Source organism: Vanessa tameamea, chromosome 3 (genome assembly GCF_037043105.1).
Source record: "Vanessa tameamea isolate UH-Manoa-2023 chromosome 3, ilVanTame1 primary haplotype, whole genome shotgun sequence".
Classification (NCBI taxonomy): domain Eukaryota; kingdom Metazoa; phylum Arthropoda; class Insecta; order Lepidoptera; family Nymphalidae; genus Vanessa; species Vanessa tameamea.
The window spans coordinates 7,850,217-7,906,510 of NC_087311.1; the positions used below are offsets into that span (position 1 = coordinate 7,850,217).

Sequence of the window (56,294 nt, forward strand, 5' to 3'; positions counted from 1 at the left end):
TCCAAATTATTGCGATACATACAAAACGGTGCTTAACGCCGCGTAGAAAACTATTAGCCTATCTCAATTTTAAATATATTTCGCAAAACGCTGGAAAAAAATATTTGTAAACAATATACCTGCTTTAATAAGAGAGTTTCCAACCGAATGGTACGTTTTATTTGAGGTCTATCGACTTTATTAACTCAGGTTTCATTCACTGAATATATCGTCTTCAATGGATAAACGCGTTCAGGTTGTTGTGATCTATAGCAATTTTGAAAAGGCGTTCACTTAGAGTATTCATGGAGATCTTCTGATGTGTGTTAAATCCTACCTGTCCAGAAGTTCTCAAGTTGTAGTTGTCGGTGGGTATTATTTTAAATGTATTCAGATTTTCTTCGAGGTTCCATAGGACTCCTATTTGGGTCCTTTTTTATATAATATCCATTAGTAAGACATTTACAACTGTTTCTTTAACTCAAAAAAAATAATGTCGACGACACTAAAAATCCATTAGGTATCAATAGTGTGGACAACTGTCGGATATTATTTATTTGTTTATTAATTTATTAACTCTTCATTGCACCCAAACTTAAAACTAAAAATTACAATTTTGTTACACAAAAGTTGCATGAGGTGCAACAGGCGGCCTTATCGCTAAGCAGCGATCTCTTCCAGGCAACCTTTGGGCAGAGGATCATAATATTTACATATATGGGAAGGGTACAGTAATTTTAATTCAGTTTACCTATAGTATAAATACATAATATAATAGTACATTGTGTACTATTATATTATGTATAATTATATACACAGATAACAATAAATATATATAATATATATAATAAATATAGGAGATATAACAAAACAAAAAATTAACAACGACAACGACTGCTTAGTATTACTAATGCGAAAAGTCCTTAACCATACTTCTACTTTTACCGTATACATAAGTTTTGTAATCGCTTAAGTTTATTTAATTGCTCCTCACTTAAGTTAGTATAACAAGTGTCGGCATAGTCAAGAATCGGTAGAAGGAGAGAATGTGCTAGCGTAACTTTAGTTGGAATGGGTAGAAAGTTTTTCAATCTTCTCAGTGAGCCAATGGAGGAGAATATTTTATAACTAACCTCATTTATTTGAGGTGCCCAAGAAAGATGCCTACCAAAGATAACACCGAGATTTTTTGCTGTTTCACAGATTGGTATGCAGGCGCCATCGAAAAAGGATAGGAGGTAATTGTTTCCAGTCAATCTGTGAAATAAGTCTCGGGCTACCAATGATAATCACCTTTGTTTTTGTGGGATTAACTCTCAGACCATAAGATTTACTCCATTGACTTATGTGCATCAAATCTTTGTTTATTAAATCAATGGTGTCCGAGAGCCCGCTAAATTGAGTCTGTGAATATATTTGGAGATCATCTGCGTACAAGTGGTAGAGAGAAGAAATGTGATTAGTGATAGAGGAAATGAATATAGGGAATAGTAAAGGAGACAACACGCCACCTTGCGGGACGCCAGCGCTTAGCATACACCAGTCAGTCAGTCATTTACAACCATTAGTGTATACGCGCTGCCGACGCCCTCGCAAGTAACACTGAAACCAGTCAGTCACCTTAGGAGATTTGTTAAGAGAACGTAGTATAGCTAGTAAAATGTCAAAATCTACAGTGCTAAATGTATTACTGAAATCCAGCAGTGCTAGCACTGTAATCAGTTGGTTGTCCATACCAAGTCTGATGTCGTCCGTTATTTGAACAAGGGCAGTAGCCGTACTATGACCACAGTGAAAACCGGATTGGAAAGAATTTATAAGGTTATTTTTGAATAGAAAGGGAGTCATTTGTTGATATATAAGACGCTCAAATACTTTTGATAAGAAAGGAAAGGAAGAATCGATATTGGACGAAATTCGGAGTAACTATTCGGATTGGACTTTTTAGGTACAGGGATTATTTGAGCATTTTTCCAGATCGTAGGAAATGTACAGGATTCTATCGACAATTTGTAGATATATGTAATTATAGGAGCTACAAGGTCAATAATGGGAATAATCATTTTACGGCTAATGAAATCTGAACCCACGGCATCAGAGTTGATGTCTAAAATGTTCTTCTTAACATCACATACAGTAAACTGACTAAAAGAGAAAGAAGGAATATTGGGAGTAGAAGACGCTGAAATATTTCTAATAGTGCTCGTTTTTGTCGTTACAAGAAGATCAATAGACTTAAAAGACTTCCTCACTATTACAAAAAAAAAAACATAATACACGTTAATAGTAGTAAATCTCAGCAAAGAGGTCAGAAATAAAAAAACAGAACAGATTAACAACATATAAAACACTTAAATTATAGTGAATACGCACTGCTAAATTATCTAGATAGTTGTAAACACTATAGACTACATACCTGAGGGCAATGGCGGCAAACAGCCGATATATCATTGCTATATGATATCGTTAATCGACACATTGATAATTCGCATCTTTTACCTAAAATAAATTCATGACACCCCCCATTCGGACTAGTTATACATCCTTACTTCGAGATCGCTAGAATTGCGTGTACTCGTGACAAACATTTTTCATATAATGACATTCTCAGGTATTAACTTTGAATTTTGACACCCCATACACGCTCACACGCATACACAACTACATGATTAAAGTTAATAATTTTCTCAGAATATATATTATAATCTTCAGTCATTATTTAAGCAGATCTGTAAATATATGTATCAACTGAAATACCTTTGAGCTATTTTGACAGCTTTTACAAGGTCGGCTCCTTGCCGTGATCAAGCATATACAGAGTTATTGGTAATTCGACGTATTCCCGTTAGGAGGTGATAAGGGTGACTATTTGCGATAATTTTAATTCCCATATGCATGATGCAAAAGTGAACCATTTTTGAGTTATCACGTTTTTAGATTTTTTCAAAATAAGTCAAAAATGCTACTTCAAAAATTTATTTAAAAAAAGTATCAACTAAAGTATATTTTTTTCTTCTAATTTATAAAAACGAATAAACACTGGTTACTTGACAATATTAAAACAATAATTATCGGTCCAAATTTATAAATTCGAGACGGAAAAAGATATTATTTCAATATTTTTTTGATTTTTTTTTTCACAATATGCGTTAACAACAAAATAAAACTTTATGAGATTTGTCCTGCGGATTATTTTAAAAACATAACCAACGGTTAGCCGGTAAAGAGGAAACCGACGCGAATAATCTTGCATTAGTTAGGTAGTATTAAACCTATTTGCCTGACATTCAAAGAGCGAATTTAAGTTTTGTTCGAATACGAATTTCCACCAGCGTCCTTTGTGGTCATTTTTCAAAATAAGTCAAAATTGTAACTTCAAAAATTTATTAAATCAATTTGTCTGATCTATATAACATACTTGTTGTCTCCCGCGACCCGCTTTGGTTTCAGGGGTCGGTCTTCAGCTGTTAAGTATGAAAAGTACACAAATAGACAAACAGACAGACAGACAGAGCTACTGATTTATAATATTAGTATAGAATGTAAAGTGTATCTATTTTTTAATCTATAAATTAAGTGTTCAGAAAATTACATAAGCTGAAGGAAATTTATTTTTATTCATTAATCCTTAGAGCACCATGATTTATTGTGTGTTTTTCCTTGAAGAGTGTGAACCCATTCCTCAGTAGATAATTTACAGACACTTATTATTGTATTTATATACTTGCCATTTCATGTCATGACGTCCTTCCTATATTTAAGTGACTGCAGAGATCTAAGCATATTACATTCAACGTTCTTTGTTTATTTAAACGACAAATCAAGTGGCAAAGGAGTTGATTCAACGTTGAATTGCAAACAAATTTATATCTTCGGCGACGGAGGCGAGGTCCCAAATTCATTATGCCCCGATTCAATAATGTTCTGTCTTCCTAACAACATCCTAAGCTGAGGCCGGTCCCACAGGATCCTAGGACGGGCGTATAGTCTTAGCCCCTTAGTGAGCTACTCTTTTCCAACTGAGTCTCAGCACTCCCCTCCCTATTTATTGGCACTGACGCTGATAAGTCATATACTTACACCATTAATTGTATCGTTAGTCTAGTGGCTAGCATAAAAGGCAGTAGACCCAAAGGTCTTATATTTAAATTTAAGCCACGAATATAAAAAATGCATAGAGTTTTTCCGAAGGAAAATTTTTAGTAACGGTAGTTACGGCATTGGTCGTGTGACTTATTTCTATTATTGAGGTTCAAAATAATTAAGTATTTAAATTTTGAACAAAAGATTATTATTTTTTGCCCTTATGGTCATATATGTATGTTCGTGGAACAAATCAAATTGCTATTATACAAGAAACAGTTTTTATATAGACCCATACTATTAATATTATAAATGCGAAAGTAACTCTGTCTGTCTGTCTCGCTTTCACGCCAAAACTACTGGGCCGATTTAAATGAAATTTGGTACACAAATAGTCTAGAGCCTGAGAAAGAACATAGGCTACTTTTTATTTGGAAAAAAGTGCTAAAAAGGGTTGAAAAGGGGGATGAAAGGTTGTAAGTTGTTGAAAGTATTGTAATTTTTAGAAATAGAAGCATAAATCTTATATTTTTGGTCGACACTTATAAACTAACATATCACACATAACATATGACACCCAATAAGGAGCGAATTTTGGAAATTCGACCCCTATAGGGGTTGAACGTTTGTATGGAAGTCCGTAAATTTTTAAATTAAAAACATGAAACTTATTTTGGGATACTGATTAAAAATGAGTAGATACGTATTTAAGCGTTTCTGGATATTTTACGCCTAAGGGGAGAAATAGGGGTTGACATTTTGTATACAGGTTAGTCTGGAAGTCCGTCATTTTGAAGTTAGAAGCTCCAGATTTTATTTTTGGGATACCGATTAAAAAGGAGTTAATTCGCATTTAAGCGTTTCTGGATATTTTACGCCTAAGGAGAGAAATTGGGTATACATTTCGTATATAGAAAAGTCTGGATGTCCGTCATTTTTGAAGTTAGAAGCATGAAATTTTATTTTTGGGCTACCGATTGAAAATAAGTTGATACACATTTAAGCGTTTCTGGATATTCTACCCTAAGGGCTAAAATACACACCAATGTGGTTTACATTAACGTAATATTTTAAGTTAATTTGTATATTATTTGTGTTGTTATATGTATTCATATTCTACGCGAGCAAAGCTGCGGGTAACAGCTAGTATATTGTAAGGTTTATTTTAATAATTGTCCTAAATTTAAAGTAGCTTTACCGGGTGAATGATTTTTTTTATCAACTGGGCACACTGGTGGCCGCTCGGTGGGGCGGGGCATCGAAAGAAGATGGCGGGGGGTTACGAAGCGCGGGAAGCGTGATTTTGAAAAAAAGTTACCGAATTGTATTTTGAAGAAATATAGTCCTTGTCAGCTTAATAATTGCGTTTAATTATAAAATATAACCTTCGTCGACACATTCAGTGACATAAAGGGAATTTATTTTTACAATATATATAAATGTATCTAAACCTAGTATATAATTTAAGTAAACGTTATCTTAATACGGAACCATGCGAGATGCTTTTTGTTGACCATTATCCATTAGCAGCACACGTGTTGCTGTTTGGCGAAACTTCGTTATCGTCCGATTCGCACTCGCTCGTTTGAAAGGAAAGAAAAAGTGATCCATTTACGACGTGCTCCGTGTGTCTTTTGTTCCTTTTTTGTTTTTGTCCGATCTAATACTTTCGATGATTATCGTTTTTGTACTCTACGAAAAGTTATTGCGTTCTTTCTTTGTACATTTTATATAATATAAATTGATTTGATTAATCGTAAATAAAGATTGACAGCGTAAAAGTGCCTAGCTGCTGTAATTTTAACATCTTAAAAAGGACGTTAATTTTTATGTCTGTACTTTGTGATCATCAAATCGTTGTTACATAAGAATTCTATTTTTAACACGTTATTATAATAAGGGTAAAGCAAACAGATATTATTTTTTTCATATTGTTCCTATTCCTCAAATGTTAATTTTTCGGTAAAATAAACATACAAATTTATGTAACTCCAATATTCAACTGTTTTATTTCTAAAATTCTATAAAAATATAATTTATCTATCTTAGTTAATTTTCTATCGATCGAGATGAGAGTCACAGCTAGCATAACCGACATAAGGTTACAGAAAATAAAACCCTAGTTTGTATTGCACTTATAGGCAAAGTATATAGAAGAAATAATATAAAAGGTTATATAGTATTAGTAATCAGTACCGCATTTTTCTTAATATTACATGCGATAGAAAAGCGCAGTGGAAGAACTACAAACCTCATACAAATCAAATACTCTTTATTTTAGACCTCATTGAAATTGATACTAGTATTATGAAGGGGTAAAATTTGTTCGATGTATGATTTTCATTTGTATTTAATCACTAATGATAATATTCTAAAAAAACAATTAGTTGGTAGATCTCCGGGCAGATCGCTAGTAAATTATAAACAAACATTATATAAATTACAAAAAAGCAAGGCAAAATAAAAGCTTGTAAACACATCCTCTTTTCTTCTCAAGAAACGTCTTAATACTACTATAGTAGTATACTGCCTGTTACTTATTCACATTATTATATATTATATATATTGTTAAAAATAGTTATTGTATAAATCTTGACCGCGTGGAAGGGTGGCAAGCATGCTAGTAGCATTTTCTTTGTTGAATGTCCATTCGGATCCTTTGGGAAAAAACGAACCAGCTCGCCTATCATCAGTGGAGGCAATAAGGCAAGGTGTTATACTTTTAATGAAGCTTTTTGCACTACTACTCCAAATCCAAGTGTTTCAATAGCAAATGGGGCAAAAAGTAATTTGACATAAGACTCGAATATTTGGATCGTTTTTTTGCTTCAGTTTTATCCGAAGCGGCACTGTTACCTGTATTACATAGTATTTGCTTATATTAATAATAGTAGATAGAAATAAATTTCTACGTGATGTCATACTTTCATCTGTCAGTACGTAATAAAGTCATAATATATCTCGAACAAAACGTTCAGTTTAACAAAAAGTACATATATAAACAATTTCGCGGTGCCTTTCAAATAAATCCAACATAAATCTTACAAACAAGAGGGTGTTTCATGTGATTGGAAACCAGGTGCATATGGGAAAAGTTCAAAGGAAGCGCCTTTAAATGTTACGAGCACTTCACGATTATTGCTCTATTGTATCGTAATATATATATAATATTATATAATATTAATAGTCATGCCTATCTTTTTTCAAGCAGGCATTTAATTGTATATTAACTGTGCTTATTATTTACTAAATTGTTATTTTTTTTTGTATTAGAAAGAAAAATTAAAAACGTACACAAAATTTAAATAAATTGTTTTCTAAAAACTCCAATTTTAACTGAACTAATGTATATATAATATTTGACATTAAAAATTTAATTTAAATAAGGTTTCATATTTTTGGCACCACATATAGATTACTCACTTGCAGTTAACGATGAAATTAAATCAAAATAAAAGCTGTCATAGGTTCCGAAATTCTAAAAAAATCATTTGAATAAACGCAAAGTTGCGCGGGAGACCCACTAGTATCTGTTAAGTTGCAACCACCATCTGTTAATAAATAAAAAGTACTGGTTAATTTATCAATAACTCAAATGGTAGATTTCAGAAAAAAAAAAGTTTTAAAATTAATAATTAAATAAAAATAATGCCTAAATTGATATTTAAAATAGTGACCTATAAAAGTCCCTCACGAACATCTGCTACTCTAGGTCTCGGGTTATGTTCCAGATCAGCGAAACCTTTTCGTGCTTAGATAAAATTTACCGATGCCTAAAATATTTTATATTATAAAAAACGAAACATTATTACTTTGACATTTAAATTTGTATTATATATAATTTATATCATCAACATCAATAGTGTAGCATGTTAATGAAGAAGATAAAGGATATTGAATTTCTAGGACAGATACAGCAGTTATAGCCGTACCAAAAAAATCTTATCTCATATTGTATTATAAAACAATATTAGATAAGAATTTGAAACAAACACAATTGGGTGATCACTGACATCTTAAACCGGTTAAATAACGTTGTAAGAGAATTTAATATAAAAGTGCCTTTCAATTGACACAGATGCTATATTTTAAGAGATCGTTTCAACTATGTATTTCTAAAATACAGCCAAGTTTGAGAGATAAGACTGAATCTTCAATAGCTGTGTTATCTTGACAACAAATCCTGCCAAGCTTAACCTTTGTTACGCTATAAATGTTGTGTAACTAAATTATATTTAAAAAAAATTAAGTTAATATAAAAGAGGAGAATTTTCAAGAAGAATCTGGAACAAGTCAACACTATAAATAATGAAAAAAAAAACATCGTCTGAATCAGTTCGTTGATGATTCCACTAATTTATAGTAAGCTACTTTATTCAAATATTCGTGTAATATGATTTTATAACTAATTAAATACAATGAAATGTATATGTGTCAAAAAATACTAACTCTATACTTTTTCCTATAATAATCTTGAATATGAATAGAAATAGCCAGGAGGCTATCGTTTCATTTACAAGGTGCGATATCAATCATAAACTCACTAATTGTATAATAAACTTTCGCACACGAGCATTCCATAACTTTTTTTTTTATTTGGCAACAATGGAATTTTGAACGCTTTCTGGGATCCTGTTTGAAAAGCAACAGTTAATATCTTAATTTCTTTAAACTTATACCTTAATGATTCTTTAGCTCCTAGGTTATAGATTGCGCGAATAACCCTTTTCTGTAGCACAAATATAGTATGGATAACGGCTGCGTTACCCTAAAGCATAATACCGTATGACATTATACTGTTGAACTAAGCGATCCGTATCATATATAAAAGCTGTCCGATCAAATGAATTTGATGTAAAAGTGGACACTTACTTTACGCTCTTTTATTTCAGTTTATGTTCAATCAAGCAAATGTCTGGTTAAAAACATAAAAATGTCAAATCTCTCTTAATTATAAATTTCAAAAAAATTCGACATTAGTGAGCTGGTCAATAAAGATGTTTCATAACATCTGTAATTTATTTGTTTTTTTGTAAAACATCCAATGGAGCGCAATAAGATCTTTATAATTAAGAAATCTGTGTAAAATATTTTTATAAGGAAATTAAGGTCTACCGTAATCTTTAATCACCAAATCGGATATTTTACATGTTGTAACGCTTGTCTTAAGCCAAGCCAAGCCAAGCCAAAGCTATGCCACAACAGTTAGTGCCGGAACTGTCCGCTATGCCCGCCTGTGACTATTAGTGACGTCCCATCTGACTATTGAATATGAGAGGAATTGAATGAAGGTATCAGCCGTTCATTTAGAAACGTCATTCGCTAGTTTATTCAAGAGATATCGTTGCCCATGGCAACCGGAATAACGGGGAATAAAAAGAAGAGTGTCATCCATGGCAACAGCGCTTGGATATAATAGTTTTAGAAAATATAAGATATCAGAAAAAATATATAACGTATTAGTTATTATTGCCCTCGTTTCAATTAAATGATTTGCTTGTTGATAATTTTACGACTAATGTTAATTTCACAGATTGGCGCTTGCAAGTGAAGGTCGTTTATTAGATTTATAGAAGTACATAATTATTTTAGAATTAGTCAAAGTCGCTAATTAGTCAAAAGTAACAAAAAGTATTATGTATAATTTTAATATTCTTTAAATACAAAATTAATCATGCATATCTCTGTTATTGGTAGCACTGTCAGACCATTGAACAATAATGACGAATTCTGTAACATAAAGAAAACATACAATAACCTTAAATATAAATTATAAACGCTCGAAAATATTAACAAATGAAAGTCTGGAGGATGACTATTAGCATTATTTGAGAATGTTACGTAAATAAATATTTTTTGAATTTTTAATTATGGTTAAGTTTTTTTATATAAATATTACAAGATTAAACATAATCGTTATATCTGGGGTAAAAAAATACGGTTTTTCTTTTGCTGGTTCGTTTCAGGTCTTAGATTTTTATGCGTTAACAATGAACATACTTTACCAATGTAACGTTGCTTAACTAAATAAAAATTAACGGTTGTATGTTTGTCCTTTATGGGTTTCTAAATCATTAAATAAAGATTTTAACTTTCATTTTAAATATAATGTAAGTTCGCAACTAAAATCGCACAGCGTGAATCAGTTATTATAAATAAGAAAATTTATTGAATCAAGAGAATTGAACTTTAAGGCTGAATACTGCTCTGAGATGAGCAAAGCTATATAACGACCGTAAAAACGATAATGACTGTATACGGTCCACGGTACACATAAGTCCCAGCAGCCTATTTTTATTTCGTCGAAGCGGTGGATAATGGACGCTTTTATGCAAATGCAGCATCCGCACTGCATCATAACTCCCGAGTGCGGGAGGAGCAAAGAAACTAAATAAATACTAATCAATATTTTACAAAGGTACTCGATAAAATAGTTTTATGTTGCTCGGTGGTAGGGCTTCGTGTAAACCAAGTGGGTAGGTAACACCCATTCATTACTTTTTCTACAGCAAAACAGCACTTCTTGCTGTGTTACAGGCACATGGAAAATGACATCTTAGTTACCAAGGTTAGTGGCAATTGTAGGATGTCTGTGTGCGTTGGTGACCACATAAATACTTATAGCAGGTCTTATCTATATATATAAAATAACAAGTCCTGACTGACTGATTCATCATCGCCGAGCGTAATCTATTAAAGTTAGGCCCTTGAAATTTGGTGATTAGGATCTTTTGATTAAGTAGACACCCACTAAGAAAGGAATTTTGGAAATTCAACCCCTAAGGGTGTGAAATAGGGGTTGAACGTTTGTATGGAAGTCCGTCATTTAAGTTAGGAACATGAAACTTCATTTTTGAGATACTAATTAAAAATGAGTAGATACGTATTTAAGCGTTTCTAGATTTTTTACCCCTAAAGGGGTGAAATAAGGATTTAAAAGTTTGTAGGAAATACCATCATTTTTTTAAGTTAGAAACATGAAACTTTATTTTTGGGATACTGATTGAAAATAAGTAGATACGTATTTAAGCGTTTCTGCATATTCTACCCCTAGATGGTGAAACAAGGGTTGAAAATTTGTATGGAAGTCCGTTAGTTTTTAAGTTAGAAACACGAAACATTGTTTTTGGGATACTGATTAAAAATGAGTACACATGTATTTTAGCGTTTCTGGATATAATACTCTATAAAAGTTGAAATTTTTTTATGGAAGTCCGTCATTTTTAAATTAGAAACATAAATCTTTATTTTTGGGCTACTAATTAGAAATGTGTAGATATATATTAAAGCATTTCTGCATATTTCTTATGTAGATTAGTCTCGAAATCCGTCATTTTTGAAGTTATAAGCATTAATCTTTATTTTTAGGCTACTGATGAAAAATGATATGTATGTTTCTGGATGTTCTACCCCTAAGGGTTGAAATAGAGGTTGAAATTTCTTATATAGGTTAGTCTTGAAGCCCGTCATTTTTTATGTTAGGAGATTGGCGCGCCAATAATGTTACTGAGGAATTTAAAACCTCAAAAATTATGCAACGGCACCAGACTAATATTAAGGGTTCTCTATCGTAATGTCGTAGGTTACAGTTATCACTGTACTAAAGGAGAAATAGTGTATATTCCATGAATATGTTTGATACCATCAGAATATCCCTTTAATTTTAAGAGATTACAGTTCGCGTTTAAAGGATGCTTCACCATGACAATTAAAAAAGTACAAGGTCAAATTTCTAAAATGGCCGGAGTAGATATAAGAGAAGACTGTTTTTCGTATGGCCAGCTCTAAATAACGAAAGTCGAACCACAAATGAGGTCTGTCACAAATGAACGTAATATTTTAAATAATTCTGTAATATAATCAATTTCCACGCGAGCAAAGCCGCGGGCAACAGCTGGTTATGTATATGTGTACATATTAAATACGCCGTATTACAAATAACCGCTTCATTGAGATAAATAATTTAAGAATTCTTCAAATTAATTGCTAAAGTAAAAAATGATAAACTTAAAGTGAAACATATGTCAGCCCTATCCATCTGAATAATATTTTCATGGCCTTATTTATTATTCCGGTTGTCAATAAAGCCTTGAAAGTTTACAAAGTGAAATACCCATATTCATACATAATATCTTTATTTCACTTTACTCAATTACGGTAATTTTATATACGCTGTCAATAATAAAGTTGCGTTCTTGTACAATTCGTATTCGAAAAAAAACACGCACTCACACAGACACACAATGTAATACGCGGAATTCTCGTTTGCTATCTTAGATTAAAATCCACACACTTTCCATTGAGCCATCCCTAGTAGCCCATATAATAACGTTTAATCATTTGAAAGTTTATTGAAAGTTCATTTTGTTCATTAAGTTGAAAATAAATTAATGATTAAAACGTCTCGTGAAGTAAACTGTAGTATATAAAGTGACATTGTATTTGATTATAACTTTCGTTTAACTTTAATTGTCACTTAAACAAATTCATTAATTACTGATTAAAACCTTTTTATTGCTTTTTACTGTTCCTTTAAAGGAATAAGATTCGACTTTAATTTATTAAGACCTACTAAGTATTGTTGTGTTCCGGTTTCATGAGTGAGTGAAACAGTGTAAAGGTACATGGGACATTCGTCCTAATTTTCCAGGTTAGTAGCACATTAGCGATGTAAATAATGGTTAATGTCTATGGACACTGGTGACCACTTACTATCACTTGGCTCAATTGCCAGTCAGCCTATACACTTTAAAAAAACATTCCTCTTTTATCGTTCTTTTGATAAAACCTTTAATGTGGCGCCCAAATGTAGTGATCCGACGGAGAATCAAAATTATCACCATAGCCCAAAAGATTAGTAAGCTGAAGTGGCTGGGGATGATCATATATATGTCGTGTGTTGTCAGTGGAGATCACAACTTGGCAAGCGTATTGTAGGACCTCCAGGTAGGTGGAGTGTCGACATACGAAAAAATCGAGCCATTGGAGAAGCCTATGTTCAGATGTGGACGAGTATATGATGATGCTGATGATAATAGATTAAAAAATAGTTTAAATATTTATAATTTCAAATTATTTTTAAGACAATCAAATCTTATTTAATGATATCAATATCGAAACTACAAAATTTCTTCCTGATTTGACGTTGCCAGTTATAAAATTAGCTGAATATATAAATATATCAACTCCAAGTAATTTATTAATTATAAAATATAATCTTCTCTAACCGAAAAAGCACCGAAATGATCATTTGTGTTCATCGAGCGGAGTTCACTACTGCGGCAGACAATAGATCAACTGCCAAAACCAACGGTACGAACCGCGGATATTACCGTGAGACATTTAATTTTCTACGTGAAAGGATAAGGCAAGTACAATTTCCCGAGCATCCTGGAGCGGGGCGCCTCAAATTGTGTTACAGCTCAACTAAAACAGGAGCGCACCGACGAAGGTCGTGACTGCGCAGTGGCGACTATAACTGAATTACCCGCCGATTGTACCTAATGTTCAAGGATATTTTCAATCGAACGTATGGAAAAAAATAATATTAATAAACTCTATTATAATTAATACTTGCCTTCTTTCCAACATTCCACGCGATTACGATTTTAATTTTAATCCGAATGTATTTATTTAAGCACTCAATATTAATAATTCTTATGGAAATAAAGTTTAATTGCAAAAATTATAAATGCATGAAGTTTTACTAATATGTTAGTTAAACATTTTATATAAATGCGAATAAAAGTATAGTACATATCTTAGAACTGTATGTCATAGTATTAAATAATAAAATATTACTAATTTATGTCAGTGGCGCATCTTGTATTACAATAATCTGGAGTTAGCTTGACTTGCGTGGAACTAGATATCTCAGACCGGATACATCCGGATTCCCGGAATAAGCCCGCTACGTTTCCGCATTTAAATTGCTAGAATCTATTATAAAGTGAGACTTTTGTGTATTAAGTTAATCTCAACTAAATAAAAATAGGCAAGTGCATTACTCACAATGCAACCGGAAAGCTTTCGTATTAATTAATGATATTTTAATGCATATTTTAATTGGCAAGATTTTCACAACGTGAAGAGTTAAAAATGCATGAATCATATTGCTAGAAATTGGAAGCCAGAAGCCATATAATTCAAAACCAGGAGCTTATGTGAAACGTGATAATCCTATGTTTACTACGATATTCTATTATTCAAAGCAAATCGAATTAAATTTATAATTTGAATAAACTCATTTCTAATATTTAATTTTGTTTATGTTATCTTCTTCTCAATAAATATATTTTTATTTTTACTTAACGTATAAAGTATATTTGTCGTCTTAAATAAACCTTGCTATTCAGCGAATGCCCGTTAACTTTTTTTGTTCTTTAGCCGAAGCCGAGATGGGTGGTATTCATAATATATAATAAAAATTATTACAAAATTTACTTCTGAGTATCTACATACACAGTTAACGCCAATTGATTTAAAATACATACCACCGAGAATATCAAAAGTATAATGTTGAACATTGAACGTAATGTAATGATTTTAAATTACTTATAAGTGAATAGTTATTATATAATATACAATAATTAGTTACGTCCATCAATGAAACGAGTTATTCCCTTTAAAACAAACCGTTGTGGAATATTTAGTTACGCTTGACTTTTTTCAAAACATGTAATGTTTGTTTGTGCTGATGAAGTTAAATGCCAATCCAAATTAAACCGTGAAGTTTTGACGTAAAGCGAACAGAACATACCTATATTCACAATAAACTTGTTACGTAATTTTAAACCTTCTCGCTGTCCTATTTCAAAGTCTTGTTCTTTTTGTTGCCCGAACAAAGAATGTTCTTCATAACTTAGCCATAACATCGGCATCTCATTATAATTCTAGTCTTCTACATCTACGAAAGCATTTTAGCGATCAAGGATTAGTTTGTATTATTATGCTTCTCAAAAGTAGTAGAAAGTTAAAAAGTAAAGCTACTGTCTATAAATTAGAATTATACAAAAAAAATTAAGTATGTGGAATTTTAGTGGTCTTTGCCGAGGTTTGAACCCCTAATCATTGATTAAAATTAGTGTTGTAACTAATGGGCCACCTCGATTCTTTTCTCAATTTACATTTGTATTTTTTTTATTAAAAAATGGGGAATGAAATACCTTTAAACTTAAAATCGATGATAGGCGAACGTAGCTGGATTTTATCGACGTAATCCGAACAATCATTGCAAGCTCGTAACAGATATTAAGAGCCTCATACGGTCATTTATAGTAGGTTTATTGGAGTAACTTGAAGTTCTGATTTCGAATCCTGGCTCAGAAAAGTAAAAAGGTTTTATGGTTTTTTTGTTGAAAAATTATTAACAAGAACAGCCTGAGTTTGGAAGTTGGCAGTAAGCCTCGGAAAACATGTAAAACCGTGAATACTCTCCAGATGTGATGTGTGTGATTAATGCCAAGATGTCGAATTGTAGTTTAACTGTTATTTTAAAAAAAATATCACTGATTGCTCGAACGACAGGATTTTGTATATTGGTCAAAGTGATAAGGACGCTGCCCGATGCTACACCAAATACATTTACATATATCAAGAGATAAACAAGATACATAAAAACATTTGAATACATTACAATGTAACAAAAATGATTTCAAATGCTTTGTTCTCTTTGTGGGAAAATTGTAAAAAACTAATTGATATTGTAATATATTTAAAAATAACAAGAAAATATCGTCGCGAATAAATAACACGATACGTCATAGCACTATAGTATGGCTACAATGCAATGGTTCCGGTAATCAAGAAATTTGTATATATATGAAAACACTTGCTTTGGTCGAGCGTAGTCTAAAATTTTAAAAATAATAATGGCCCGCATCACTCTTTTTCTGTTTATTTTCGTTATACTTGTAGTTAGTGTATTGTGTGATGATAGCAACAAAACAACGGCCAGTCCTACACCCACAACTTCGCCACCGTCTGCTACAGACAAACCTAATGTAAGTACCGCGTTGAATCAAAAACATATTATTCTTTATTCAAATAGGCTCATAAAGCACTTTTGAATATGTCGTTTTTGAATATGTTGAATGTCATATTACAGTTTCGAATTAAATGTAAAGCTACCATAACACCGGATTGGAAACTAAATTATACCGAGACGAACCGGCAAGAAACTCAGTAGTTAATATTTTCCACCATTTTAATTACTAGTATTTAATTATAGTGTCTCAGTAAAGTACAAAATAATTTTTTTGGTTATCCTGCCTAGCAAGATTCAATAAATACTAAGTCAAGGCTTTTTATCTTTAATATATTATTTATCAACGCTTTTTTTTACATGAACTTTCTGATAAAATAGAATAATTCCATAAAACAAAAAACACGTATATATAACTCAAAGTATACTTTTTCGTATGAATTATTTTATGTAATGTGTACGTAATGTTATGTGTGTTTGACACTTTAAAAGATGCACGATAAATAAACGAATGTATCTTGGTTCGGTTATAAGAAATATTGACTTCAAATTATTATAAATTTCTAGGTGAGGCTTTGTGACAACTAACTTAACATTTACTCATAGATAATGACGCCTTATCATATAATGCCATAAAAATAAATAAACAGACATTGCAAGGCATTTAATATTAAAATGATGCTTTCTTAAATATAGACATGTTTTCTTACAGGTGCTAAAAGATTTACTTAAAGCAGCAACTGATATACCGAAGGGAATTATTGCGACGTGTGTTGATGTAAGTGAAAACATTTTAAATGTACTAAAATATTACAACAATTTCAATACAATTGTAAAGTTCCCAATGGGTTATTAAACGATAGGATACGATTTAGGATCCGGAAAATTTACGGTCATAATATCCTTTGTAGACGTTTTTACACTATACCATTGTTATTGTGTACACTACGCTGCTAGAGTGGCAATAAAATAATTAAATTTCGAATTCTTTTTTTTCGATTTACGAAGAAGTTTTTCTATTAAATTCCAATTTCTTCTAATAATCTAATAATTGTAAAGTTAACTCGCCATTTGCGGTCCGATCTTACACTAATCGGTAACTCTTGATGGAAAATTAATATTTTTATAAAATAATTAAAAATATATTAATCTGTATTTATAGATTAGTTACATCATTTTAACTTTACTAATTGTCTCGTCAATGTAACTAGATTAGATCGTTGTTCAGTGTAATTGGCAAGTTACTCAAGATTACAATATAGCGAAAAATAATGCGTTAAATTGCAATCATATTTCACGGGTCACAATATTTCGACAGTTTACAATCTGACGAGATAGATTGTAATCTAACGATGTTTGTAATCTTACGGTGACATATACATATAAGCACGAAAAAAATATCTCATCGTATAATTTTGTTATTTCTAGACGTTTTTTTTCTGCCTTATTAAAACGATCATTATTCTCCTGTAAAATCACATTATGTTGTTTTAATAATCTTTTTTTTTTCAGACATCTAAAGCATTCATGCACATGTTCTTTTAAAAACGGACGGACGAAAGAGTAATAATGTAAAATGAAGAAATGAATCTAATTAAGCAATCTAATTATATACAGTGAATATAACAATATGATTGTAATGTAATTGATGTAAAAATCATGAAATAAATATAATGTAACTAAGTTTGTTCAAAATCATTTAGTGTTATTATATTAATTAAAGCATTTACTATAATAGATTAACAAACATTATATACAAACAATGTTAAAAATACATGCAGATACAACAAACGGTGAGACTATATTGTAATATTTTTTAAAAAGGTATAATCAAAGGGCGCTCAGGTGTGTGGCCTCTTAGACATTGATACTGTACGAAATATTACACCTTTGCTTATTACCATAACAATGGAAACAAAAATATCATGTCACATTATTAGTATGACTATAATTACACCGGCTTACTCATCGTCTACATCACCGCCACCCAGATGGTATTTCAGGACTAGTAATATATTACGAAAAATAATAATAATAATAAAAATGACACTGAGCTAAAATTTATATATTTAAATATTTTTTCTTGGCGACAAATCCATTTTGATTATATTTATTATAATGAATAAATATATTTACCCTTCACTAACATTAAGGCTTTGAAATAAGTCACTACGATATGTGGGCTTTGTAGTTTATATGTTTTGAATTTAATAGATCTGAAGTCACTTATTATGAATTAGGTCGCCTAACCAGTTAACCAATGATGAGTTAAATACTGTTGTCACATATCAATGTAAACATAACAACAATTTTAACACGCCAAAGATACAAAAACATACCAATGAAAATGGTCCTGAGCTCACTGTAAGACAATGCTATTCTAACAAAGCCATGGCGAAAGACTTCAGCGAGTTGTTAGTTTAAAAGAGCAAACTAGATGTTAGTAGTGCATAGTAAATATGGCTAGCATCAACTCGACTCTGTTGATAGTGGTGACATTGTTTGCTGTGACTGTAATTTGTTTAGACAACGATACCACTGGTGCCTCAGATGCTGCACCGAAGGAACAGAAACCAAGTGGCGTAAGTAACTCGTTAATGTGACATATATTTTGAAGTAAACTTCCTTTATTTAGTTAAATTAATTTAAATATGACCTGAATGAAGAATATTTTGATTTTGATTTAAGAATATTAAATCATATATAAATATATTTGAGAGGTTAATTTTGATATAATATTTCATTAATCATTATACAATATTCAATTTCAAGTAATTAAAAGTAGGATTTGATATATTATAAAGAATATTTTCAGGCATTAGCCAGTCTCGGGAGAATGATCGTTGATGTTCCTCTGGGTATTGTTGAAGCGTTTAAAGACGTGAGTATTTTATACTTTTGAATAAACCTACTCGTTCAAAACAAAATTATTATGTATTCATAAACAAAATTCAGTCGGGTAGCTTATAAAAAGATCGCGAAAAATAAATAATTAAGTATGACTATATGAAGGTATATACGTAAGGTACACACTATCGCAAGGAGAAACATTGAACCTTTCTTTTTGAAAACAGATGATTTGAGCTTATCCATCAGTCATAAACAAGGTTTAATAAGTTTAAAAACAATATCTACTATGACTAAACTTTCATTTCGTTTTAATAGTAAGTACTTATATATACAAATTAATTATTTTCAGGGCGCTGAAGTCATCGAGAGTGTTGTTCTCGCGATAGTGCGTGGTATTTTCACCTAAATATCCAATCTAACTTTGGCGGAAGTTCAAAATGCAGCAGGCTCGACGGTACTCAGTATAAAGTTTAATAACGAGCAATGAGTTAATTAGTTATACAATCATTTAAGTATATTTATATGAAATACACTTTAATTAATTATATGTATTTTTATAATAATTGTATTGTTTAAAATGTCTCGTTTGTTTAACTTTGTCGAAAATTTAAAGTAACAGTCAATTGCTTCAATTCAACTTTAAACGAAACAACTCCGTTCATGAGATCTCATTGAGAAAATAATTTTCGATTTATTTGCTCTATCACTTGAAATGTTTTCGACTAAGTGCTCTATTGGCTGGAAGTAAGTGTTATAAATTCTTCCGACGCATGCAGCTTACGTAACGATACTTTTCTTTGTCTTTAAATACGATAAATTATAAATAGTAAGACATGATTTACGTGTCTGGAATTACGTTCTTTCACAATTTTAATTTATTCTTACGTTTTACTTTTAAATATAAAAAGCATAATAATCATTCATTATATGACCTCAGATATTATATGTTAAAGTGTGAAAAAAAAACATTTATTAATATCCCATTTATTTATTACAATCGAGTTTATGGCATCTACATTTTAAAAATATTTTTATCAATAAATCAACAAAAATATATTATTATATCAACACGAAGCACATTACGAATAATGTAACATTAAAACATAGACATATTATAGAACACACATACAAAAACCTACAGATATATGTCCCACAATTACATAAAATTTTGAGAATTCTAACTTTTATTAAAAAACATTTCGTATGTGTAACGACTCAGTTAATTTTTAATAAATAAATATATATTAATAGTAATAAACAAACTTGTCTGTCAAGTAAAAAAATATTACAATATATAATATCTTATATTTACGATTTTACGATTAGATTTCCTTTATCTCGTAGAAAATCACAGTCACGAAAATTGTTAAAGGAATGATGGAGATAAAAACATATTTAGCTTATATAATAAGTAATCTATTTACAAAATGTTTAAATGGTGGGCTCAACAAAGAAAATACTGGCTATACATTGGCTTAATAAATTAAATATATGTAATATTATATACTAAGAGTACCAACATTTCATTATCATATTTTATCCAGCGTCTTTCTTTATCAAAATATCACACAACTTATACGTTCACTTACGACCTTATCTTAATTTTTAACAATGATTGACTTAAAATCACGCAAGAAATGAAATGAAAACTACTGAATATTTAAAAATACATATTTTGGCTATTTACCAAAATTAAAAAGTATTATCATGCAAAAGTTATTACTGAGATTTCTAATGCTACTAAACTACACACATATTTAATCAAAATTTGTAGGAGATCAAGATTTATTTTCAGTTATTTAATAAGAGTAACAATAAGTATCAAGAATAGAGTTTATCATGCGTTATAGGATTATTTATTTGACTAGACCATTGACATTGATGTAATTATTGGAAATGTTCTGAGGTTTCTTCTCCAGATCAACGTCGAACGTTATGTAAGTGGGGTTGGTTACGGCGCTATTCTGATTATTTTGTGAATTCTTAAAATTATATTGTTTCGTTTCGAATACTTCGTCTGTTTCTTCTTCGATTCTCGGACACATGTTGAGGTACGGAGAGACGTTACCATCATAATCCGATTCTGACCCACTTCTGGCAGGCAGGTTGTTCAAAGTTAACATAGGAGTCAATTCGGATCCTTGATCAGAAGTCCTTGTGTTCAATTTGCGTGCGTCAAAATCAAACTTCGCGCTCTGAGCTCTTGGACTAAATATGGACTGGTTAGTTGGACTCATTTGTAGATAACCTTCGTCGTCTGTAAGTACATTACAATAACGGGATGCTTAATTATATTTGCAACTAGATGAATTTCAACTTAAACGATCATGCAACGTAAATAGCAGTGAATAAGTCTAAAAGACAACAATCACGATGTTTATTTACCGATTATTATCAATAATATTTATGTTAACTAACTAATTTAGAATATTAATGTTATCTACACATCTCGTTAGTAAGGTAACGGGAAGACACATGCTGTTTTATAACACATATTTTATTACCGTATAGGATTCAGTTGCGTGATCAAAATGGTGTATTTTCTATTCCGTCTGACAAAAGGAAAATACGCTTATATGACAAAATATTAAGGAAAATCTATTCAACGTCATAATTATATTATATCGTAGATGGGATAAAGATTATTTTTATATGCGATTAAATAGAATATTTTTAACGTTAATGGATAAGTGTGAATAAAAAATTAACTCAGTTTGAATACTTTACAATATTATAGTTTTTATATAATTAGGATTTTTTTTTTAGTTATAAGGTACCTTACTTTTTACTTTAATTTTTGTTTATGGTTATGATAAGTGAATAAAAAAAATATTATTTTTACACTTTTCTCAAATTACGTTAAAAGCGATTAAATCAGTTTTAAATCAAAAAACTTAGCGGTAATCGGTATATTTTAATATTTTTATAGCTATAGGCTACAGGGTTTGTCGTAGCTCGCATGCCTAGTAAAGCTCGTAAAGCTGCTGTTCCTGCGCCTGAACTCGGTCTCGCCGAATTGGATTACTATCTCATTAGAATGTGAGAGTAAGGGAATAAATAACACATCTCTATTTGTACAAACTTTACAATATAGAAGATATTGACTATTGCCTAGTTGACTATTCTATGTTGAGAACGGCCGCCTTGACGAAAATCGATCAGAGAACATCAGGGACCAATAAATATTTATTATTTTGATGTTCTCAGATGGATATGATTATCAAGCTTATATGTAGACGTATTCTTATTGATTTCATACCGTGCTGTAGTGTTGGTGTTGGCGGGAAGAAGCTCTTGGCTTCGTTCACATAGTGATGCGGACTCGGCGTCACCATGTTATTGTAGTCGGGCGCGCACATCATCGCCAAATAGTCTTCTTGGCCTTCGGATTTCACGTTCAGATCCATATACGCGGAATTCAAATCCACGTAGTGCTAAAAACAAATAAATATGTACTAAATTATTAACATCTATCAGTGACCATTTTTAATTGGTCTCTTTCTACACGGACTTTAACTTTTATAGTAATTTCTAGCAATTTGTACGTGTAAAATAATTACGAATCTAACCAATTGAGCTAGTAAAACAAATAATGATATAAGTTAAACAGTTACTAGTAGGATTATGATAATATTTAGAACAGAAACCACTAAAATTGGATTTCATTTAATAAGTTTTTTTTTCTATACAGTTTTTGTTGTAAAAAAAAGTCTTACATTTCGCACATTATCCTCAAGAAATGAGCCGAGGATCTCTTGCAGTTGGCTGAAATTTGGTCGCGCTGTGGGCTTTTGTTGCCAGCAACGAAGCATCACGTCATAGAGCTTGTTGTCTGCATACTGAGGTTTATCGAGACGATGCCTAAATAAAAGGGCAAATGTCACGATATAAATAATAAAAATACTTTATTGGAAACAATTTGTTATATATTACAATTGAAAAGTGAAAACCTGACTTCTGTGTTAAACGTGCTTCAGAAATCAATTCCTTACCGATAAAAGAATATTTTAAAAGTTTTTACAATAATTTCTTAAGGCTATTTTGTTTACTTTAAATTAGTCCGAGCCGTGATTGCTTTAGTGTATATTTGTACGTGCGTGTGTATGTGTGTGTGCGTGTATGTTTGCGTAATAATTTTGATAATCATGGAGTATTTATCTATTTAAAAGCTTAATTTACTTAAGATTTTTTCAAGATAGTTTTGCCCTTATTCATAGTTTAACTGTTTTAACCATGTTTTGATTTTAACGTTTTAGATATTATAAACATGTTATTAAACAAGAAAAAAATAATAACACAACAAGATAGCCCATTAAGAAGCATGATGTAAAAATAAATATAAAATAAAAAAGTATCTCTTAGAAAAATATACACGAGTTTTAAATTAATTTATTCTTATTTCAAAACGGATAATAACCGGTTTATTTAGAATCCGTCGCATCAACCAACTAGGTCATTCCGCTTTAAAATATTAAGCAAGTTAGTAAAGTTACAAGTTCTAATAATATAATGATAATCTATTGATATACTTATTGAGCCTATTTTATGTTCAATGTCATAAGTTATCATTGAAAGATCTAGCTATATGATTACAATGCTTTGGCGTAAATGTTTTTAATACTTATAAAATCAAAGTTTTTAGTTACTTTAGTTTGTATTTTATGATAAGTTATCGTATCATTCGTCTGTTTCGGTGGAATATATATGTATAGTTTTAGCCATTTGCGAGCAGCCTTATGCATTATTAATAACATCGACGTGAACTAAATGAGCGTGAGCGAAATTCATATCGCATACTTTTTTCTAAAATAATTAAAAAAATTATGTTAATTGAACAAATGAACTGAGAATTACCCATCTGACAGCCACTGTACGAGACTCGTTGGACTGACATTCGGATAAGGTGTTTTAGCTAGAGAAAATAGTTCCCACAACACAATTCCGAACGACCAGACATCTGATTGCGTAGAAAATATCCTGTCGGTCATACATTCAATTGCCAACCATTTCACTGGAAGTGGACTCTGAAAAAGGAAAAAGAATATATCGCCGTTAATAACAATCCTTGAAGAAATCTAATCTAAATGTAATGTAAGATCTCATTATATCATCATATATATTGAGTTATAAGTGTGATTAACATTTATGCATTTGATAAACCAAAACTAGTTTTGGGTATAGATCTTAAGTCTTAATCTAAGAACGTGTTTTAATACCTATGGAGTTGAAATTACACTCAAGTATGGAATTAATATCTGTTTAAATAGTCTTCGATTGGAGTCTCGTCCAATTGACCATTTTTTTAAGTATTAACAAATTTACTCCGTTTCTCGCTAGATTGAGTTTAACAGTGATTAAAGTGAAATAACTGCGTACAAAAAAATACACAAAAATGCAAATAACGATATAATTAAACTACATAACTTGATTGTGACCAAAATACTAAAATTATATATAAAAATTAAAGTTTATTACAAAATTACATTGTTACAAATATAATATATAATGCCACAAACTATTTCCAAGAGAGCTCTTGACACCTTTTACGTAAACTAAAATCAATTCGATACTTGAGCTATAATCTCCTATAAAATATGGTTAAAAAATAAGAACTACTCAGCGGATTGACGAATATCGTTATAGAAGGCTTTCTAAATTAAAAGAAGTACTTAAAGTTCGTTCGAGTCGCTCTATAATACGGGCCTTAGTTTGCATACGCAAGAATAGTATTATCTGCGGTCTGGAGCCCGATAAAGCCAAGAAATAAAACAATTTCTGAATTACTAAAAGTAGTGGGAGATCAGTTATAAACTAAATCCTCTATTCTGGGTAAACGATTTAAATAAGACAATTTCACTGGAGAGACTGATCTCTGTAAATTAAGTTACCCAACTTAAAAAATTATCGCGACTTTGTGATTTTTTTGTGACGTGAGTTGGACGAAAATATGAGAGACGAATTTGAATGCTTCCTAAAACATTTTTAACATGCCTTAAAAAATATACTAATAATATGTCATATATATATTTACATTCTCTTGCTTCTTGTATTCATCATTTTTATAAATGCTTCGCGCTAAACCGAAGTCGCATATTTTAACTATATTATCTTCCGCTAACAAAATGTTTCTTGCAGCTAAGTCGCCATGTAATACCTGAAAAGTTTGAATAAATATCAATATTTTTTTTTCATACAATGGTCGAATGTTGTCGATGTAAATTAAACTAAAAATAGTTTTATCACATAAGCTTTGATTAAAATCTATGTCTTCTAATATAAATTACGAAGGTAAAGTTGTAATTAATGTTAAATGTATACTAAAACTTACACTCAAACCTTATGTAGTTGATAAAATTATTTAACAGATTAACCGTTACAGAATTTTATGATAGAATATATATATATTTTTTTTTTTTTTTAATTTATGTTTACAAAACTGACTTACAACTAGTGCATACAAAATAAAATCTAAGCTAAACAGAGTGTTATTACGTTGCAGTCTTCTGGATGTAAACCTAGCATGCTTTAAAAAACATATACCTAGCTTAGTTAACAAGAACAGAACAGAATATACTAAGTATATTCTATGTTAAAATATAATGTAACAAGCTATAATATATAATATACCTACGTAAATTCTTTGATTCTATATATCATAAGGATATTATGTTTTCTTTAATTTAATTATGGTAATATTACAAGTGTCCAGCAAATAATATCGATAGTATTTTTTTTTTTGCTCATTGCGATTATTGTGGTTATTGTCACTGGGCTAGCGAATCATGTAAAATTCCTTTGTTCAATATACGAGTAAGAGCATTACACTAACATATTGACGTCAAATTAAACTCTAACAGCAGTAAAAACAATTTATAATATGAATAATATCTTGAAACAGCTGAGATATTTGATCAACATAAATATCGTTATATGAATATAATATATAGGATATGATAGTATATATTTATATTACCCACCTTTCTATTAGCCAAATATTCCATGCCTCTTGCAATTTGGAAGGCCCACGCTAATAGATCTCTTGAAGTCAACGGTCGTGGGTTACGTCCTTCAAAACTGTAGTCACTCTCGTAATTTGATCTCCATTCCGGTTGAACATAACCCGTCTCAGAAACTGGAAACGATAAGAATAAGACGTATTAATATTTTTAATTACAAGTTAAAATTAATAAATATTTTGACTTTAAAATATTAATTACTTACAATTAATTTATTTTTGGATCATTACCAGAAAATTATAATAAATTTCTTAGCTCAGAAGAGGCCTAATATTGCTAATACATGACAGGTCTACCGTGCATACAGCAATTTTGACCAACGAATCGGTCATTTACCAAAATACCTCAACAAAAAATAAAGTACAGCTTGGCGCTAAAGAATCTAATCAGATAGCACTAGTAGCTTCTGTTTCCTAGTTAGCTATTAGCGATTAAAAGCAGGCTTCAACGTTTAAAGTATGTATATTTGTATTTCATACAGTAGCATATTACATAATTACCAATCATTTTTTTCAATTAAAAAAACATACGAATTCAAAATAATAAATTAAAAAAGATAAACGAAGCACGACACAAAACAATGAATTGATTATAAACGTAATTGGTGCAAATTTATCCATTTATACTACTTTATATAATATTTAAAGTGTCCATCATATAATATATAATGTCAAAAATAATATATTTAATGTCTGCTAAGTAAAGGAAAAATAAGTGTTGCTTTTTTTGAATATGTTACTTGAAATACTACATTAATAACCTTAATGCCAACAAGCACTGCAAAAATTATTTGAACACGATACGAACAAAAACGTATTTATTATTTAAATATATAATTGTAAAGTAAAGAAAAAGATCGAATTCGATATTTAAAATTCGACTATTAAGTACACCAATTACGAATACATTATTTACCTCGAACGAACTCCACGTGCTGGTTAGTATTATCTGTGTACAAATTTAGAAAATTTCGATAAAAATTCTCCGAATTAACTACTTAGTGATTATTAAAATACAGGCCATGTGTGTATAAGCCCAGCCTAAAGATTGATCCGTATTACTTAGAATAATTAATCATTATAAACAATTCATTAAGGAAAATTTATAGGAGAGTATTGACCGTTCTATTTTAATTTATATTACAATTTCATTTAATTATTTATATGTTCGTTCATTTAAATAGGTCATGTAGCTTTCAGTAAATTATTGAAGTAATTACCTTTCCTGCCAGACCTATTTGTATTGGCGGTGTTTACAAACGTGTGATCCGTTTCTTGAGTGTGATTAGAACCGAAATAGTCCGACTGCATACTGAAATGAGAAAAAATAAAAACTTAATAACGTACATAATTTATTCTTCGAAAAGTATCTAATTAATAAAGTTTACAATCTTTAATTAGGCATATCTCTTTGCCCACGCATATGAAATTATATCTTTTTAAAATTTACCCGCTACTTCCTGTGCTGTACGAAAACGCTCTGTTTTCTCTGCCGAGATTCTTCTCCTTATTGTCCGTTAGCTGATCGATAAATACTTCTCGATGCTTCTGCATGTAATTGTGTATGTTGCCGAACTTACAGTATTCCACGATTACAATCAATTCCCCTGTAACACAAACAAACACGTCACTCAGCTACTAACGCGGCGTAATAAAAATAGAACAGGCGGTAAAGGCGTGTGCTCACTTAATCACGCTTTAAATAAATATTATGCAAAACGAAAAATGTTATCCGACAATTACACCATTGACATTAATTTCATTGTCAATGTGCTTCCAGCTGTAACGTACAGTTATTTTGGGTGTGGGGAATGTGTACTTGAAATAAAAGTTAAATAAAACTCAGCCCTGACGTCACAGTCTATTTAAACCTAACAATTTAAATAGTATTATTTTGATCGTGTTAACGTAATGAAAACTAATCCAAAGGATGGTTTCTAAATGCTCACTTCTTAGTATATCCATGCTTTTTGATGTTTTTTTATTATATTTTAGGAATTAAAAGAAGCATTGCAAACTTTAGGATGAAAATTATATTTATTATTTATTAATCATAAAAATATAAATATTAATACACACTCTGAAGAAAATAACCGATTTCGCTTTCATGAGCATGGTTTATATCTACGCTCGTTTTGGTAGGGTCGTCGTTTAACTAAATTAATGACAATAACAGTTACGAACAAAAGTTTGTTTTTTGATTTATCTATTACATTTGTTGCGGCTCAGTCATAATGTTTTATGATATAAAAAATGTACAAGAAACCAATTTATACAGCCAAAATATATTTTCTAATATTTACGTTGGATGGTATCTCTATATACGTTAATATTATAAGTATATTAAAATATTCTTAAAGTTTTTTAAATTTTCACGATTATTTTTAAAGTATAAAGACATGGGTATGTATGTACATATTAAAGGATAAAATCTTAGCAGCATTACAAATACAAAGCCTTTTTTCGGTAGAATTGTTTAATCTTTATACCTAGTTACATAAAGAAATCTCGCCTTCAGTACCAAAAATAAATTTCACTTTCAAAGCGACCGAAGACTCACTTCAAATATATGTAACAACACTTACTTTTCCCAACATTTTTCGTACAGGCACCAAGTAAATTCACAATGTTGACGTGTTTTCCAAGATGTACCATGATCTTTAATTCCGATGCCAGAGCCTTAATATACATATTATCAGCGGTCTTCTTGACCATTTTGACGGCAACCGGCGTGGTCTCCTCAGCATTGATTATACCACGGGCTTCAGCTTTATATACGACGCCAAACGCACCTGCGCCTAATTGCTTCCCTGAAATAAAATGAATATTTTTTTTGTGGTTTCTCAGTTACCTTTTTTATCGCTCAACGTTAATTTCTTGAGGATGTAATATTTGCTTGTTTCAATTGGTAAAATCCATCTATATGTTAATACGAGAACATGAATAAATGAAATGTACTAGCTTAACATGTACCTTGTTTAAAATTGGCAAACATGTTTTTTTTCTAATAGGTATTATAAAATTGTGCAATTCGAAATATGTAGATATAAACAAAAAATAATTGGTCGAATTGAAAAATGTATGTAGACCATAAAAATATTGAAGTGGTTAAACTGGGCGATAGCACTGACGTGGATAAAATTAATCGATATAGAAACCGTCTTAGTTTTCAATTTAGTATATTTTTTAAAAGTATCTATCTATCTATATATATATATATATATATATATATATATATATATATCGTTTATAGTTTAACAGATTTTAGATCGTACAAAAATATTACCTAAAATAAGCTTATCAGCTGGATACTCAAATCTCTCATCATAGGGCAATAGTTCTGCTTGTTCGTCGATACCAAGTTCTGGATTAAGTGATCTCGTTACACCCTCTTTGAAATATAACAATCCAGCCGCAGCTAATTCTTTCCTAAACTGTTTCTCTTTACGTATCTTCCACACAAGATAAATAATTAGCAAAACTAGACAGAATAATATCACTCCAATTATACTGAGATATATAGCAGATTTAAATGGTGATTTTTCTGAAATGTTTAGAAGAAGAAAATTTAAAAACATTCACATAAATAAACAAATGAATAACTCAAGTAGGTATACAGAATAAATCGTTTACCTTTTATAATCAGATTGTAGGACCTGTGCTTAACAATACCTGCGCTGTTAGCGGCGCATTCATATTTGTTGTAATCGTCAATCGTTTGCTTTATATAAATAGTCGAGTTCACAGTTGTGTAATTTAGATAGTCCACGAATATATCTATGTTACTATCATTATGCAATACATCGCCGTTCTATGGAAAAGTTACATATTTATCAATGGTTTTTATTTGTTCATAGTCATTATTACTCAATATTTTAAAATTTAACGTGAATTAAACATTTCCCAAGTTTAACTTCTATGAGTTTATCAAGTAAAATGAGTGAGTGAGTTTACTAAATACAATAAAATTAAAAATGAAATTATATATTTCTTACTCTATGCCAAGTTATAACAGGTGGTGGAACAGCATTAGCTTGGCAAGAAAGCATCACTGGTAAGTATGGATTTACTTCTTGATCTACATCCTTTTCTGGCGCTGTTATTACAGGCAGACGAGTTGCTGAAATTAATATGCATTATGTAGCAACAAAAACCTTATTTCATTTAACCTTATTTTGACTTGTACTTGATTTGGTGTTTAGCGAAGTATTTTTGGACAAATCTAACATTACAGTATTGAACTGTTCACATGAAATATAAAATATAATTAACATGAAATACAAGGCTTTATATTTTACATACCTGCAACCGTGAAAAAAACTGTTTGACTTTCACTAGAACTGTCGTTTTTTTCTCCAACACAAGTGTAATTGCCTTCATCCTCAATCGATATTTTCTCTATCTCCAATGTTGCAATCAATGAGAAGGGAGACGTTCTTACTGTCACTGAAATTTGCGTAATATTTTTACTTTGTGTTAATAGTTAACTGTATTATATACATTTTATTATAGCATTAATCTAATAGGGTAGAAAACATATATGATTCCATCGTACCATTTGTAGCGAATAAATAATTATGGTTTTATTTGATTTACCTCCTGCAGAACAGTATAATTTAATTTGGTTACACCTACCGGTATCTACTCTCGACTTGTTATCGTCTCGTATCCATCTGACATTGATAAAGTTATACTTTGAAGCGTAACATGCCATCCTAACACGTTGACCCTCAGGAAACCAAGCCTTGTCGGCATTCTTCACTCCAAATCCGCCGGATATCTCATACACTAGAAGATTCCTTGCCACGGAATCGTTTCCTATTGCATTATATGCATGACATATTATATTTCCTGAAGTCTGTACAGGTATTTTGACAAGAGAGGACACTTTAATAATTGACTCTACATCAGTATTTGTAGCCTGCAAAAGAATTAAAAATTATATACCTTACAAATACGCTTTGTTCAAAGTCATCGACATGCTCGACATGATAAAATACCTCGTAAGAATTTTCCTCGCCGGTCTCGTTTATGAAAATCCACTTTAGTTTTGGCAAAGGATATCCAATAGCCTCACACCTAAGCGTCGCTATTGAACCTAATAAATACTTTTTGTCGACTTCTGGCCCGAATTCAACAAGAGGAGAAGCTAAAATTAAAACTCTTGATATTAATTGAATATCTATGTTTAAATAATTTTCATCTTAAACTTGACCGTATCCCCATACTAATACGATACCTTTTACTCTTATGTCATATGTTAAATTAGAAGTTTCGTATTCATTGCTAGCGACCATTGTATAGTTTCCAGTATCTTCAATAGTCAAAGGATCTATATTCAGATAAACAGAATCATATCTCTTGGCAATTTTATATTTTTCTTCGTCTTCCGGCAAGTCTTTACCATCACGAAAACTGAAAATATTTTGTCATAATAAATTAATTTCCATATGCTTATATACTTAAAATTATCTTATTATAAAAAAATATTTTCAATGTTACGAGTAAATCATTTCCTAGTTACTTACAAGGCGAAGCTTGCTGGAGGATAAGCGTTCACAATAAATTGCAGACGAATTGTTTCTTGCATAGTTTCGATTAAATCAAGATTTCGGAGTGCAGACTTCACTTTAACATAACCTTTTTTACCTATAAAATAATTAATCGAAATAAATAACGCAAAAAATAAATAAATTATAAATACGCTATGTTATGTATCGTCGGAGTTAAAATATTTTATTATACTATTATATCTCATGCTCGGCCTTTCATAAAAATATCGTTACAAGTGTCAATTTATTTTTTCTCACAGTATATCTAACCAAGTGACATGTAAGTAGCATGGTGAAATAAACTTTAATTATTTCTCCACCTCTCAATAGGAGTTCTTAGTCTTATGAGTAATTCCTTGTTATTATTAAATTCACGCCCGCTTCCGTCTTTTATCGATAGATCGATGGCTCAGTGATTAAAACCGGAGCATCTTAATCGATGATTGCGGGTTCAATGGCAGGCTAGCACCATTGATTGTGCATGTGCTTAATTTGTGTTTATTAATTCGTCATTATTGTTAATTCATCTCGTGCTTGTCGGTGAAGAAAAACATCGTAAAGAAATATGCATGATTCTTATTTCAATGAAAGCAGCGTGGTACAATTAGTACCAAAAACCTTATGCTCGAAGGGAGAGGAGGTCTTAGCCCAGCTGTAGAACATGTACAAGCTATTCTTTACTTTTCCATTATCATAAAGTGGACGCACCGGCTAATAATAAATAATTATAATATTATATTATTACGATTATATCATAATCGATTACGACTCCACATCTATCAGTATGTTTTACTTACCTTTATATATTTTTACAACTCTCGCTACACGATTATCGATTGGATTTGTACATTTGCATGTATAGTTCCCGGCGTCGTTAATGGTCGCATTCATTATGGTAATACTATTGTATAAAATTTCGCCTGTTATATTATGTTCATTTGACTCAATTCCAAAACTCTCCTTTAAAAAAGTTTTTAAAAAATTAATTATAATTACTAATGAAACAAATTATAACTTTTCATCTTTTAATATTTTCTACTTTGTCTTATAGTTAAAATTTCCATGCGAAATATTACCTAAATACATATAAATACACATGACAAATATAGGTACATATATATATAATTATATAATAATATAATATGATATTATAGGTTATAAAATGAGTAAGTTCGTGATTATGGTGGTACTAACCTCTGACGGTTCTGGCCGTGGAATATTCCATGTTAATTTGACTGCCGAATTAGTTGTGTATAATACTGTGCAGTTGAGAGTAAAGGTTTCACCCTCCAAGAAATACTTTGAATTCATTATAATCTTTGGCGTCGGAGGCACCACGTTTTTATCTTGAAAAAAAATGCAGAAAAAAATATTTTATAAAATTTATTTGATAATTTATTTTATTTTAATAAATACTGTCAATATTTTAGGGTTAATTATTTATTGTAAAACAAAACAAATTACTTTGATAATAACTAAAAAGTATCATAAAATACTGCACGTATTACTTTTTTTAATTTTAGAATAATATTAGAGACATTAATATTTTAATTGATTTAATTTTAATGAAATTGATATCATCGTATTTTTTTAACAGTTTCAATACTTTTCATAAGAACAGAATAAAACAAGCGCGATATTCCATAAAACTACAAAACAAGCACAGTGCTCAAGAGAAAATAAATATGACGTAAGTAAGACATGTATCCGTGTTCTTTAAATTCAAAGCAACAATTGATTATTAAAAAGAAAAGATAGCTGTAAAAAATAATTATAACCAAATGAATACTTTTTAATCTACCGCTTTACAACACACGAACTTAAAAATTTTGTTTTCATATTATAAACTTCGAATCTATAACATTTCGATTCCTACTTCGATTTCCCGTATCTTATTGAGTATAAGATATATTAACTCATAACTCAACATATATTTTATGATATTATGTTTGTTCTTTAATCATTAACTTTATGATACTGATTTGCTGCGACACTTGCTTCGTATATTAAGTAAGAGCTAGAATCGCTCTTCGATGTAGCATTTATCAACAATTTAAGTTAAATTTGTCGCACAATCCCCATAGTTTACTAATATGACAATGATTTAAATAAGTTTACTATTATCCGTCGCTCATAAAAATAAAATAAAATTTTCATTATTGAAACCTAACCTAACATAAAATAAATAAATTAAATCGTGCAGTATTTGTGAAACAGCATCTAGAAACAAAGCTTTTCAAATTTTTTTTCTCTTTCTAAAATATATGGCAGCAGTTACGCAGAAACGATATTTATATTTCATTATAAAAAGAAAATTCATTTGTCAATACTTGTAATACATAAAAAGCCTATATATTTATACTAATCCTTGATATTTTTTAATCTTTTACTACCTTCTTGATTTTTATTGTATCATTTTTTAAAGTTTTATTTATTATCTATAATAATCAAAATCTCATAAATTTTGTTGTTTGTACTATAAATTAATACTTATTTGCAGTTGGAATTAAGAAAAAAATTTTAAAGCTGTTTCTTAGTGTTGCGTATTTTTCTACTTACTTTTGCATTTTAGAAACAACAGTAAAGCGCTGTTTACTCGTATACTCAAAACGTGCCAAGATAAACAATGTTGCTATGAATGGCATATCTTAAATAAACTAAAATTTATCCTCCTACACTGTTCGTTCTCCATTGTTCGATCTTATATCTATATTAATATACTAGTGCAAAACGGGTCAATAAAAATACAAAACGTGTTATTAATAAAAAAAAATTAATACGATAACAAAAAATGTTAAATTATTATAAGTTAGTAAATTAGTCTTAATTATATTAAGTGAGTGCACAAAGATCATACAGAGCACCAGACCAAGTAAGAAAAGAAGTAAAAAGTACAAGCAGCAAGCCGATATACGCAAAGGATTAACTTTGGTTTAACACCGAATGTAATAACCATCACACCACGCTACCTCGTTACTTGACATCAAGATATCAGCACTATCTACTTACAAATTGTATATTTCGTTTCATTTGCTTTTCCTTGGTGTCCTTCGCATAAGTATTTACGCGACTTACGCGATTTCACTAAAAATCCAATCTTTGGAGAGTATTTTGAAATTTCTGGTGTCTTGTTACTCTGCTGCTATTGTCAATATTACCAAATAAATAATGTGTTGTTAGTAGGAACATATTTACCTCAAAATTATGTTTTTCAATTTTATATTTAACACGATATTTTTTATTACGATTCACAACACTATTGTTTCAATTTTTTTTTTTAGTAAATTAACGTTAAGAAAATTGAAAAACATTATTTTACTACGTTCATTGCAAAAAAAAAATGTAAACGTATGCATCATAAAAATAATTGTTATTTAAAAATAATTAAATATTTTTTTCCAGTGAACGCAGCATATATACGTTAAGATAAAATCACACATCATCTAATCACCTACATTTATTTACAAAAACGTAGCTTCGATCCGTTAAGCCTCGTCTCTCAAAGACACAAGTGAAAATAGATAATGTAACATCCAAGAGATTGTTATCGAAGGTGAACCCGATTTTGGGGCTAAAATTGTATACTCTGTATTCATTGTCTGCAAATTCCTGAATATTAAGAATGTTGTTATGAAATTATCTCAAGCAATCAATAATTTGAAGTTACATGCCTTAGTTACTTTAGGTCTCGCAGCATTAAGCGTTAGTTTTATTCGTAAGCCTTTAATGAGACAACGTCAGTTTTAACATGCATTTTAACTTTTTATCATTTCCGTGATAAAAATCATCTATTTTTCCATTCGAATCAAAACAGTGATCATTGCCCCATTTCACATTTATGTTATAACTTGTTAAGTACATAAATTAGATTTTACGAACCATGCATTTGTAGTTTGTAAGCTATTTGTTTTGTAGGTTTTATAAGTCAAACATAATGTTTGTTTAAAGCAATTGATGTATTGTTTCGGTTAAAATTTGTTTATATATTTTAGTAGTTATTATATACATACCCCTAACAACGTAACGTTAACATCGGGTGTCGTAGGTCTACATTCGACTAATATAGTGGTGTCATTTCTCGTTATTACGACCTCCCTCATTGGCGCTAGTAAGCTATTCGTTTCTAAAAGTACCACAAGTCAGCGTTTATTATTAATGAAAATGATTTCAAATATAACTAATGATTAAAAGGCAAAATATATAGATCTCACCATCAACGTAGATGTAAATATATGAAATGTTGTTCGTATTGAAAGGTTCTTCCATAATATTTTTTAAAAAATCAGTTTCGTTCAGTGATTTATTGAAACAAGCGTAATAACCGACGGTAAATTTATCAACGTTGTACAAATCGAGCGCGGACTCGAATACATTCGGATCATCGGGACTCGATACGTCTCTTAATACCATTTCGAAAGACCCTGTTTTCTCTTCCCCAATTTCTTGTTGCTTTATTTGTACTGGATGGTTCCATTTACAATATATTGTGAAGTTTTGGCCCTCTTTTAAAATTATTTCATTTTTATTGGGAATTATGTTCGGACCACTCGTTTCGTTATCTGAAACCACAATTAAGACTTTTTCTTATTTCTATTTATTCATCATAAATCACTACATAAATCTACTACTAATTAAAAAAAAGAAAGTTTTATAAATTACTCAGAAACAAAACTATGTCAGTTCTTTTCTTAAAATCTTAATTAAAAACTGATGGCTGATTAATGTACAAACACATAGATAGACACATAACCAGTAATGCCCTGCTAAACGTCACACAATAATGCAACCGCACCTACGCTTCTAAAATGAAAAGAAAATGAGCTTTTTATGGAAAATTTCTCACAGCCAATTTGTCAACGTAACATGTAACATTATCTATCGGTAATGTTAACCAAGTAGTTAATCATGTAGGGAAGACAAACATTGACAACCTTGGCAAGAGTTAGTTTAGTGTTACAACGTTCCGATGTAGGGGAATATAAGTAACAAATTGAAGTATGACGAAGGAGCATTGGAACAAATAAGCCTATCATGCTAATGGTACGTGTAACGTAAGACGAGGTACCACGGCAATGTATTGAAAACTCTATTAATTAGCTCGTATTCGGGGTGTGACAAACAAAGGTGCGGTCAGCATTCGGTAAATTAATCCTACCAACAAGATGGCGAATGAACCACTCTGTCGCTAGCTGATAACAATTGATTATATCAAACTTTGGACAAGAAATTACTCAATTGATTGATTAGGATCCCGTGGACTGTCTTGTTAATGTTTAAGTATTTCAGAGAAATAAAGTGATCTAAATTAATATATACTTATAAAAAATGTGCAATTAACAGCACAAATACATCTTACTGAACACTTATATTTTTTATTTTTATATCACAAAAAGCACTGACCTATACATAATACAACTATATATATATATATATATATATATATATATATATATATATATAGTTAACTATATATATATACAAATTAAAAAATATATATATATACTTAAAGAATGATGTACCGTATTAAATATAAGTGATCCGATCTTTTCGTCCGTCTTAGGTTATTTCTTAATCGTTTCTTGAAACATAGGGTAATTATATCCGAACGTACTAGTCTAGTCTAAAAGGCAATGTGTTTATATACGTAAAACGTTTATATAAACGTTTATTTTATATTTATATATTGAAAAGGTTTAAAACTAGATATGTGAGTCAATTTACCGGGAAGTGAGTGAATAGTGAATGCTATTGTTTAGCTTATATCGTATATCACCATGAAACTATTGAAACCGATTTCGAAATCATATGTCACATTATTTGGAAACAGAAGCCCCGATCAGCATTCATTGTTTACGAGAAAATGGGCATTAACGTTTTTTTTTTAATCAGAACGCTATACGTCAATGAAAAATATATAAAGCCGATTGATGACCTATGCCATTACAATATAGTTTATATCAACCGGATAAATTGAGGCGTTTTTAAGGAATCGCAATTTCGTCTCTACTTCTAAAACTAATTTAGCCTAGCAAGCTATAGATCTATTCACTACGCGCCCACGTTAAATTATCCTTAAATTGTTATCTTCTATACATATAATAAAATTGGAGTGTATTTTTGTATACATGTATAATACTAAAATAACCGCTTTTTACTAAATGCATATGCATGCATACACGGGACATATACCAAAATTACATTTTTTTTAAATTTTATCTGTCTGTCTGTCTGTTTGTTCCCGCTAATCTCTGGAACGGCTAGACCGATTTAGACGGGACTTTCACTGGCAGAAAGCTAATCTAATAAGGAGTAACTTAGGCTACAACAATAATTTTTTTTGCCAAATTGAAACGCGTACGAAGTCGCGGGCACAGGTATTAAATAATATAATGTTTGTATTTTTGTTGCGGTCTTTATTATTACATTAGTAATCTCACGCACACTATGACAACTTGTAAGCAGGAATGTCACTCGTACTTATGCACGCCGATAAATAATCTAACGTAGAGGGGCGCGCCTTCGTTTTTTTTTTTATATTATAGTGGGCAAACGAGCAGGAGGCTCAACTGATGGAAAGTGATTACCACCGCCCATGGACATCTGCAACACGGGGGTTTGCAGGTGCGTTGCCGGCTTTTAAGGAATGAGTACGCTCTTTTCTTGAAGGTTCCCAAGTCGTATCGGTTCATAAAAACCGTCGGCGAAAGCTGGTTTCACAGAGTGGTTGTGCGAGGCAGAAAATGTCTTAAAAATCGCGCTATAGTAGATTTTCGTTACTAAATAGATATAGCAACATGCCTTCGATTGCACCTCACATTTCTATATTAAGAATCACAAGCTTGTTTATCTCTGTGCCGTGTTGTTCGCGGACAGGTTATTTATTTCTTTATAATAATATATTTCAAACCTACAAGTTGCGTAAAGAGGCTAAGTGTTTTCCAAATTTTATTTTTTTATAAGAAGCTTAAAAACAACCGGTTCCTTCTTTTGTAAGAATTATTTATCATTGAAATGGTAATACAAAAATATTACCTAAACAACTTTTTTTCATATTGATACTTCATTCGTTAGGTTTTACGTTTTTGTTTTTTGTAATGATAAACAAAGTAAGACTTAGTAACATGCTAAAGAAATATACATACATATATACTCTCGAAAAACATCCTTCCTAGGAAGTTATTTAAGAATATACGTGTAATAAAGAATTCGAAAACGAAATTATCTCTAAAAGAGATCTTTGCGTAACACGCTTTGTTTGTAAATTCGTGTTGCTAATTCTAAAAATATATGAAGCATATATTTTGGCAGTTTATCTTTGACTTTATCAGACATCAAAAATATATCAAGTAGAAACGATTATTATTCTTGTTGCCTTGTTGCTAACAAGACTCTCACCGAGTTAACAAGAATATAACTACTTGACAATTTTATATTTTTAAAAGGAATCCCGAGTTAGTGTTATTATATAAGTCCTTTATATAGAAAGATATATATTATATATGAGTGAAATATTATTGAAAAAGCATTAAAATTCGCAATCAGAATGAGCCGAATTGACTAGAAAGTGAAAGAGTTATATATTTAAAAATTTATACGTTCTTTAGACTTCTCTCAGTATAATAAAACTATTGTATACAGTTGTCGCCGGATGTCCCCTTTAAGATATCAGAATATACATCCTGTAACTAAAATAATTGTGGAATGAGGCATTTCCTTCTATTACAAGCAATGAAGCGAAAACGTACACAAATTTTCGTTTTAGAAACATATCCAATGGTCAATGTATATTGTGACATTAATTACATCATATGATTTTGAGGTACAAGAATTGTACACATCGTCGATAACAGAATCCAAAACACAATTTTAAAATGACTTTTTGCCTACATACACATTGCACAGATAATGTGTATGAAACGACGTCGAAACGAAACTTTAAAATAAACATGATATGATATATAATATGATAACTTATATACTCTAATAGACTAGGAGTTACGATAAACAAACAACTTTGACCTTGAACTGACACGACATCTTTGGTCGAGGTCTAAAATAATCTACCATTCACTATTCTCTATGTCACCTGTTAATTGAACTGATTGGAAGTAAAATTAAAGTGAATATAAGTTATTAAGTTGATTAGTTGTGTATAATATAGCAGAGCTATTTCCAAATCTCGTGGAATATGTGAATCTCACATTTGTTTATTTTTAATCCTTCTGCCATTTCAATATAAAATAGTATTCCTAATAAAATTATCAAGTGTTGACAGTGGCGCAGTTGAAATCTAAAATATTTTTGTGCATTTAAATTGAAATAACTTTAGATGATACAGTAGTTTTAAAATCATACTAAGATAGTATCTTTATCGATTAGTTTATGTACGAGTATATATCATATTTAAAACAACTTAACGCACAAAATAATCGTAAACAACACGAATGTCTTATTTAACATAATATAAACACTGTATGTACAAAACAGTTGCTTAGAATTGTCAAGGTTTTGTCTAAGTTATTCATTTGAGGATATATCTATTGAGAATATCAACAAATACTATACTAAAATGAGGAAGTATTGCACGAAGCGATCTCTCCGCGCATACCTTATACCTTACCAGCACTACGTACCGGACGCATATACGAGTACCTCGCCTTTTTTCTTATACGCTATTTTAATAACGTCGTAGCTCCTAAACTATTAAAACTTAAATATTGTGTTATGACTAAAAACGTACTACTTATAATGAGTAGATAGTATATATTTAAATACGGGCATGTATTTTTATCTCATGGATTTAAGTATATAATATTTATTCAATAGTTTCTTACTATTGTTGTAGAGTTCACTTCCAAACAGCCGCTTCTACGTCGAGTACTATTTACGAAAGTTTGAAAGATATCGTTTTTAAGCGATAAGACCTTAGATGCCTTTGTATATCTTAGCCTAGACATAGTTACTCTTTTTTTTCTTTCTTTATATGGTGTACAATAAAGAGCATTAGCATTTGTTTTGTCTGAAATATCTAATACGTAATACAATTTTTGGTTTTGCTATAGTTATTTCTGAAACCAAAAATCTCTGATAATTTTTTTTTGTTCTGTATTAAAGAACACAATTCAACATTCAATAATTAATCTAGTTTTTATACAAATTTTAGGTATTGCTTTATTTTCGCGGACCTCTTTTTAAATGCGATTCTTCAACCAGAACTAGCACGGCAGAGAAGCTTTTTATTTTGAAACCATATTTAATATGAGGTATATAAATTTTTGCTTACGTTCGCCATACAATCTTTCTAGCTACGAGTAAATGATACAAATATAATAAAAGTACATGCAATGTTGATCTCTTGATTTTATTGTAGAGCTTAAGTCTGTCTTGAAATGATAAGATTGATTACAATTCAAATATAACGCACTGCACACTAACAAACAAAGTTATATACAAAAATAACAATATAGTAAAAACCAAAAGGTCTTATCGCTATAACAGCGTTACTATAGGCAACCTACAGAAAGCTACAAGACATGAAATTGAATAAAAAAAAATGAAGAAGAATGCAAATATGTGGGAATTAAAAATGAAACACAAGTTATAATTTATGCATATTTAAATACTCACATAACTAAACAACTGACTTTTATATTGAATGGACTGAAAATGATTGTGTATCAAACAAAAAAGAATGGAAAGCGGTTATTAAAATTAGGTTTTTATCAAAATAAAAACTTCATGAAAGCCTTAATAATATAAAACATTTGTTTAAGAGACTTGGGACTAAAGATAGTGTTTAAATAAACGGTATAAAAACAGACGATTAAAGGAACATGAACGGAGGCGGTTTTCCCATACGAGCTTTATAAAAAGAGTGACATGTGATTATATTTGCGAAACGTAAACAAAGTACAAACGTTTTGATAAGATGTTTGAATATTTTTTTCTGTTGTTTGGTTGTTTGACGTTAGATACTCTACACGATGATTGTATTTGCAACGGTCAATGATAAAATAACCTGGAATTTAGCTAAGAAAATAATTCAATTGCTTTTTTTTTAATGATTATTTTTTCACAAAAAAGGTCCATTTATAACAAACTTTCACATATCTGACGAATAATAAATATAAATGTTGTTTATATGTTATATATTTCTTTAGATTTACTCGTACAGTTATATAAAGATATCGTGTTTGTAACTGAAGATTATTATATAAAAAGTTTGTGCGAATGTCTGAGCAGCAAACGTTATGCCTTAAATTCCGTGTTTTATTTCTTATACATAACATTTTGCGACACATTCTGTGTACAGTTAGTTTTAATATTTTTTATAATTACATTTTTTACAATATTATTGATTGTATTCATGAAAACGTACGCACATACCTATTACAAATCAAATCAAATCAGTTCATACTGGATTATAAGATAGAATAGATCAAACTATTTAGGTAATAAATAACTGCGGTAATAAAAACAAAACTATAATATATTTTTTACTACTTTGATATTTGTATATTCAAACAAAGTAATTTTTTTACTACTAGGTATTTATGGCTTAAGTAACAATTTCAACTAAGATTTTTTTTTTAACATATCGTTTAAGTACATAACGATAAGAACCCTTTTTGCCATTTTATTACATGTAACGATAAAAATTACCTAACTATTAAAATCTTTTTTATTACAAGATTTTAATTAACATTTTGTTAGTATGCGGGGCTCAAATATTGCTACTGAATTTTAAACCAGGTCCACCCAAGCAATTCTGTTGAATTTTGCACAAACTGATTGTGCTGGTGACAATTGTAATTATAATTTGGTGGACACTTAGTTTTGTTTGTTTAGAATCGTAAACATTATTTTTATATAAGCTGTATTTTAATAAAAAACATTTGAAACGAAGTTCTTTAGCGCACTCTAGATCCAGTCATTTGGCGAAGATCCTTCATCACCCTTTTGTTAAGTATGTATATGTGTGCTTACACGTGTATGTTTACGTATAGGCAATAGGCATACTAGTGTCCGCCCGCGTCTTAGGATCACTGTTAGAATCACTACAGTAGAGACGTACTGCGCGGCGCTCGCGTCACGCAAGGGTTTTTATTACTATTTTATTATTATTATTTTATTTTTATTTAATAATGTAAATATTTCTGTCGAACGGTGTAAATTTAATTATAAGTGTCTGTTATATAATATATATAGTAAAAAAATTCGTACTACTTTGTGTCTCACAAAACTTTTAGTTTTTTTTTATTTACGTAATATTCACAAAATATAAATTACTTTATACACTTAGAGTTTCTGATATATTAAATAACGACTACATACGACAAAAATGTAACATAATAATTATATTTATGTATATATGTAAACATAATTAATTTACTATCGGAATGTTCCAGACTCAACTTTATATTATGTTTCCTTTAACTCTCTGCAACTACAAGGTAAAAAAAATAAAAATATTTTATCGGATAAATATCCTTGTAATTTAATAATATTCTTTTTAAAAATTCAAATAATAAGTTTTTATACAATAGGTGGGTACTTGAAGTATCATGTTTATTAAACTTGAGGTATCATCAAATAACTTTACTATATTCAAAGTGACCTACGGGCAAATCATATGTTGCTCAAAATTGAGACAAAATTAGCACAACATTTATTTAACTACGATATAAATAACCATTTATTTGGTAGTTTTTTTACATTTAAGATGTTCAAAACGTATAATATATTGTACTAAATGTTGTCCTTGCAGATTTTTGACCTTGGCTCAACAAGCATGTTATATCGATGGTTTGGCTTATCACAAAAATCTGATAATAAACGTTACATTATTTCAAATAAATTATATAATAATTTAGAACGCAAAGGTTAACCCTTCCAATGCCAAAGGCTTATTAAACGACCTTGTTGTGCTTGACACGATAAGAAAAAAATCTTTACAATTATAAGTAACCACAATAAAGCACGTGGACTTAACGGAAGCTTATAAGAAGTACAAATCTGGGCAAGCGTTGCTGACCTTTTAATTACTTTAGTAGTGTTACAATCAATGTCGTACTCGGCGGCTAAGAAAAACATCGTCCGCCATATGTATGCCCACTATCCCGCAGTGAAGTAATGTGGAATAAATGACAAAATGTACCTTCGGCTCGAATGAAAAAAAAACAATTTAATGTTGATTATTTATCTATAATCCTATTTACTTTTTTTTTAATCACTCTTTACGACTTTCACTGTTAGAAAAATGATAAATATTTCATGTTCGACTCACGTCATCCTCTATTTCTTTTTGTGAAAAAATATTTTCAATATTTCTTTTCAGGTGCTGAGAGTATTTTTGAATACAAAACCCCAAAACCTATTTACAGTCCAAATAAAAAATTGAATTATTAATGGTAAATATTGTGTGATTACGTACCTAAATTATACCTATAACAATTTAGCTTGTAGCTTGTAGGTATATTACAGATGATTTATTTATTTATAAATTAAAAATAATCATACATATTTTGTATATGATTTTAGGAATATAAATTGTAAATGTACTTTTTGTAAAGTTTTCGGATTTCTCAATAAAAGCTACTAAATTATATAAAAAACTGATACGAAATAGGTAAATGCTAGCTGACAAAAACATTCTGGTTGGAATTTACTAAAGTAATTATTAAATAATTTTATTTCACCATCATTTTCAAATTAATTTTATATTAATATATGTATGTTATTCGAACTTTATTAAAATCAAAATATAGAATTCGATCTTGACAAGTTTTACCTTGTTTAATGATAATATTTAATTTGAACATTGACTTGTACACGACCTTGAAACGGTCACCGCTTTTAATAGCAAAAACAGAGTAAGTCCCTCGTTGATACAATTGCGTACTAAAGACTTGATGAAAATAATCATGTCATTGTTACATGTAAAATAAGACTGCGTCTAAAAACGTCAAATATATATAACTATGTTTAATATAATGCCTGTTTATCGAAGTTTGTTCTGTATATTTCTTCTAAGAATACTAAACTAATAAGTAGAAACAAAAGTATATTTATTCTTAATTGCACTACACAATCTTCTCTGATCTAAGTAACTATGACTCATTGTGTTTTGACTAATTCGCCTTTTCACAAGATGCTAGGATTTTATGAGTCACAGATAAAAAGCCCTTACTGTAAAACCAAGAGACAAATCAGTTCCGACTCAGATAAATACGATGTCTGTGAGTCAACTTCATTCAATATTGTACTATTTATGTATACATAGTACAATATTAATCCAATCGTTATTTATCAATAATAATATATTTATTATATTCTGCTGATACAATATCTAACACTGCAATACCGCCAATTTTTAAAGGTTTTATTAACCATTTGAGGATTAAAAAAATCAGTATGTAAATAAATTATATTTCGTCTATCTTTCTTTTTATATAATTTATATTATATTATTTGAGTTTTATTATTTTATTTTATATATTAGATTAAATTATATTAACTATTATTATAAAAAAAAAACAAACACTGATTATATGTGTTCTCATTAATCAATCAATACACGAGACGATTTGATATGCTATTAGGTGCCTAATTGTGTACTTACTTAAATTTGATAACAACAAAAATAATTTCAACTATCGACACAGTAGCGTCAAATCAAAACAAACAAAATTAAGTTGGTAGCGCTCCCCGAGATGTGATTAGCTAAATTAGGTGTATTAGTAATTTTTTATCAGTATTTCTTATCTGTGCACAATTTGTTAGCACAATTGCATAGCATCATTAAATACTTACAAGCTCTCCATAATTCCATATGTTTTCTGTAAAGCAAAGCGGCGCAGACCGCTTACGTTCCTTATCAAGTTGTATATTACATTGTTATTGTACTAACGTTAAATCTACTAACAAGCATTAATTTCGAAATTAGTCAAAAAATTATGTATGCAAGATGTTGCCGAAAGTATAGTGACAAAGTATTATTGGCATTGCTCATACATTATTCAAGACATTTTATATTAAAAGAGTACAAGCCGTTTCAATGTTCGTTCAATCTATTAGCAATATCTTCATCTCGCATTAAAGAACAATTTGCTGGAATAATAGCTTTATGATGGATTCTAAAAATACTATTATTATATAAATTTCAATGCTTTATACATTACACCCACAAGGCGATACTAATGGCCTTTCGTCATTATTATTTTTTACACCACTAAGTGAATTATACGCTTGTGCCTTTTCGGTACAACTAAAGGCCATAAAAAAAGTAAAAGTAAAAAGTCATCATAAAACAAAAACATAAGTTCATATCTACGGAACACGAGAATGTATGATTTTATTACAAGTCAACGAAAATGAATTTATATAAAAGGTCCACATTAAACACATTGGTAACAATTTCCTATATCCCGTCATATATTAACACGTATATTTCGAAATTAAGTCACGTTTAGGTAAACATTATTCAACAACAATTGAAACGGCTTTGGGTTTTATACTAATAACAGAAGTGCAGCAAGAACTTATACAAATTCTTAGTTAGAATAGTTATACATAGTTATACATGTTTCCATGAATAGTTAGAATTATTTCATACTGTTAATCCGATAGGTTAAGATATGTATTCAAACCTGGTCCTGTGGAGTTGCTAAGTGACATAACTTTCGGACATGTTACTATTATTCCAACAGCAACTGTTAATAACTGCCAGCTCCGGATAAAATTCATTTTGTCAATTTTCTTACAAATACCAAAGTAAAATTTTAAACGTATGCATCGGCTCCCATGCGTATGTTATTATAAAAACCGTATTCCAATCGTACGGAGCCGATTAGACGGGTTTATTTTAGTTAAGTATCCAATCTATCGCAGTTCGAAAACAGACATCCTCGTCTCATTCACAGCCGATGAAAACACTTAAAAACTTTAGAATCACTGAGTCACTTCTCGTTAATCTGCGCTGTAAATATTAATAATATAAATTCACATTTTGAAACTTATGCGAACACTTTTCGAATTTATTTGCAGTATGATTTGGTATGGTAACGTATTAAAGCTTGATATAATTAGGTCACAGTAAAAGTATAAACTATTGTTATACGCGGCACGTGGCGAGTGAATCGGCAACGCGGGCAACTCGCGGCGTCTACTCCGACGGAATGTACGAACTACAATCGTCCAAACGGCAAACACACACGACCGTGCTCCGTCCACGGCGCGCCCGCGTCCGTCACGACGCCTCGCCAGTCGGCCATCGCCATCAGACGAAGATAAAACCATATCGGTCACCATACAACGAAACGAGACAAAACTACCAATATTTGAATATTTATCAAACACATTTTCGCACTATACCGTATACCGACGTCAGTTGTATGCATATACATGTTAAACTATTACACATTCTAAAACAAAATGCCTAAGTTGATGGTTATTGGCGTCTACACTCTTATATAATTATTCAGTTTTGTGCAAAACAAAAAATAAAAATGTTTATTGTGAGTTGACAAACGTTAATTTGCAATGACAGTCCTCACCACGTTCATAACATAGTTTGTAAATAAACGTTTTCATACAAAAAACATAATATCTTATATTTTTAACTTTCCAGTTGGAAATTTTTAATATAAGATCGCTATCGAAGATTAATCATTCTGAAAACTACCTACAAAATATCTAAACCAAAGTTTAATTGGTGTTCCTTGTTCTTTTCCAATAATTACCGATTATGCTGATAAATGTCATTCTACTGCAATTAAATTACTTTGAATAAACGTCAGCTTTTAAGAAGCTCTTTCTTACTTTTTAGTATCGTAAATTTGACCCTTTATTATTATTATCACCCTCTTATTCAGGAAAGATATCGTCAAAGAATTATTTTTTTAATACTCTACTATTTATCAAAAATTTTACAATCCAAAGATATTCGATATATTTAACATTATGTAACTCTATTATTTTTGCCGACTTCTCTCATTTAATTCAAATACTTTTACGATAATCACGATCATTCAGAATCAGAATTCAGCGTCAGAATCAGAATTTTCTCCCGATTTCAGTTTAGAAGTCCGATCCCTCTATTATATATAAATATTATATAATAACAATTTTTGTAGGTTTTTACTTAAGTAGGCCCAAATTATTTATATCGCGGGACTTTTACTTAGCCTTAACTTCTGTACGAGTATAATCATAAACCTATCTTTCACCGTCCATATTTTGAGAAAAAATTACGTGATACCAACTCCAACTAAATTATTCACGCAATGAAATGGCTTAGCGAATAGTAAACAACTGATTTAGTTCTCCTCAAATTTGATTCAGCTGTTTTATAAACATTGTCTCTAATTCATTTTAAATAGTTTTTTGCATTTTTCTACTTATCATTTTCTCGCTGGAAAAACGCATTATGCGTTTCCCACACCTGAAGTAGGGGATATGTGGGACTCGCCAGTGCCCAGAACGACACTATTGCACCCTAGTACACCGGAATATCCACTAAAAAAACCAGAGGTGCCCTCTTCGTCTTTACAGCGGGCGCCACGAAATTTCTTTCGCATGCTACCGTACCATGTAGGTAAAAAAAGCAAACAAATTGAAAGTTTTAAAAATTAAACTGGTGGTATTAATTTTAATATACACAATGTTAGAATTTATTAACAAAGAAAATAAGAAATGCGCTTAGTAAGAAAATATTAACTAGATATGTTTATTATAAAACGTTACTTATGTATTCGTTTATATAACTATATCATAACAATGAAAAATTAAAAAGACAAATATTTGTATACGTTTCATAAATCCAAATTTAAATAATTTTAACTGTCAACGACAAAATGTTATTATTTCAGCCAGTTATCTGACCCATTTCGGAACGAACGATTTTTTTTATTGCACATAAATTTGAAAGCGATGATATCTTCAATAGCATTAATTCGAATGTAATGGTGTGAAAAACTATTTTAAGCTAAATTAAATACCCCATATTAACTTACATTGTATCTGAATTAGGATTAATAATTAATATGAGAATAGCTTCGCAAATAACCAATAGACTTTAATAATAGTCTAAATATGATATTTCAAATACATTAACATTATTTGTAATCATTTTTTCTATATGAATACTGTTGAAATGCTAAAAGTAGAGATTTTTTTTAATGACATCTCGTAAAAAGTTGCACCAGTATTTCAAGCTCTTGATCACAGGTCAAACTAAACTAGTCCGATGACCCAGAAACTATCACTTACTTAGCTCAAAGATTGCCACGCCGTCCATAAGACAAAAGTACCAACGTATAGTCCAGGTACTTACAATGTCACGTGAAGTACATATGAATAAATACACATTTGTTGTGGTATGAAGTTTTCTAACTTATATGAAACATATGATTAACATTAAAATTATTAAAGTGTATTGATATATATGACAGAAGTAAGGTTTTGAATTGTTTTACTGCCATATTACAACAAAAGTAATAAAACTTAACAAGGACTAAAATTACGTAACACAACGCTCGATATAATTTAAAATTACAATACAAGGACAAAGCCATCGTTAAGTTCACCCTTTCAAGGTCAAAAACCCGAAATGTGCGTAAATAAAAATTATGTCATTAACAATCCTAATCAAATATAAAATATTTATTATTGTTTTTTTTTTATTACCTGTAAAATAAAGCATTTTGATATTACAAAAATTATTAACAAATGCATATTGTTGAAAAAAATTTACAATCATTATGTTCCAATGTTTCTGAACATGCACATACGTCGTTAGTTGTTATAGGAATGAGTCTAATATAATTAATATAGTATTAGTTTTAATAACTTTGATGCTTATACCAACATCAAATAATAAGAATTAATCGAATGATTCAATAAGATATGATATCGAAGGTGATTGCATTTATAAGAACCGTGATGATTATATTTCAATGATTTCTTGTTATTTTGGGAAAATTAAAACAATCTCGAAATATTTCAAAGAATATTTACTCCACTTGCCAATAAGGTCTCAATAAAACTGCGTTAATGTCGCGCGGTCGTAAACAATCAAAAATAACTCTCAATCGTTGAATCGCTATTTTCAGTAATTTATAAGAGATCATAATCTATCAAAGCATAATTACTAGACTCAACAGCTTGAGAACTTCATTGAAATATATCTTGATTAAAACGCTCTTATCTACGAATAGATACTGTAATGCCTCTTAAGATGACATTTGTCGTAATAATTTATAAAATTAAATAAGTCTGCCATATTTAATGCCCAACATTTGTTGCAATGCCATTTTAAATTTGCTTGTAAAATACATATTTAAAAATATTATCCGTGCTCAAATGTATGCAATCTCTCATAGTGATCGGTTGAACTTAGTTCGACGGTACAACCTTCTCCACGAAGACACATATGTATCAAATTGATTAGTCAAACAGTATGGAAGTCTATTATTCCCAATGAGTTTTACCAATATCAATTTATTACATAAGATATGACGTCACAGCTATTGGAAGATTGTAATTATAACGACACTTATAAGACATTTGAGAAAAATTCCCCAATTGTTATTCATTCATCTTCCCATGACAGGCATTGGTGGTATACGTAACAATTAATCTAAATATATTATTAATAGATGAAGAACTTCTTCCTTCTGGTTACAAAACGATGCAGACATTTTTGAAAATGCCTCTAGAGATAAAGCTTCTCTTACACTCATTGGAATTTGGTTTACCTATAAGGCCAACAGTTATATAATTGTGTTTGCGAATTTGGCGAATTGCTGGCTTTAAAACATAAAACATAAAGAAACACGATCATATTTTCGATTGATATTGGCTACAAGATTATCTAACTGATGTAGGAGAGGAAATATGAGTGTTTGATCTAAAAAAGTTTTATTTTAAGAGGAAGAAAATATTTAAGATAACTTACAAACATAAGACAAAATAAAAGGCATAAGGAAAAATTTACAAACATAAGGCAATAATGAAACGGCTGACTTTAGTGAGTAGACTAATTAAGAGTGTGATCAATGTAAATACTATGTTCCTTATCTCACCTGCTAACGATTTCTCAGACACACTAATAACGTTTACTACTTGAAAATAATTAGTTGTTCATGAGTATATATATACTATGCATATACTATACAAAAGATGTACCTTATGAAAGTGTATACGTACACTTGTATATGTATACGTACACGTATACGAATGTATACGTACACTTTTGTAACTAATAACGAAATAATAATTTATGAAAAATAAAAAACTGCCACAAAAAAAAAAATATAAATACATAAAAAGTTTGAATATTTTGAAGTCAATCGAATCGGAGATACAAAAGTTATTAATAAAAAAATATTCATCATCTACGCTTACAAAACGCTCATTATTTTAACGGCACGTAAAACATTTCGCACCGTAATTAAATTGCAAGGGTAATGAATTTACGTTCCCCGAGAGAATATTATAAACAGCCGAGCTCATGGCGAGTGAAATGTGGAGCAAATGAATTAAAATTTACTTATGAGTATTAGTTTTGCCATAATAACAATTCAAGGAAAACAGTTCTGCAAGTGTTTACGTAAAAAATAAAAGGGAACTTAAGTGAGTAGCCTTTATACGTCTCCGGAACAATGTCTCAGCTGCTACATAATCGATTTGTTAGATATTACTGCGCCCCGTGGGCCTCTTCGTGATATTATATAGATTTAAATAAATAGGGTGTTTTAAGTAAAAAAATCTTTTAAAAACGACGGTAGAGCCTGAGAATTGCGCGTTCAAAGGAACAAACCCTTCAGCTTTATATAATAATTTAGATATAGATAGAAATATTTGTTTCTTTAAGATGGACTTTTTCAGTGATGCGATCAAAAAATCTGGATATTTTTAATATAATAAGGGTTAATTTGTTTATTAAAATGATTTAAAATATAAATACGAGGTCTCGTTAGGACAAAATTAGATTTTTTTAAAATAGCACAAGCTGTTATTAAGTGTACATATTACAGTAAAATTATTTTATTGATTTCTATGAAAAAAGAACTATAGATATAACCGCACGTTTTTTATCGTTAGATAGTGCAATCAGAAATAAATACACTACGTAGACAACTTGATACCGCATCTCACAAATTGTACTATCACGGGATTTCTGTTTGAATTGCGATAATGATAACGATAAGTGATAATGGTTGGGATTTATAATTATTTTTTAGTCTAAAAATAGGGTTTAAATATTAAAATATTTAACTAAAATTACTCATTTATCATATATGTTAAGCTTATAAAAAAACTATTTAATGTTATGTTAATAAAAATAAATATTCATCATTGCTTTTTTTTAAATGTAAAATGTTAATAATTCGGAATTCAAAAATCTTCATACAAATTAGAAGCATTGCACTCACACATCAACGAACTATCATGACTTTGCTGTTATCCATTGAAAAGCCCCTTTGGTCTATCCAACCTGCGTCATCATAATACCAGCTCTGAAGGTACCAAATTCTTGTATTGGCATCAGTTAGCATATGTGTGCAAGATTTGGAAATGATTTATGTTGGAAGTACGATTTATTATACAATAAATTATTGAAATTTGTTACTAAGTTACAGGCAAAACTTATAATATAAGCAATTATTAAAAAAATAACAACCATGAATTGCTGTTGCGATGTCAACATCGCAGTGATAAAAGTCTAAAATAACAAAGTGGGTATACAAAGAAACGCAAACCAACAACGACTTCAAAATAAATAAAAAAGTATATTTAGTCTTGAAATATCATTGGCATTGTTTGCGCACACGTGCCTTTGGTGTTTTGTACGACGCTGGTGCCGTGACGTGTTCCAGGTTCGCGTAACGTCTGTTTTCAAACGTGACAAGAGTTACAGACCTTCATTCCATATATATACTTTTTTATTTTTAAAAGAAAGGCAAATCAAATGGGATCGCTAATGGTAAGTGGGCAGCAACGTCCAGTGACACAAGCGTCAGAAATGTTAACTATTCTATGTAAGAGTAGGGTAAATATTCCTATCAAGGGAACAAAAAGTTACGACGCCCGTATCAGTAATTTAAATTAAACTATCTATCTCAATTACCATTAAAAGTGGATGAACACTGATGAATGGGTGTTGGTGGTGGTGGTAAATACCCAAATAAGATTCAAAGCCGTACCACGAGGAAATCTAAACACTGTTTAAACAAAAAATACGACAATATAAAAAGATATACATTTACATTGGCTCTGTTATAAATATTAACCATTCCTTACATCGCCAGTGCTCCACCAACCTTGAAACAACTTTGGACAAAGATGCTATATCCCTTGTACTGGCTCGCTCACCCTTTAAAGCGGAACACAGTCATACCAATTAGTCCTGTTTGGCGGCAGAATACCTGATGAATGGATGGCACCTACCCAGATGGGCTTGTACAAAGTCCTACTACCAACATCTCACTCGAATGTTGAAAATAAACTCGGTGATATACTTTTCTAATGCGTGTATACTTCATATGTAATAACTATAATTAAAATCGAAGTTACAAATTACTTTCTGAAATTTTGCAGTCGTGTTATGCTGTGAGTGACGAGTTTGTTCTTAAAGAATGGCTCTATTAAACTTTTAAATTTAAGATTATAAAAAAATACATTTTAGAAAATTTATTGCAATTTTAGTTTTAATCTTCATCAATATACTTTTGATTAAATAACTTTAATATAATATTACTATGAATGTATGTATATTGTAAGGAATTAACTGATAATAGAGTTACATAGACTGAGCATGTAAATAACTCTTGTACTTTATAATGCAATTGCTGCGCCTTGTTATGTTTTAATTAGGTCCATCCGGATTTAAAGCTATTACGACTAACCTAGATAGATGATATATACTGGCTTTTTCTTGTAGAAGGCAGTTAAGTTTAACTAAAATGTTGTCACAAATGATACTATAGATAACAGCTCTTGTTTAATGTTTCATTATTCATTCATTCATTCATTTCTCGTCCGTTTTTCGCAATTACCAAAATAACGAATGATATGTAATATCTTCTGCAAAGGATTTTGATCATCGTTGCCAATCTCAAAACTGTGCCCGATTACTAGCCAACTAGGTAGGAGATATTCAAGCCCCTCTTTTATTATCAATTGGGACGGCAACCCGACACGGCCGGCGCTAGATCGAATACAGGACCGACAACTATGCATATTGCCACATAGTTTGATTTTAACCATCTAGGCAATAACATCAACGAACTACGCTTTTGACGGTTATAATATAAATTAATCGAAATATTTAAATCCAGAATATAAATTCAGTCTTTGAAACGGGTAGAATTTGTGACGAGTGAAGTTTTATATTTACTCTTTCGAAGAGCGTTTTAATTGCGCCATAATAACACCAAATGGAATATTTCATACTGTTTATTACTTAAATGTGACTTCTGTGATTTTATTTTAGATATAAGAATGCATATGATATAAGACCTTATAAATTTTACCGTTAATTCCTGTTTCTCTCTAAAACACTGCTAAGACTCGATATATTTATTAGTATGTTACGTACAAATACTGTTTAAAATTTATTAATATATTATTGATAATACTTGTTAACATTTATATACCTATGGTCGGTTCTCCTTACTTTAATCTACTTAGACTAACACAACATTACCGCAATTAAATCAGGTATGTATATGTGTGGCACATTGAACATTAATTCCACAAATTGGTCTAAATGACAATTGCTACGCTGGGGTATTGTAGACGTTTGACAACCTTGACCTGTCGCGTGTTACTTTTTAAATGTCACAAGCTCTAGTATTTTATTGAATTTTCCGTGTGAAAAATGTTTCACTTATAAAACGATAGAGTTCAATAACTTTAAATTATATAAAATACGTTGCGTAAGAAAGACGAATTCAAATTTCTTTGTGCTTTCTTATAATATAAGCATATACCTGACGAAGTTGAAAGTTTTGTTTATTTATAAAGGCAAAAATAAAAAAAAAATCAAATTTACCAAAAAAATATGTACAGAGTAAAATATTGGCCATACGCTCGTAATGCAACGATTTTAATATATCTTGCAATAATATGCGCAGAGGTGATGTCAGCAGGTGGCCCATATTACAAATACTACGTCATTGCCAATGTCGGCTACTACGACTTATATAAAAATAATATAGTATCTGATTGCTCGAAGTTATACCTTATTTCTTACAGAGGACAAAAAAACATTTGTTTCTTAAATTATCCGTGATTAATTGGTTTAGTTTTTATTATAGATATAAAGTGCAAAGTTTATATATTTTATGTCTTTATCATAGTCATTTAACGACCTTGTTCCGACTTACAGTGTGCGATTTATGGCTGATGGTAAAATCAAACTAAACTAGACGCCACACACGCAGATTACAGATACATAAATATTTACTGTTTTCTCAATTTATAGTGACGTGATTCCATTAATGTAATCATACAAGTTACGACAATTTATACATTCGTTTTAAATCATTTTTAAATATTAGGTACATTGTTTGCTTGTTAATGACATTGAATACTTTTTAATAAAAAAACTCCTTAAATAATGGTCACATCTAGTTCATAGTTATTAGGGAGCTGGTAAATATAACTTAATAAATGTATACACCGCGGCTTTTTACAATATTGATTAATAAAAAAAACGAGGTAATAACCCTTTTTGTTTGTTAACCTCTGAGGTTGATTGTTGTTCCACTTGTATCTACAAAAATTCGAAGTCATGAAAAGTATCGAACCGAAACGAAAGTAATTGAGAGACACTCCTTATAAACAAATTAACTAATAATTATTCTTCTAACAAAATAATGTATGTCATCTACAATCACATGAAAATAAAATATTGTAATTCAAAACACAAAACTAAATATACAAAATCCGCTTATTATGAAATAATCAATCAATCAATTATAAAATACGGTGTTATTTATCATTATATAATAATATATTTATGTATTATTTTATAGACGAGTAATTGAAATAAAAAAAAAAAGTTTTTTCTATCCACCTAGAATACTAATGTATTCTGGGTGGATAGAAAAAATTTTTTTTATTTCAATATTCTAATCACCTGCTATCGAAATATCAGGAATCTCATGTCTGCCGCGTCGGTTTTCTTCGTAATTAAATGAATACTGAATATCAATTAAAAAGCAGACGAAAGGATATAGAAAACTTAAACAAAGCTTTTTATATTATGCATTGCCCTAAGCAAGCAACCTGTTTTCAAGAATAATATGGAATACAATATGGTAAGGATTTTAAAATTAAAACATTTTTACGTTAAAGAAGTTTGTGTTTAATTTAACTCATAAAATAACTGTTATGTTTTTGAAAAAAAAGGCAATATATTTTTAGTAGACCAGTAACAACGGCAGTGGGTAGATGTCTCTTCTTTTTTTAAATACGTATATATTTTTATTTATTTTAAATACAACGTTTATTTTATTTTATTTGAGACATAACTAAATAAAATGATATAAGGCTTTTTATAATTAAATAAATCAGTGATTAACTTTATTTACAATATATTGATCTAAGGTTCGAGCAAGTAAATGTTAAGCCATGTTGAATGTCGTCACAACATATTATTGTTGGGGACCAACCTTCATTTTATGGGGTGGTGTGCGCCACAAGGTATTACGTCAATGAGTTAACCAGGGTGTCGCCGTCAGCAAATTAAACTACAAATTCGAATTATTACAATGTTAGCTTACAATCACAATAAGTAAAGTCAACCTTATACCGATATAACATT

The 56,294-nt window shown here is 30.2% G+C and overlaps 1 protein-coding gene across 8 annotated transcripts; it reads right to left on the bottom strand.

The window, feature by feature from the left end:
- Positions 1 to 19,863: 19,863 nt before the first annotated feature.
- LOC113397136 (vascular endothelial growth factor receptor 1) lies at positions 19,864 to 46,715 on the bottom strand. 8 transcript variants are annotated; one of them, XM_064219056.1, is made up of 24 exons: positions 46,111 to 46,715; positions 35,674 to 36,021; positions 35,473 to 35,585; positions 34,472 to 34,601; positions 32,657 to 32,808; positions 32,260 to 32,422; positions 31,439 to 31,559; positions 31,150 to 31,325; positions 30,911 to 31,059; positions 30,546 to 30,831; positions 30,213 to 30,356; positions 29,906 to 30,030; positions 29,544 to 29,721; positions 29,197 to 29,454; positions 28,496 to 28,720; positions 27,361 to 27,517; positions 27,131 to 27,222; positions 26,827 to 26,859; positions 25,873 to 26,027; positions 24,927 to 25,049; positions 23,750 to 23,919; positions 22,612 to 22,756; positions 22,155 to 22,329; positions 19,864 to 21,152 (listed from the first exon to the last, which is right to left on the bottom strand). In XM_064219056.1, the coding sequence occupies exons 1-24, from the start codon at positions 46,205 to 46,207 to the stop codon at positions 20,752 to 20,754; spliced, it is 4,116 nt and encodes a 1,371-aa protein (XP_064075126.1). In that variant the 5' UTR covers positions 46,208 to 46,715; the 3' UTR covers positions 19,864 to 20,751. The 8 variants fall into 8 exon arrangements, with proteins under 8 accessions (XP_064075126.1, XP_064075125.1, XP_064075120.1 ...); XM_064219055.1 differs by having other exon boundaries at positions 34,472 to 34,604; XM_064219050.1 differs by lacking the exon at positions 34,472 to 34,601 and adding an exon at positions 34,918 to 35,071.
- Between the last annotated feature and the right edge of the window lie 9,579 nt (positions 46,716 to 56,294).

Coding starts and splice junctions, on each gene's coding strand:
- LOC113397136 (XM_064219050.1), bottom strand. CDS start 46,207: ATGAATTTTATCCGGAGCTGGCAGTTATTAACAGTTGCTGTTGGAATA. Junction 32,423..32,656: donor CACGGCCAGAACCGTCAGAG/GTTAGTACCACC, acceptor ACTTTTTTAAAG/GAGAGTTTTGGAATTGAGTC. Junction 27,518..28,495: donor TACGAAAAATGTTGGGAAAA/GTAAGTGTTGTT, acceptor TTTGTGTTACAG/GGGAATTGATTGTAATCGTG.